A 72,089-nucleotide genomic window follows, 5' to 3' on the forward strand; every position below is an offset into this window, starting at 1 on the left:
GCTACCGCTGCTCGCTCCGGTGGAGTTCTGGAGTTGACGGGGAGTGCGTTCGGGGATCGATATATCGCGTCTTAACGAGACGCGATATATCAATCCCCGATAAATCGATCGCTACCCGCCGATACGGCGGGTAGTCTGGACGTACCCTAAAATGAAGGAGCTTTCTTTGCTAAGGGGATGTCATAAACTAGCTTGTGTACTTCTGCCCTCTACTGGAATATAGAAAACTTACTTGTACATTCTTCTGTTTGCTGAGTTTGCACCTTCATTTGAGCTGGACCTGTTATTTTGGAGCCAGTGCATCCTTGCAATATTTTTTTCTCTTGGCATGAGATGACAGAAGGAGAGAAAGACAGAAGCAGGAAGGAAGGAGGGGTAGTCCAGTCTAGTGATTAAAGATAACTGGAAAACAAGAGACCTTGTTTCTGTTCCCCGCACTACTCTCTTGCTGTATAACCTTGGGCAAGTCCCTTAAGTTTCCTGTCCCCCAGTTTCTCTTTCTGTAAAACTGAGATAATACTGTTACCCCCTTTGTAAAATGCACTGGAATCCTTGAATGAAGTGCAATAAGGCTGCATGTACTCCACTACTCCATGTAGAAAGAATTTGCTGCAGAGCTCACCTGTTGGTGCAGAACTGTGCTGCAGAATTTTAACTTTCATTTAAAAAAAATTAAGCCTCTAGATTTTATGGGTTTGAAGAAAACAACCTTCCAAGTGTAACTGATGCAGTGACATCTGCAGCCAGCCTGAAACAATAACTCTGGAGTGTTAACTTTGAAATCTAATAGTGCAAATTCTAATGTCAACTACTTCACTACTGATCATTTAAATAGCCATCTAATGGGCTCATCCTGCAAATTCAAGCCATTCCCCACGCTTCACCACGTGCCAAAAACCCAGCTGTCCCCAGCCACATTAACAACTTCAGTTTCTCCCTGATAGAAGCTGGCTGAGGGGGACTCTTCAGTGGCAAAGAGCCAACATAACAGCTCTGTGCCCGCACTCAGTGCTGGGGGCATACTCAGGGGAAGGTGGTACAGTGAGAGCGAAGCAGTGCTCGGACTATGCCTGACTGCCAGAATGAGGCCATAGACAGCCAGACTCAAGTTAGAGCAGCCTCTCATTAATCCTTTCTCTGTAATTTACACTTCCATGTACCAATTAGGCGCGTAGAACTCTGTGGCAGAATCACCCTGAGGGACTGCAGGGCATTGCTACTCCCTCTCAAGTTTTCCAGCAGGGTGATGATGGGAGCAGCTCTCTCCCTTCAGAACTCTACATGCTGTGTCAGCAGGAGCCTTTGAGGTAAGGAGCTGAAACTGCAGAATTCTTGGCCACATTCCCTCCTTGGTCAGCACCATCCAGTTTTGGGGCAGTATTAGTTCTCCCAGGGCTGCATCAGAGATGCTGCCACTTTGTGCCATGGCAGCCTGAAGACTCTCTGCTGCTGGGATCTTCCTTTCTAACCCCTGATGCTAATCTAGCCCTAAGGCTGAAATTCACTAACGGTGCTTAGAGTAATCAGACTGTGTCTGGAACTTCATGAGAGTTGATATATACCCCTTCAACTTATGGATAACACATGGCAATGAAGCACAGCCTAAAATAGCAACCACTATCCTCCTTTAAAAAGGGGATTACAAAGTGCTAGTACCCCTGTCACATGAAGATAACAGTAATCATAAATCAGCAGATTATGACACGGATATAAATGTGTGTCAGGTGCCTGGGCCCAGGAAACACTGTTTAGTCTTTTACCATCACTCCTGTGTTTTATGCCTTATTATAACACCCAACAGTTGCCTCAGCTTAGAATCTTTTAACCTGGAAAAAAAATACAATGAGAAAATTAGTGATCCTCATCTCCAGGAAAGTTGGAAACAATGAACAAAGTGGCCTCAGCCCACTTCCTATTTGGACAGCAGTTTGCATCATAAGAACCACCATCATACTTGGCAACCTTAGGAGTTTTAGCAGCAAGGAGACTGAACGAGACAGTTATCTGTCAGGGTGTTCCCTCCAGGACAGATTAGAAAGAACATTTGCTGAAAAGCTTTCTCAGCCACTGCCTGTGCTTAGCTTGACTTCGATGGATAAATGGAAGAGGTTAGTCTCCAGGGCTGTTAACCCAGAATCTTTCACAAGCACAACATTCATTATTTTTATATGACATTTTTACCAACTCTGGAAATTCACACATTGATCTTCAATGTTAGGAGATGTTAATGTTAGTAGAATTTTCCCATTTTAACAATTAACTTTTTAGTCATTTAAAACAAAATTGAGAAGTGCAACATTCCCAGACTACTCAGCAATCCTAGAAATTGTTACACACATCACAACATGAAAAAACAGATTTTATGACCATTTCTTCAATCTACTTTACTGCATTCCACACTAAAGCCCGCTCCCATCAGAGTAAATGGCAAATTCCCATTAAACTCTGGCTTAGCTAGCATTTTAATAACACTCAGCAGTTACTGTCCATTGCACATTGCATCTGCAAAGTGCTTTACAAACATAAACTCTGACTAATTATAGGCTAGAATGGTAGAAATCCTGGCCCTGGCTTTTTACTTTGAAGATCCAGTGTTTGCTCCAACCTCTCTATTGGAGGAGGGAGAAGAGGGGGAATAGGGCAGTCTTAGAAAGATCCCTTAAAGCAGTTCATTTAGCTGCAAGCCTGGAGCTTTCGGTGAGGAAGAGGGGCAAAGGGGCCACTTGTACCCCCCCAAAAAGGATCTTCAAGGGGCCCCAAACTTTTGTCAGAAAGGCCAAAACATGCACAGTCTTTATCCTTTATAGACAGTATTTTGTTGTGCTTTATAATGACACTAGCCAAAAAAAATAAATAAAAAATCCAAGATTCCCCCGAGGTCTAACTAACCCCTGGATGGTTATTTTGTTTTTCAGCTAGCGACCCACTTCCCCCACTGCCAGTAAGGGGAGCCTGGAACCGGCACCGTTTGGCATACAAGGAAAGCTTCCCTCAAGCTACCGACTCGGCTTGTTTTTGAATGCAGTGGCCTTGCTGGAGGCAAGTGGTTGGGAAGCTGAGCGCGCTGCCCGGAGTACCTGCACGCCGGGGGCGAGGGGAAAGGTACCGCTGATCACTCCCGCCTCAGCGGGGAGGGAGGAAGCCGTCACGTGGTGGGGGAGGAAAACCCGGCAGCCTGGGGAGGGCAGTAGCAGAGCGCGAGGAGGTGACACGGCAGGAGGAGCTGGAGCGCTGAGGTTGGCAGTTTCCCTGGTTCCTCCTGGCTGATTACACGGCGGGGGGAAGCAAATGCACCGAGGAGGCGAGGTGGGCGCTGAGCAGTCGCCTCTGCAGCTGAAGGCTCAAAGCAGCCTCTCTCCAGGGGGAGACTTTGCACCAGTTTAGCCGCACGTCCGGCACAGGAGGCAGACAGGCGGGGTGCGCTGTTTGGAGACGGGGGGTGACTAGCTGGGGGAGAGGAATCCTTTCCAGCCATGCTCAGGCTGGGCTCCAGGGCGACGCAGACAGGACCTTGGCTCCCTACCCTACCGTGAAGGCTCCTATGGGGGATTTCCCGTCTGCTGGGAGGCGCAGCCCGGTGGCCAGGTGGCCCCAGCCCCGATGGAGCCGGAGGAGAGGAAGATCTCGGTGTGGCTCTGCCAGGAGGAGAAGCTGATCTCTGGCCTCTCCAGACGCACCACTTGCTCCGACGTGGTGCGGGTGGTGCTGGAGGACAACAGCCAGCGGCAGCAGCTGCCCACCCTGCAGGATTCCGGCGCGGGGATGCTCTCGGGACCCCCCGAGTCCTACTGCATCGTGGAGAAGTGGAGGGGCTTCGAGAGGATCCTGCCCAACAAGACCAAGATCCTGAGGCTCTGGGCTGCCTGGGGGGACGAGCAGGAGAACGTCCGATTCGTGCTGGTCCGCAGCGAGGCGTCCCTGCCCAACACGGGGCCCCGCAGCGCCGAGGCCAGGGTGGTGCTGAGCAAGGAGCGCCCCTGCCATGGCCTCGGGGCGGCCCGGGCCAGCCTGGCGCTCACGCAGGAGAAGCAGCGCCGGGTGGTGAGAAAAGCCTTCCGGAAACTGGCCAAGATCAACAAGAAGCGGCAGCAGCCACTGGCCAAGGAGGCGTCCTCGGCGGAGAGGATGGAGACCCTGGTGCACCTGGTGCTGTCGCAGGACCACACCATCCGCCAGCAGATCCAGCGGCTCCGGGAGCTGGACCGGGAGATCGACAGGTACGAGGCTAAGATCCATCTGGACCGCATGAAGCGGCACGGCGTGAACTACGTGCAGGACACCTACTTGGTGGGGGCCAGCAGCTGCGAGCTGGAGGCGAGCCGGGAGCTGGAGCCGGGCCCGGGCCCGGACGGGGCGGCCGGGCAGCTGGAGGAGTACGCCAGGAAGTGCGAGGAGGTGCTGCAGCTGCAGGAGCAGCGGACGCGGCAGGAAGAGCTGCTGGAGCACCTGGCTGGCGAGATCCAGGAGGAGCTGAACGAGCGCTGGATGAAGCGGCGCCGGGAGGAGCTGGCCGCGGCCAAGGGCTCTAGTTCCAGCCTGTCCGAGCCCGAGTGCAACACCATGGAGCTGAGCGGCGGGGCCGGCAGCGAGCTCCACGTGGAGCAGGAGCGCGTGAAGACCCAGCTGAGCACCAGCCTCTACATCGGGCTCCGGCTGAGCACGGACTTAGAGGCGATCAAAACGGATCTGGATTACACGCAACGCGCCCGCGAGGACAAGGAGCGGGAGCTGCAGCGCCTGCTGGAGACGCTGAACACTTTGGACTTCGCGGACACCCAGACGGCAGCTCAGATCCTCCTCCCCGAGGAGCGCGCTCCCGGCGGCCCTGCCTTACACGAGGCTGGGCTGGGGGCTCCCGTGGGCAGCTCAGACGTCTGGGAGGGCCAGGCCAGGGGGCGGTGCAAGGACTGCGAGGAGAACGATGAGGACTCGGATACAGGACTGAGCTCCATGCACAGCCAGGACTCTGACTCTGTCCCAGTCTGTGAATCGCTTGTATAGCGGCCTCCTTCCTTAAGTAAAATAAGCTCAGGGACCCACAGCGAAATCCAAACTTGTGCTTCCTCCTTGGCACTCTTAGAATACAACTATCCATTTTCACATCCGCCAGCAGAAGAGATCCTAGAGGGGACTCCTGTATATTTCCATTAGAACAAAAATGTGTGGTTTTTGTTGTTGTTCTATCCTTTTGGGGAGGAGGGGGACCACTTTAAAATCCAGATGCCAGTTAGTGCCATATTATGGTAATTTATGCAAACTGATGATGACCAGTTATCTGGGGATAACATAAGCTAATGGTAAACTACACAGTTGAAGAATTAAATGGATTACATCATACAATGTTGATTCTACAGAAAGACTATACCTGCATTTTGCTGCATAGCGACTGTTGGAAAGGAGGTTTGTTGTAGTAGGTACTGTAAGGAAAGAGTTGGGTTGGGGGGGGAGAGCTTACACTGTAAAATGCACTCATAAAAAGGAAATACGCTGAATCTGAATTGTGGCTTAAGTTTAAACTTGTTAAAACTAGTCATCAGCAGACACTTTTTAGTCTGTCTCCTCACTACTTTCATCTTTTAGAAAAAACACACACACAATGTTTGCATTTCATTCAGTATTGGAATTACCTGTTTCCTAAATTCCTGCCTTTTATTTCACCTCAAGGGTGTTCTTGAATGGAACCCTTAATCCTATATTTCTCCAAAGCAAATACAGTCCAGTATAGGTTTCTTTACATAGTCTTTTTGTTGGAATGCTGGAACATATATTCTCTAATTGAAACAAAAATTCAGCACCTTTATATTTCCTCAGTATTGCAAGTCAACTGTTTGCTACAGTATTTGCCACTTAAGAATTCAGTAGGTTCCTCTTAGACAAAAATAAAAGAAAAGTTGAAAGTGCAGAACTAAAGTTCAGGGTGATTGAAAAATTAGTAAACAGGACATCTGTCAGTATGTTTGACATGGATGCCAGTTTGTCCTAATATATGAGCTTTTGAAATATATTGACTATGGTTTTTGCCATAAAAAGTGATAATAAATCATTAAACTAAGAACTGAACAAACTAAACAAATATAAATTAGCATGCAGTATCAGCACTCAGCCGTGAATGATGCATGTTCCCATGCATAGATAACAGCACGTTTGTTGACAGATAATTTAAGAGAAGTTGTAAATATAAATGTTCACTAGATTAATTTAAAACAGTAATTAACACAGCCTGGTCTCTTCAAATATATTTTCTTTATCAGGTTAGTTGATGGTCTGCTGAGTTTAGTAATAGATAAATTACTGCATCAGCTTAAGCTACCATTTCTAATATGCAGTTCAATTCAGGCTAGCTCAGAATCTAGAGATCTGATGCCCAAAGTATAACTCAAGCTTGCTACAGTACAGCTGGGTGAAATAATTTAATCTCAAGTTATTCCAGTGAAAAGGTACAGTATCAGGTGTAATATGTATTTCAATTAACTGGACTGCCAAATTTTCCTTTGCAGCTTAACCAATGTCGGGTATACTCTTACAATAACGAGTATTAATGGTTTGTGTATGGGAGAAGTGTTACTGTAATCAGTTTAATGATAAAAGATCAGAGAATGTTCAATAAGGTCTGATTGACACAACATTTTAGAAGAACTCTGACGACAGGATATCTATGAACATTTGCTTTTAAGTTATAAGAAAGTATAAAAGTAGATGTGTCATGGACCAGGATCCTCAGTCTGTGTACATTTGTGTAGTTCAATGAACTCAGCAGAACTACACTGATTTACAGCAGCTGATATTGGGGGGAGGGTGTTTTCCAAAGAGAAGTGTTGCTCTTTAACAGTGTTACCATTGGGAATCATACTGAACAGCAGAAAAATAGCTACAGCATTAAATCAATTTAAAAATAAACTAGTAATATACGTGTAAGTAAAAAAGCTCTAAAATTTCCATTAATGCCATTATTATTGATAAATTATACTGAAATAAGTGGTCTTCATAACATTTTTAAAAGTCTGATTATAAAATTATGGTTTTTGTATTTTAGGTGGGCTTGGAAAATATTTGCATACCTGTTTAAAGCCTAATAAAATGCTAGAAGATGAAATAAGAAAAATGAGTGTCCCCAGATTGCAATTTGATCACAAAATATCAGCATTGGTTCTCCATAGCCATGCATCTTGGGAGTCATTTATCCCAGTGCAAAGTGAGTGATAAGATTTTTATCCTTACTCTGTATGGAGTAAATGATTCTACAAAGTAAAAGGCAATGGGGAATCAGCCCCATCATGTCTAACATCAATAGGCTGAGTTTGGAGATGTTTGGAAATGCTCACAAATGTACACTAGGGATCTAGCTCACTTGCAATTCAAAGAATTTTTATGAACCTAGATCTGAGGACTTTAATGGAGGTGGGGGTCAAGTCAAGAGCAGGGGCTATGTGGTTTTGCTATATTGTTTTTACCATTGCGGACGAAATTGAGCAAGTGACTATAGACTGCCTCTCCAGTGAGTGGCTGATGTAAGTAGTAAACTTCTCCAGTGAGCATCAAGTAGCTTTACGTAAGCTCTCCTATTAGCCATACCAAGCAAATAAAAAGGAAACCACATTATAGAAATAAGTTGCAACAGGCCTTGAATTATTATGCTATTGATACTCACCTCAGGTATGTTGTGAGCATGAGGCCAAAGCACCAAAGACAGGAAATTCAGAGTTGTTCATAGAGAAGCAAATTCTTCCTATTTTTCCTGGATCTGGAGGGCTCTTTCTGCAGCAGAATTATTGCAGTTTCAGTGCACAGGGGGATACTATTCCAGAAGCCTGTGCAGTCTGCACCCGAGGCATCTCAGCACCCACGGGTCATTGGAGGAACATTAGGGCTGATAGGTCTGGATTCTCCTGTAGGGATTGGGATGTTATTGCTGTAGATGGCACTGCAGTCCTGAAGTTACAGTAGGGGCTGCAGTGATTTGAATGTTCTTACATCTAAAAAAAACACATACATCTACTTAATAGTGTTTAAACAGTGGTATATGCAACTGCATTGATTTCCGTTTCCATCTCTATTTGCAATTTGTATTTATGCGTATTTGCAGTTCTCTGTCTTTAGAACACTATTCAAAAGTTAGTAGGAAAGAGGAAATTACTGTTTGTGCTGGATCAGGGTGCTTTTCCGTTCCCATCCTCTTTTGTGCTTGTGCATCCTTGACTGGCTACTAAAGACAAACGATGACCCAATGTATGGGTTTGAGTGGAATTTGGCCCCGAGTGCTCAGCCAGATCATTGAATATTGATCAACTGCTGTCAGTAATATAGAAGAGTAGGATTCTACCACTTGCTGTATACATTATAAGACCAGAGATATAGGTAAGCAGCAGAAAAAGTGTATTTATTACTACCTATTGACAGAGAAATGATAGTATTTTACCTCTCCAAACTCCATAATCTACCTGAAAGCTCTAGATTCTGACACTTGTCACTTCAGTTTTTTGTATCCCATTCTCTAGAATCCCATTTTCCATGTTCTTCCTCCCATGTTCATCTTACATGGAAGCATTAGAAGCAAGATTAAATAAAAAGCTAACTCCATTAAGAACCCTGCTTTAGCTACCTCAGTTTATAGCACTGCATGGCTCCAAATAGTCAAAGCCTTATACGCTTCTCCAAAGAACTGTTAGGGGCCAAGGCCAGCTGGCCTTTCTCAGGCAAAATGTCTTTGGAAGTCAACGGGAGTCTTGCCTGAGAGAAGACTGCAGAATCAGGCCCCAAATCTGTCACCAATTTGAAGATAAGAGGCCCTTAGATCTTTGGTTAGCTGGTATCACTCCATTAACTGAAATGAAGCACTCCCTTACATAAAATTTGAGTTGTGTAGTTTGGCTTTTAACCTTGACCTAGTTTCAGAAATCCACGACTATCAACATCATCAGAAAATGAACAAGGACTTCATGTCAAATGCAATACATTGGTAACACTTAATGCATGTTGTGGACCTGTCAGTTTGAATACTGCTTTGTAGAGTTATCTTTGAGGCCTTAGTGGTGGAGAGAATTCTTAATACAAAATGAATAACCTATTAACTATTGCACCTTGTATTACAGTAGCTTTTACAAGTCCCAGTCACAGAGTCCCCATTGTGCTAGGCAATGTATAGACTTACTGTAAGGCTCCCATCCCAAAGAACTTGCAATCTTAGTTTAAAACACGACATAAGAGGTGGTTGAATGAGTAGGAGTGAAACAGGATAGGGTAACAGTAATGCAAGCATGTTTGTTCATAGACTGGCTGCATGCACAATGCATTTTCATGATTCATTTTTAAACCATAAACTTTACCATTGTCTGGAGAGAGGTATAAGGCAAAAGTTCTTTCCAGGTATGTACTTCAGTTATGTATTCTTTTCTTTATTTGAACTGAGCTGGGAATATAATTCAGTCCACCAAAGCAGCAGCCCAGGCTGTGAAATGAAAAGATCTGGTGAGTTATGCCAATTATGAAGTTAGAATACAAACCTTTGTGGATTCACAAAGCAGTTGTCCTTTGAAGTCACTTCATATCATTGCTCCTCAGCTGGCACATCAAGTTGATAGAAACAAGCATTACAAAGCACAGAGAGTCTGCAGAGAGGTTGCCGTGTTTATGTGAACTATTACTAAATGAACTCAGAAGCTTAACTAAGGAGGTGGAGGGAATTTAAATAAACCCAAAGCAAAACCAGGGTAAGTATATAGTATAACCAAAACATCGTCACCCAGAAACAACAACGACTTAGAAATGTTCACTGGATTACTTGTTTAAATGTCTCACAGCCCTTACGGCCAGGTTCTTACACCCTTCCTCGCAGTGAGGAGTGCCTTCCTCCCATCGATTTCTCAAGGAGCAAGGTACTGCTCGGTGTATCAGAGTCTGGTCCTAAATTAAAGCCTTTTCAAGTATTCAGAATATTATCTAAATGCCAGTTTCTTTCAGCTGTACCACTTGGGAAGTTTTAAGAGAAATTCTGATCTAAAATGATCCACAAATCCAACAACACTCCTCTGAGCAGCATTTCCTTCCCCTTGTTTATTACTCTCTCTCTTCCCCTATTCCTAGCTCCCACTTATCGTGATTTATCACCCTCTGAGCCTGCAGACTACTCATATGAATAGTCCCATTCAAACCAATAATGGGACTACTCGTGTGCAAGATTGGGACCTTTGATTGAAATCTACTTGAAACAGGGACATTTTTTTTCTGTCACTGTAAAATAGCACACACCTATAGTGCTATACAAATGTGGAGTCACAACAGAAAGATTACACCTTTGAATGCAGTATTAAATATATGTCCTTCATATGTATAACATATCATTGGTTCATACAGTGTCTGATTTCTCCACTGCCTTGCCCCTTGTGCAGCTGTTTACACATAACTATAGGGATGGGATAGAAATAAGTAGCCACACTGAACATGCTGCCAGCCATTCTTTAGAAGAAATACTCTGGCAAAAGGAAGTCTTGGGTGGCAGTGTGGCCCAATGGATTGGAATAAGGAGCTGCCTATTGTCAGCGCTGCCAATGACCTATGTGACCTAGGGCAACTCATCTTTTAGGTTTGAGCTCTTTGGGTCAGGAACTGTCATTTATTATATGTTTGTGCAGCACCTAACACAATGGGACCCAACCTGGTTGTGGTGTTCAGACGCTACTGCAATAGAAAGGGATAATAATAATTTCTACTTTTTCTGTGCCTTAATTTCCCCACCTGTAAAATGGGGATAATACCCTCCTTTGTAGGGTGCTTTGAGATCTGTGGATGAAAAGCCTTTATATAAACAGCTAAGTAGTAGTGTAGTGTGATCTCCAAGGTGGTATTTGCCTTAATTGTCTTTGGGAGGGTTTAGCCTTTATTGAAAATACCTATTGTTTAACTATGACTCATAGGAAGAGAGCTCTTGTATATTCAGAACCTACTATTCATTGACTTACTAACTACAGAGTTAACGTGGCTTAACTATGTGGTTATTTAGCTTATTATTTGAAAAAGAAACACTTTTTGTCAGTTAAATTGTGCTTCAAAGCAGGTTTTTGGAATACATGTTAATAGCCTTAAGGAAAATAGTTTAATGTGTTCAAATTTGGATAAGATTATAATACCTTTGTTTTAATCTCTTAGAGCATAATTTGTACATGTAAGCAGGCTACCAGGTATGTATTTAATAATCACTGTAATCTTACAAACTTGTCATGTCAAACATTTTAACAACTTAAATCTGGAAGTGGGCCTGAATCAAAAAACAAACCTAAGCTAAATTTAGGGAAGTCTGGATCTGGATCAAAAATCTGTGCCTCTGGTCCATCTCTGCTTCAAATAAATACTTTTTTCTACATGCTTTTAACTTGTAACATTGGGAACATACATGACATTTTTCACAAGGTAACGAATATCCAATGTCCTGCCTTTCTACCACCAAAATAGATATACATTATTTTGTTTCTAGTTGCAGTTGAAAGGTCACTGCTATATGTTCTCCCCTCTTTCACAGTTTCTCTTCACTCACCCTACATTGAATAAGGCTCCTACATAGTTCTACTATATAATTCCTTCTCCAAGTGACTGGATGGCTCAGGGAATCACAAGTGTGTCAGTGGGTTTTAGACTGGGAACTGCCTGCATTATCTAATCCTGCACCCACACAGGCTTTGCCTACCCTACTTCTCCACAATTTGGAATAAACCAGGCAGTAGAGGGGCTGCCATCTGCTCTGATTCCACCATCCTCTGAAAGCACAGACCTCCAGGTCTTCTGCACCTGGGATGGCTGATCTGGTCTTCAAAATGGTGTGGTTTCAGCAAAAGTGAGCTGATGTGGAGGATACATGTGTGCTTCCGGTACTAATGTCTGAAAAAGGTGCAGGTGAAGCCAAAGTATATAACTTATACAAAACGTACAGGGATAACTAATTCTCCTGAGCATAAGGTATTTAGATGTGAAGCCAATAAGGAGTTCTGACTACATGATTATTTATTTTTGTAGGACTATTGGCTTCAAATGCAAAATGTAGCTTTTAAAAAAACAGTATCTCCCAAAATGTGCTGTACATTTTACAGACATACAAAAAATCAGAGTCCTAGGGTAACCAGATGTCCCAATTTTTATAGGGACAGTCCCGATTTTTGGGTCTTTTTCTTACATAGGCTCCTATAACCTCCCCACCCCCGTCCTGATTTTTCACACTTGCTGTCTGGTCACCCTACAGAATCCCTACCCTGGAGAATTTACAATCTAAGATGACAAAAATTGAAGGGCGAAGAAAAGGACTATAATATACAAACAAAACAGTCAGGACAATGTTTGGCACATGTCTTGTTAATTTCTTTTTTGTGGGGAAGAGGGAGCAACACCGTCACTAAGTTGATTTGTAACACCCCCTAAAAGAGGCTGGAGTGTGGTATGTTACGGGCAAGGAGCCCAAAGCAGTGGGCAAATCAAGGGAAATCAAGGGAGTGGGAAACAAAAGAAGTGGCTGGGAGGAATGAAGAGGAAATGACTTATGCAATAAGGGAGGTAAGAAATTGGGGAGGGGAGGGGAGAGGACAAAAGCAACAAACAGAGAAAGTATTTAAGTTTACACATGAAGTAACTAACTCCTGCACACCAACATGCCAATAAAGATCAAAGTTTGTGTTAACCATAGTTGCTCAACTGCTTCCATGCCTCTAAACATCACATAGCACTCCAAGGCCAGGCATCAAACCTAAAGTACTGGAATGGTATATTAAGTAGCTTCCTACCCTAGCCAGGTGAACAGGAATGTGAACGTTGCAGGCCAATGGCCTTGCTTGGGTTGCCATCCACCTAGATGAATCAGTAATTGGGATGCTTTGCAATATGGTAACATACTGGGAAATCTGAGGAAGGAGCATCACTCTTAAGTTGCTTTGCTCTCTTGCATTTGGTTCAGATACTTGATTTTTACACAAATAAAGGGTTTTTAAATAATGTGTTTCGCTAAATGATACGCTTGTATCTTAGCCTTCCCCCCTAAATAGCTGCTTTCTTGGGGTGTTGAGGGTTGCCTTGATGTTGTTATACTACCCTAACCCTTCTGCCTAAATGCAGTACCAGGCACAGTGACACTTAAACAGAACATTTAGCTTTTTGATGATCTTTCTGAATTTAATATTAAAGATTAAGGTAAAAGCAAATCCAGCCCAATCACTTAATTTGACAGAGTTTAGCAAAATAGTTTCTGTAACCAAAGCCAAGTAGGCTGGATTTCAACTCTAGTTGTTTAAGGTCTTCTATCGTGTGTCAGTGAAGTGATTCACCTTTAAATCACTTACTCCAGTTAATGGTCACAATTATCATGTTTTGATTATATTAATTAGACCTGCACTTAAATCCTCTTTGCATTTCACCTCAACAACCACTCCCTTAATTACTAACTCCTATAGCTTTAGAATGATGTAGGGTGGTTTTTTGTTTTTGTTTTTTGTGCATCTTTGTGGAATACATATTTCACTCAATTTGTTTTTTCCCCTTAAAATTGCCCAAGTTTTTTTTCTTTCTTTTCTTCCAATTCTTCCCATGTTTCATCTGTCAAATCAATATAAGGGTAAGGCTGCCAGTCTGGGTCTGGAAGCCACCCTCAGCCCCTGCTCACTTGTGACTTCTCACTGTTCTGTTGGCTGGTGTTCACATCAGTGAAATCCTTTTGACATTAGCATTTTTGGGCTTTTTCTTTTATATATGGACGTAGGAAACATGCATACCTTCACATTCCTTTGAGTGCTAGAGGTGTGCAACTAGAGACTGGGGCCCAGATCCTCAACTGGTGTAAATAAATACGGTGCCACAATTTGGTCCAGGATATCTAAGCTCCTTCATAAAAGGGGTCAAATATAGTTCATGTGGAAGCAGGCACAAATCCATAGACTTTAACAGAGCTGTGCCCACTTACACCAGGGGCTGATTTGGTTCGTTTTCAAATAGTGATCAGCTCTGTTCTTATTTCTACCAGGGTAGCACCTTGGGGCTGTACTAAGCATTGTACAAACACATAGACAGTTCCTGCTCCAAGAATTTACAATATAAATAGACAAGAGAGAGAGGGAAAGAAGGGAAAGGCACAGAGATATGAAGTGACTTGCCCACAGTCAGACAAAGAGTGAGTGAGTGGCAGAATGGAATAGAGGCCAAGCCTCCTGCCTCCCTATCTGCTAGGCTGCACATTCTAAAATTTCATAATGGTACCAAACCTACAGTTGTGTACTATGGGTAGTTATAGTTTAAGGTAGCTTTGATACATCTGAATAGTAGTGCCATTATCAGCTGCTGTTACTGTAAATCCTCTTTAGTTCTCTACATCCTGGATATCTACATGGTCTTGTCAACAATTTGGATATCTATCTATGGGGAGAGAACACAAAATGTTCAAACATCTGTTCACTCCATATTCAGATCCAGGGTCAATGAACAACTGGCCACACGGCAACACCAGAGGTGCTATATGAAGTACTGTAATCAAATTTTATTCAGGGCATCAGAAGTTCATCTTGTTCCTGATGGGGCCCTGCTACCTGTGGAAACTCACCAGTCTCAACCCTTACTCTAATACGTTTGCTGAACACACCAAAAGGCAAAATTCTGTCATTAATTATAGTACTGTAAATCTTGAGAAACTCCACAGAAAACAGAGCAGACTTTGGCTGAATACTGATAATGAAACTCAAATGAGCACAGAAAATACTAACTAGCAAGCCAAACCATTACACTAGGAAAAACCTCTTCACAGGCAGTGAATTAATTTCGTGCATTATATTGTGCCTATATGAGAGACTACAGCTAATTGGAAAAAATTTGATGCAACAGTTCTTCCATTGAAATTTGTTAAAATGGAAATGTTTTGTGAAGATGGTTCAATTTCAGCAAAGCTTCTCCAGAAACCAGGCAGATTTCAAAGTTTGCCGTCAGGCCTGGTTTTCTGCCAGCTCACATGCCCATCTCTTTGGCAGCCAGTGCTGTAGACTATCCCAGGGCTCGGGTTCCATTCCCTTTTATGGAGAATTTTGAAATGTCTTGTTTCCAAATTTAAAAATATTGGAATCTTCCATGAAAGGAAATTACCTTTCTCTACTCCATCCTACTAGAGAATTTTACCAAAAAAAGGTGGATGGGTGATGCCATGCAGGGAGTGGGGGAGAGTGTGTCTGGTAAAGTTTCCGAGTGTAGACATGGTCTTAGGAGAAAAATCTGCTCCTTTGTGTGGTGTGGTTGTGCTGGAGAAGGGGAGGCAGTGTAGGGGAAACTTTGTCAGCACAAAGCTCAGCTCTCAGCATACTAATACACACAGGTCAGCATTTGGGTTAGGGCTCCAATGGCTGTGCAGCCTTAGAAGGAGGATTCTTTCCTCCAGTTAAACAGTTCCCAAGGACTGAGGATCTGAGCCCTAATCATATTAAACCTAATGCTGCTAAAATAAATAGCATCACTGCAGAGAATTGTAACTGAAACAATAGGCTTGATTACACTCACCTGCAGTGCCAGGAAAGAACAACTGTGCAAACAACAGAGTGATGATCCTAAAGATTATAGGCACTACAGGGCCCTAAGAGGTACAAGTCCACTGAAGTCAAGGGGCTAACAACTGTTTAGTGCAGCAGTGAATAGCTTAATGTATTCACAGTATCTGAACTCTGCTTTAGAGATTAAATACATTGCTTATTAAAATACACTATTTTAAATAAAATATTCATTTCTTTGAATGAAGAAAGATTGGTTTTTAATTGTGAAGAGCTTTTAAAACATGAAGAGTTACCTGAAAAGAGAGAAATGCATATGAAGTCCGGCTTTGCTTGACGTGCAGAAACAACAAGGGTATCAAAAGCGGCATTATTAGCTTTGCCTCTTGTTGATCAACAAATACATGGGAATTTGTGTTTGAATAACTTACATCATCTTAAATAGCTCTTGGAAAACAGGCACAAGGGTAGCAAATCTTATTTTCAATACTTCTCTTCTGATCAGGATGAGTGATACAGTCCTATTTATTATGTAACACAACCTGGCAATTATTGTATGTACTGTGGTATCACATAGGACCCTCGCCTGTACCACCACCCCATTCTGCAGAACAATGTGTCGAACACAGAACAAAACAATGGTCCCTGCCCCAACATCATATATAACATACCCAGCGTGACCTCCTTACACAGTTATATATCAAACCTGAGACAATTCAGTTTATGTAAACCTCCGATGATCAAAGACAAGAATAAAGGGACCGAAACGTAGCATCTTCCCCGGCAAGGTTTTTGGAAATTGAGTCGTCTGTGCCGAGCACTTATAGGAGCATGCTCCAGAGTTATATGCTATGTGGGAGAAAAAAACCCTAATAGGAGCCATAAAAGAGTAAATTAAATGGAATTTGTATATTAAAATTATCTTTATTTTATTATGACATAGGTTAGTTTAAACATGCCCTTTTCCTATTACTTTGCCCTTTTTGGATTGCTTCCCTGCTCACAGCAGGCAGGGACACCAGGCAAAATAGATTACTTTTATCTGAAAAAGAATATTTTCTTTGGAGGAAAAAACGTCTCTCTTTTCCCCGTGCTACACTATGAAGGAGCAAAATCCCCATAGCCAAGCATTTTATTTTTGATTATAGCTTGTAGAAAAGAAAATGGTCATTGTAATTTTTACAACTAGCTAAAATACAAAATTAGGGCGTTTGCAAAATCTTTCTGAAAAAAAGTTATTTCATGTAAACAGGCACACAAGTAGATAAATTAATCGAATGTTTAATTGAGCACAGCAGCCATAATGATAAATATTAATTACTACTTAGTTCATGAAACAAAATAACTAAAATCCTGCTCAGAATTGTGAGTAGATGAGCTCATACACATGAAACAAAGCTTTATTGCTATGTTTTTTTAAACCTGGCAGATGTTCAGGGCTTCTCTAGAAAAAGTAAAGATTCTCTTTGCATCTGAATGTACATTTCACATTGGTGAAACAGGCTTCCAAATTATTTTTCAATTCTCAACAAATTATTCTATGTGTAATTAGAGTTAATCACAAGCACCTCCAATAAAGGCTAACTATGGTTGAATAAAAAGATTAATCTCTCTTCCTGACCCATTATATGAAGTCTGAATATTATTTAGACATCAGGAGATAAAAAGTATGTCAATGAAGGACAAATATAGATTAAAATTACTAAAAGGAGAAATTAAGTTAATTTCAGTGCAGAATGTTTGTAAGCAATGTGTAATCAGCGTCTTCTGTTAATTAAACCATCTACTATTATGTTCACTGGTAAATCTAGTCCAAACATGTGCAAACGCAAAAATCTAAAAGAATCCAAATGCCTTTGGCATTCAAATAGAAGCAACTTTTTAGTACATTATCACTGGCAAAAAATATATTGTTTTTTCCCCTGAAGGGTATAAAGTGCAGATGAACAATCCACGGTAAATTTCACTAATAGCAATAAGGGCAAAATTCCAATCTAAGGTATGCAAGTTAAAATTCCACCGATATTGAGTGTCACCAACGTATATCTGATTGCAGAATCTATCCATAAATGAATACCTTAAACATTTTTAAACATACGTAGACATTCTAAATGTTAATGAGAAGTCTGCTGCTCATTTGTTACTCTTTACTGGGCCACACCTATTCCTCAAACTGATATCTTCTGATCTGACATACAGTAGCAGAGTTGTCCTACTTTCTGTTAGGAATTAATCTACTTTAGAATATTACAGAACAATGGTCCAAGTGACTGCATTCAAACCTCTTTCCTTATGCTAGGCCAATATCCCACCATGTGCAATGTTGAGTCTAAATGTGGCCCCAGCCCTACCAAGGGATTTTGCTTGAGCCAACCATTATGTCAGCACCAAGTGTCAGATTCCAAAGTGACTCTACCCTGTTTCCTCGCCCACAGACAACCCGCCAACCTTAAGCATATTCTCACCAGCAACCACGCACCGCACCATAACAACTCTAACTCAGGAACCAACCCATGCAACAAACCTCGATGCCAACTCTGCCCACATATCTACACCAGCAACACTATCACAGGACCTAACCAGATCAGCTACAACATCACCGGCTCATTCACCTGCATGTCCACCAATGTTATATATGCCATCATGTGCCAGCAATGCCCCTCTGCTATGTACATTGGCCAAACTGGACAGTCACTACGCAAGAGGATAAATGGACACAAGTCAGATATCAGGAATGGCAATATACAAAAACCTGTAGGAGAACACTTCAACCTCCCTGGCCACACAATAGCAGATGTAAAGGTAGCCATCTTATAGCAAAAAAAACTTCAGGACCAGACTCCAAAGAGAAACTGCTGAGTTCCAGTTCATTTGCAAATTTGACACCATCAAATCAGGATTAAACAAAGACTGTGAATAGCTATCCAACTACAGAAGTAGTTTCTCCTCCCTTGGTGTTCACACCTCAACTGCTAGCAGAGCACCTCACCCTCCCTGATTGAACTAACCTTGTTATCTCCATACTGATTTATACCTGCCTCTGGAAATTTCCATTACTTGCATCTGAAGAAGTGAGGTTCTTACCCACGAAAGCTTATGCTCCCAATACTTCTGTTAGTCTTAAAGGTGCCACAGGACCCTCTGTTACTTTTTACCCTAAAACTGCAGGATTGGAGCCTGGTGGGGGTGGGGCTATGAGTTAAAGTTTCATTTTTATACACTTATATCCATAGCATCCTAGCATTTCCTGGGCTTACAAGGTCTACTTTAGTCCCAAGCCTGACCAAGGTCCCAGCCCCATGCAGAGCCACTGCATGAGGCAGCCACAAGGCCTTATACAAGTGCCCAACTAACCACTTTGTCTGGGGAAGCTGTGTTGATGACAAATTCTCAGGAAAAGGAAGATCACCACAACGCCTGCCCTCTCAGGGGTCAGGAGCACCAACCATCCCCATGTCAGTTTGATCTCCACTGAAGGAAATCTAACCCATATTGCCAGGATCAGCAACACAGATGCCACTAGCCTCAAGCTTAGCTGACCTACCTCACCAGTTACCAGGATTCTGACCTTATCAGCTCCCAGCATCAAGGAGGTATACACCAATGGGATTCAGTAGTCAAAGGCAGTTGGCAAGTGATGCCCTCCTGCTTCAACATCCAGTCCCTGGCTCAGTGGGCAGAAAGCTCTTATATCCTACCAACAACTTTGATCAGGAAACAATCACTAGTCGGTATGTGCCTCACCTACTGTAACAGCAAGTCACCCAATACCAGCACAGATGACAGAATTGCCTCCTCAGTGTAGGCAGCTCCATTTAGCTCAAATGATTGGCTTCATTTCCCTGTCCATATCCATATTCTGTAAGCAGGAAGATGAAGTTGGATGGGTTTGAGCAGGGGCTGATACTGGAGCTAACAGATCCAGGGCATCTGCCATGACCCGCTGACCGTACTGCATTTTGGAGTGGGGGGCCCTCAAAAGAGGTCATCATGAGTAATGACCCACTATTAACAATGTACCAGACCAATTTAGGCTGCCTTCCCAATGGCACAAACTGATCAAATATGGTCCTGAGCACCTTAAGACTGCTGTGGATATAATTAATCTACAAGTACACCTGTAACTTGTTTGGGTGCATGAGCTTCTCCAAACTGAAACCTCGGGTTCTTATCCCAAGCATAGGCTAAGGGGAATTAATAATTACTGTGTAATGTCATGTGTTATAAATGAACCTAAGGCCCATATCTCCAGTATTTTCAAGGGCGTTGAATAGTTAGAGATTGGGAGGACAGGAGTGTTCCCCTTGGAAACAAGAAAGCAAATGGTAGGATGCCTGGATTTGAGGATATTAGATACTACAGGAGGTATTTATTTTCCCTTTTCTGTCACTTTCTTCTTCACTTTAAGACTCCAGCAAAGGCAGGGGTGTTAACAGGCTGCATGTACAGAAAATTGCCCATGTACAGAGAGAGAATTAATTATTAAATGTTGTGTAAATATTCCCATTAAATTTTCTAAAATACAGCGGAGAAATCAACCTAAATCACATGTTTATATGTATATTAGGGGAGACAGCAACTTTAATCTTGTGCCAATAAAAATAATGTGGAGGGGTGAAAGCCACTTTACATAAGAATGACTATACTGGTCAGACCAATGGTCCATCTAGTCCAGGATCCTGTTTTCTGACAGTGGCCAGTGCCAGATGCATCTCAGGGAATGAAAGAATAGGGCAATTATTGAATGATCCTCATCCCCTGTCATTCAGTCCCAGCTTCTGACAGTCAGAAGTTTAGGGATACCCAGAACACAGGCTTATGTCCCGGACCATCTTGGCTAATAGCCATTGCTGGAGCTCTCCTCAGTGAACTTATCTAATTCTTTTTTGAACCCAGTTATATTTTTGGCCTTCACAACATCCCCTGATAAGTTCCACAGGTTGTTAGTTGGTGTGTGTGAGGGAAAGAGTATATTCTTTTGTTTGTTTGAAATCTGCTGCCTATAAGTTAATGAGATGGCCCTAGTTCTTGTGTTATGTGAAGGGGTAAATTACACTTTCTCCACACCTGTCAGATTTTCATAGAAGACCTCTATCATATTCTCCCGCTTTAATCATCTCTTTTCTAAGCTGAACAATCAGTCCTTTTAATCTCTCCTCATATGGACGCTGTTCCCTACTCCTAATAATTTTTTTTGCCCTTTTCTGTACTTTTCCTAATTCTAATATCTTTTTTGAGATGGGGCAACCAGAATTGCACCCTATATTCAAGGTGTGGATTTATATAGCAACATTGATATTTTCTGACTTACCTATTCCTTTCCTAATAGTTCCTAACATTCTGTTCGCTTTTTTGACTGCTGCTGCACATTGAGTAGATGTTTCAGAGAATTATCCACAGTGACTCCAAGATCTCTCTCTTCAGTGGTAACAGATCCCATCATTTTGTACGTATAGTTGAGATTATGGTTTCCAATGTGCATTACTTTGCATTTATCAGCGTTGAATTTCATCTGCCATTTTGTTGTCCAGGCACACAGTTTTGTGAGATCCCTTCATAATGGTTTGCAGTCAACTTTGGACATAACTATCTTGAGTAATTTTGTATCATCTGCAAACTCAGCCACTTCAAAGTTTATCCTTTTTTCCAGACAATTTATAAATATGTTGAACAGCACTGGTCCCAGTAGAGATCCCTGGGGGACACCACTATTTACCTCTCTCCAGTCTGAAAACTGACCATTTATTCCTACCTTTTGTCTCCTGTCTTTTAACCAGTTACTGATCAATGACAGGACCTTCCCTCTTATCCCGTGACTGTTTAATTTGCTTAAGAGCTTTTGGTGAGGGACCTTGTCAAAGGCTTTCTGAAAGTCCAGTACACTATATCCACTGGATCAACCTCGTCCATATGCTTGTTGACTCCCTCAAAGCAGTCTAATGGAGTAGTAAGGCCTGATTTCCCTTTACAAAAGCCATGTTGAGTCTTCCCTAACATATTATGTTCATCTATGTGTCTGATAATTCTGGTCTTTTCTGTAGTTTCAACCAGTTTGGCTGGTTCTGAAGTTAGGTTGACTGGCCTGTAATTATACAGATATGTAAATAGAAATGTATGGAGAAAAGTCTGAGTATTCTCACCTGTAGGGAAATACAAGAGACCTCATACTATGAAATACACACAGGCTAGAAATCTAGTTGAAGCTGATAAATAGGAATTTAGGGAGCTCCTACAGCAATAAACATTCATGGAGGGAAAAAACTACCAAGAATTTCACATCCATAAACAGAGACAAGTCCATCTCAATGCATAGATATAGAGGAAATCCAATCCAATATACAGAGGGAGCGTATATATCAAATCCATAGATATCATCCTGATCTCCCGGCTAAACCATAGATATTTGTAATCTGGAACAAATATTTAGGGAGCATCCAAACTGGCCTTTGCAAACAGCAATCAATTAACTAGAAGTAAACTCTAATGTCAACATATCCAAAACAGGCTGTCATCACCCTTTGTTGAAAGGAGTGCTTATGGAGCTGTTAGAGAAGCTGCTGCTCCCTGGGAAAAAAGCAGAAGCCCTGTTGGTCTGAATGAGAGCTCTTGGCAAGGGGGCATTCAAGCTAGGAGAGTCTGGAAGAAGAACAGGGCTTAAATACCAAGAGTAGCCATAGCTGAGCTCTGTTGCCAGCAGCAGCCATCAATGGGTAATGAAGGAGTGGTAGGTTTTTATCAGGCTCCTCCATCAGAAGGGTGGAGCTGGAGACTTGCACATGGGCCAGAAATGTGGAGCAGCAGTGGTGCAGAACAGGATTTACAACAGCAGAAAGTGGATCGAAAGAGGACAGTTTCCACCTGCTGCTGTTCCTTTATAATTGAACATCTTGTCAGCCAACCAAGCCCACTGCTTGCAAAAACTAACCACTGGCGGCTTCCCGAACGTGGCTTTTTATGCTGATGTGCAGTATGATGCTATTGCACCATTGTTGATCTATTGCCTTTTAACGTGTTCTTAATTGTTAAAACACTGGAGCAGACGTGCAAGTGCTTACATCAAACACTCAACTTCCACCCATGGGAGCAGTTTTTATGAACACGAACACCACCCATCCCAATAAAATTCCACATACTTTTGTCTTATGAACAAACCTTCATAGAACAGCTGGCAGGAAAAATAAGGTGGAAGTAAGCGGCTATTAAATTGCTAAACAACATTTTACTGAACAATCCAAAGCTTTCCCATTTCAGTTCCAAACACAAGCGTGCATGGTCTGTTCAAGAAGGTCTTAAGTGTGTTCTTAAAAAAAAGCTAGAACAATCGTCTGTTAAAAATGGTATTTTCTAATGACATCTTTCAGTACAAGGTGAATTGTTTCTTCATCCAGCATCATTAGGTCATTCTAGGTCATGAAAGCATGCATGCTTTCATGTAATTTACCATTTGCTGTTTTATGACTAATGGTTCTGGATACATGTTCAATGCATCATTTCTTCTCTCATAATTGTGGTGTCTTGGCAAAGGTTCCCTTTAAACAAACAAAAATATTAAACTTTATATAAATCATCTTCTACAGAACAGGCAATTTAGATATATTTTGAGAGCCGTGGGAATTACTACAAGATATAAACTATCTTTAATGTCTCAATCCATTCAGTTAGTCTATTTTAGCAGAGATCACTCATGCAGTCTTCTCTCAGCCGCCTCTTCTCTTTACACAGCTGCACTCCTCCCTTGCACCTGCATTCTCTCTCTTTCTACTGCTTCTCTTATTCTCTTCCTGCTTTAGAGTCAACCCATCCCTGCCCCTTGAGTCTTTCCAAACTTTACTCCCTCTGTACTGACAGCAGTCAGAACTGCAGTTCCGCTATTCTCAGGACTGCAGCCCTGCTAGCACCCATAGGTGTTCTCCAATATAGCAAAGAGGGGTAAATATGTTAATATTATTTGAGTCCAAAGGATCTAGTCACCTCAAAGAGGGGTGAAGCCATGGGATGGTGCAATGGGCATGCAGCTAGAGATATAGGTGTGCTCCTCCTTAATGCCAGGTTTCTCGGGAAGCTGTGATCCTGGAGCAGTATAGTTCAGCAATGCAGGCCAGCATCCTATAGTGATGATCAGGTCCAATATCTTTTCTCCCAAGTAGAAACTCTCCCTAGGGGACTTCTCTCTTATATTCATGAAGTGATATAATGAAAAACAACAGATAACTATTCCCTATCTATTAGTATTATTTGACTCCACTTTGTTACTGTTATACTGGAGAACAGAACTGTGCAGGTGAGCAATTTACCATTCACCTGACAGCCACAAACTTGGTCATCCTCATAAAATAATTCATACAAGGATAGGGGAAGCAACCACAAGAAAAGATGGAGATTATATATCAGTTCCCTTGACAGAGGATTTACTTGGCATTTGTTACTCAGATATACCATCTAGGGTGATAAGAAAGGTTAAGGTCTTGTTGGATCCCCTATTTCTTCTATATGCTCATGTAGTGGCAGTAGCCAAGAACACTTTTTATCATTTGCACTTGCACTACCTTGTGACCTATTCTTATGGAAACAGACCTTGCTTAACCACAGCTTTGTCACCTTACTAGTGGATTTCTGCTACACACACTCTCAGGCAGTACACCTTAAAACCACCCTGAAACTTCAGCGACTAAAGAATACAGCATCACACACACAGAGAAAACATCACATTAATGCACTGTGACCTGCACTGGTTATTACTTGATTTCCAGGATAATTTTAAGGTGTTGGTTTTGCACTACCAAATTAATTCTAGGTTCTGACTTAGTACCATTACTTCATGCAATGCTATGGCAGTTGTGATCAGCTGAGGCACTAGATTTAACAGTTGCCTGGTTTAAACAAGAAAGGGCAAATGCCAGGACATCTTTGGTGTCTGCAACTTTATCTGATAGACCCTAGATCAGGTGATCTGCAAAGCATGCTACAAGACTTATCCATTTCCTGGACTATTCTGAGAGGGAGAGGTGAAAAGAGTTATGGAATGGAAAAGAGTTTAAGTGGGTTGGAAGATCTTTAAAGTGGCTTGGCCTAATACATTTCTTTTATGATACATTTGAGAAGATTTCAGATCCATTTTTAATACTTTTGGGACTAGAGTGTTTCAGATGGTACAGATCTGAGTGAGGGTCAGGAAAGTGCACAGCAGCCCTTCCCTACTTCTTTTCTGGGATATGTGCACCACAGGGGTGCCTGGAGGAAACAAACAGTCCCTACTTTTCCCCCAAGCACTGGGATGAAGACTTCTCTGGCTATTATGTGGTGTGTGTAAGACAGAAATGTTGAATCCCACCAACTTTAGTCATCTGTGCAAGGACCAGTCACAATCTGAACTCACTATCTAAAAATTAATTTAAATTTAAAATATTTGTAGACATATTGCACAATAGCAGCATCAGGCCATAGACCTTCATGACATGTGCCACATTTTTCATACTCTTGTCAATACAAATTCTAGAATGCACTATAAAATTAAGTGGTAACTTTTCACTACTAGTTGTAAATGGGAATAAGAAGCTCTTTACCATCTGCTTACCCAAGTCCCAATTATAAATCTGCTTATACTTGCAATACGTATAGTATACAAATATCTGGTGTGCTGTGTTTATACACCACCAGAACCAATTCTCAAAGAAAACCACTTTATAACTTTTTTATCTTACAAAAAGCCTGGGTCCAAAATTTGCCAGTAAACCTGAAAGTTCAAATAATTACTGTGTGTACAGTAGTTTGAGATTCTCTTATAAAAGACTTTATATAAGTGCATGTCAGTAATAACAATAATGTATAAATACTGAGTTAAGCTTCATGTTTTTCCAAATTAATGCACATTTCAACTTTCTTCTAACTTGCTGTGCAAAATATGTATGTGGAGGCAAAACATTCACTCTATAATCAATACAAAAAAGTCCTGGATACTTTTTCCCCTTTGCATGCCAGCTTTAATTAGCCTCTGATTGAAGGAGTGCATTTTAAATCCAAGGCACACAGAAGAAAATCAAAACCGAATACAGTACATATAAAAGCACCAAATACTTCAAGACTCCAAAGGCTTTGCCTAGATGCCTTCTAACAAAAAGTTTCACCTTCCAAAACCTCAGAATTAGTGAGAAATAAGCAACCACAAATAAGAGTTCCATTTGTTTTGTCAAGCTTTGCTCAATGCAAAGAAGTTGCTTGAAAGGACCCAAGGGTGCTGTGTTGCTAATATGCACGGGAACCCTCATAGTCTTTTTCTAATTTGTATGTTTCCAGTTCCCATGCAACACTTTCTCACTGAGCTCATTAGGCTTCTCATGGATTGTCACTCTGCTAGCTCAGTCTAGTTTTAGACAGTGATCCACTACTTCTGCTACAAAAGGATATGACCAGCATGTATTTGAGAAAGAATTCACAAGCTAGCCACCAGAACACATGGCAGGGTGAGAAAAGGGAAAGTCTGCTGGAAATCCGTGCAAGGATCAAGTGAAGGGACAAAGAAAGGAAATCTGCCATTATTGCTCTTACCCTCCATAGGGAAGAGGGAGAATGTGCCAATCCCCATTAAAAAAGGCATCAGTTAATCAGGATGTATAGCCCCCTGGTGATTTATGTTAAGAGAAGGAAGAGCAAGTGACAGCATATTGGGATGAAAAAAAGAGTGGAAGGAGATCGAAAAACACACAGCGAAAGAAATTGGATTACATTGATGGGTGCCCCATCAATGCTGTAATTATACAAGATAGGAAATGTGGAAGACTGATGAGAAAAAAAAGGTAAAGAAAACTGACTAATGAAGGAACATGTGAAATGGAAACAAAAATCGTTTTAGCACCAAACTGTGCCTTCAGATACTGTGACAGGGTGGGACTCACCATGCTAGCACCTCCAGCTGGTCATCTTGCGGATCAGCTCCACAGGTCAGTATGCCAACTCTCAGTGGTGTCTCACCCGCCGTTGCTTCTGCTCCTAGACCTGTGTCATTCCAAGGATCGCAGAGTCCTCTTAAGCACACAGCCATCTGATTGTGCCACACTCTGGGCTCCTCCCTTCTGGGGGATAGTACCTCAGTCCAATGATCCAGTCACTTCCACAGTGGCAAAGGGGGCACTGGAGGGGGACCCGGGCCTGCCCACTACTCTGGGTCCTGGCCCAGGGACCCTGTAGATGGCAGCCACATGCTGCGTTCCCTCCAATATCTCAGTCTACTTCCCTGGGTCACTTCCCCGCAGCCCCAACATCTTCTCCATCCTTATCTCAGGGCTTCAGCATGCCAGTCTTAGCAGTCAGCCAGGAGCTTGCTCTCACTCCTCTGATCCTGCCCAGCACTGCTCTGTCCCAGATGCTACCTTTCCTCCTCCTGCAAAGCAACCAGTCATCCCTCCTCAAGCTCCAGGGAGCAACTGAACCTGCTGTGCCCTGCAGCTCTTCTTATATGGTCCTGTCCAGCCCTGATTGGCTGCTCCTTGCAGCCCCTCTCCTTGCAGCCCCCTCCTTCTTTTTGCACAGCCTCCCGAGGGCTCTATTAACCCCATATTAGCCAGTGTGGGGAGGGTGCCTCATTACAGATACCCATATGTAACTCCTTCAAAATAACTTGAGCATGTTTGCATGATATGCACATTTCTTTATAAGGAGGATATAGGAGTCCTACAAACTACTCCAATATTCCAAGGGCTTCTTCGTGGAGCTACTTGTCAAGTATGGCAATGGAAGCCCCAAGATTCATTGTCCTGTGAGATGCAATTATTCGTATGGCTCAGACCACCAAAATACACTAGTGCAGTTTTTGGTGTTCAGTAGGGCAATCAGATTCTTATTGAGCTGTATGTATACTGTACTTGATCTTCAGCCTAAGAGTGGATATTAATGGTATAGTAAATTAAATCTCTGTCCTGAGCTGACTGCCACTTTTGTAATGAGTCATGAAGTCTCTCACCATCTGGAGAGGGGGATTGACTATTCGGGATCACTCCGGGAGACTCATGGGGTAATGAGCTACCAAAAAAACCTAGGAGAAAAAGATGTTAAGCAAAAAGACTCATGATGTGCCAGGGATTTGGTGGGACATTACAACTAACTTATGTCAACCAGCCATATTTTCAGAGATTTTAAAAGCAGGAAGGGACCATTTTGATCATTAGTCTGAACTCCTGCACAACACAGTCCATAAAATTTCACCCAGTAATTCTTTCATTGAGCATATAACTTATGGTTGAGCTAGAGAATACTTTTTAGAAAGACAACCAGCCTTGATTTAAAGATTGCAAGTTTTGGAACATCCACAATTTCCCTCAGTCAGCTGTTCCAATGGTTTAATAACTTCACTATGAAGAAACTGCACCTCATTTCTAATCTGAATGTGTCTAGATTCAACTACCATAACTTCTATCTTGTTATGCAATTGTCTGCTAGATTAAAGACCCCCTATATTGTCAGAAACCTCCCCTCACACAAACACTTAGGCAGAGATCCTCAAATATATTTAGGTGCTTAACACTCATTCCTTTCAATGGGAATTAAGCACCTAAATACATTTGAGGATCTGGGTCTTGCAGTCTATGATGAAGTCATCCCTTAACCATCTCCAGAATAAGCTAAATAGATTGAGCTTCTTAAGTCTTTCACCGTAAGTTAGGTTTTCCAGATAGACAATCATTCTTGTAGCTCTTTACTGAACCCTTTCAATTTTTCAACATCCTCCTTGATATGTTGATACCAAAACTGGGACACAGCATTTCAATAATGGTTTTACCAATGCTGTATATAGAGCTAATACTTCCCTGCTCCTACTCAATATTCCCTTGTTGTTTATACATCCAGGAATTATTTTAGCCCAAATCAACTAACATTGTTTGCCAACTTACTGTATTAGCAGAAGTATGAAGGCAGAATACTAGTGGTACAAAATTGCTAGCACTTGTAGATTTCAAAATCAAGTTACATGGGTCTAACAAACAAAAAAATAACTTGAAAAGTTATATTGCACTTTGGTACGTTGTTCAGAAGACTTATTTTGTGAAGCCGGCAGGCCAGTGTTATATAAACAAAAGCAAATGAATAATTTTCTACACAATTCTTTGTAGTGGTATTAGTTTGGCTTCAAGAACACCGCTACATTTTACTGTGCAGTTTGTGGTTTTGGGATTGAATCATCTAATAAACTGATCATGTACCACTACTTCAATGAAAAGCGCTTTTACTGCTGACCTAAAATGTTTCAAGGAAGAACTAACTACAAAGTAACAGCAGAATGTGAATAAATAAAGTCCAATGAAAGATGCTTATATAACTGCTATATGCTCTCATTAACATGTGAAGATTCCAACTAGTTAGAAAATGGCAGGTAACATTACTAAATTTTATGAAACTACATTTCCCATATTTCACCTTACAATGTCACATGGTATCAAGTCCCAGATCCTCAAGACCCTAATGAATCAGAACAACTCTTTTTACAAACCAAAATGCAAGATTTTTACATTTAATTATACCACCTCTATTAATATGTTTTGGGCCCCCCACTACAGAAAGGATGTGGACAAATTGGAGAGAGTCCAGCGGAAGGCAACAAAAATGGTCAGGGGGCTGGGGCACATGACTTACGAGGAGAGACTGAGGGAACTGGGCTTATTTAGTCTGCAGAAGAGAAGACTGAGGGGGAATTTGATAGCAGCCTTTAACTACTTGAAGGGGGTTCCAAAGAGGATGGAGCTAGGCTGTTCTCAGTGGTGGTAGATGACAGAACAAGAAGCAATGATCTCAAGTTGCAGTGGGGGAGGTCTAGGTTGGATATTAGGAAACACTATTTCACTAGGAAGGTGGTGAAGCACTGGAATGGGTTACCTAGGGAGGTGGTGGAATCTCCATCCTTAGAGGTTTTTAAAGCCTGGCTTGACAAAGCCCTGGTTGGGATGATTTAGTTGGTGTTGGTCTGCTTTGAGCACGGGGTTGGACTAGATGACCTCCTGAGGTGTCTTCCAACCCTAATCTTCTATGATTGTCATACCTTTTTGACTTCTGTGAGATTTAGCAACATATACTGTCTAGGAGTAGTGCTCAGGACATAAGATATATTGAAGAAGTAAATAGAGATCAATTTAAATGAGTTTTTTTTAAAAAAATTTATGAGTCACAGGAAATGCAAACTTTCTGCTTTCTCTGTAAGCAATGAATCTGTTTCATCAATAAGAGATCCTACCACAAGTAGTTGGATGTGGCCCAGGTTTCATACTTCACCACCAACTCTCTTGGCTGCTAGAACAGACAGAGTAGCTTATGTGTCTATAATTATACCTGAACATATTGCCAAAGGCTACTTGAAAGGAAGATGTCCTGCTCCACTGGCAGTGCACTGCATTCTTGGGAATCAAAGTTCAGGTCCAAGTTTCACTGCAGGATGGGAGAAGTCCAAAATTTGATCCAAATGTCTTTTGTGTAAGTTTGTTGCAGCAGGATGCTTGAGCTTAAATTTGATTGGGGCCTTTCTGGTCACTATGACAAAGATTTCATGATACTGGATATTATTTATTAAATACCATCAGAGTGCTTGGTGCTGTACAGGGGGTCCCCTGTATACAGTGGGGTTGCGTTTTTGAAAAGGGTGATGGATACCGAAACAACCTATACCGAGGAATTTCCCCCCATAAGAAATAATGGAAGAGGGGCGGGGAGGGAGATGCATTCACATCTTCACCACACTCGTCTATGACAATGCTCTTTTCACCTAAACAGTGTACCTTTTTACAATGACAGGTTATACAGTACACATTTGACAGATAAAACATTGAATAAAATGATGTAGAACCCTACTAACACTGTTCAAACACAGAACATTTTAATACAGTAAATACAGAACAGTAATACTGTATAAAACAGTGTCAATTATGCTAAACTTGGGTAGGGGTGGCAGCTGGGTTTTCTTGGGCTGGCTTTTCCATAGCCGGCTTTTGGTTGCAGAAGTCTTAAAAAAGGATTTTATCAACATCTGCTCTCCTGCATGAATCTTTGAATGATAGATCTCCCTGTAGCAAGCCACTGCATCACTGAGAGCCCTGGAGACTTGCAGTTCATACACCGAGACATGACCTCTTCCCACGATGCGTCAATGTTTCCCACGCCTTTCAAGACATTGTCGGCCTTCCAAAACTCCTTTACACTGGGCTTCCCTTCACCTGCCGTCACCTTAATCAGCATGAAGAATGTCCTCCGTAAGTAATAAGCCATTACACCCTGGTCCATAGGCTGCAGCAATGATGTGGTGTTGGGTGGCAAAAATAGGACCTTTACATTCAGGCAGAGGGCTTCATAGTCCAGTTCACAGGCACTTGCGTAATCCAACAGAAGGAGAATCTTAAAGGCCAAATTTTCCTTCTGACAGTAAGCCTTAAATTCAGGGACAGCATGGTCTACAAACCACTTATGGAAAATATTGCATGTTATCCAGGCCTTTCTGTTTGACTTCCAAATTACAGGGAGACAAGACTTGACATTGCATCTCATTGCTCTTGGATTTTCACTGTGGTAGACAAGCAAGGGCTTCAACTTGTAATCAATCGCCTTTTGCATTTCCCCCAAGCAGAAGGGGTAAATGGTCTTTTGAGGCTTTGAATCCAGGAGCACTCTTCTCATCACTAGAAATATAAGTCCTCATTGGCATCTTTTTCCAGTAAAGGCCCATCTCATCGATGTTAAAAACTTATTTGGGAGAGTAGCCATCTTCCGAAACAATTGTGTTTAGCTGCCTAGAAAATGTTTCAGCTGCTTCTTCATTCGCACTAGCCACTTCTCCTGTGAGTTTTACATTATGTAGATTGGCATGCTTCTGAAATCTGTGGAACCACCCACGACTAGTATTGAAGGTCTCCTTTTCTGCTGTTGAGCTCTCCTCCTATCTTTCCTTTAAATCGTTATACAGGCTTTTGGCCTTCTCCTGAATCAAGCTTAAACTCACAGGTGTTTTCTTTTCATGGAGGACATCAATCCAGTCAGCCAGCAAACATTCCATCTTCTCCATTATACTGCTTCTCTGTTTCATTATCCTCATTGATGACAATTTCGTAGCACTTCTAGCGCTTTCACGAATTCGATCACCACTCTTACCACCTAAGCAGGCAAACAGAGAATATGAGCAATGTTGGCTGCATGCTCACCTCTTCCAATATGCTTTATAACATCTAATTTCACTTCTAATGTTACACTCTTACATTGCCTCTTAGACACAGGCCCGCTCTAGCAGGCCACGCCCCTTCCCGCCCAGTTCCGCCCTCTCCTCCGAGTGCCCCCTCCCTGCACCTCCTGAACACCACTTAACAGCTGATTGCGGCAGGCAAGAGGTACTGGAAGGGAGGGGGAGAAGTTGATCGGTGGCCCTATGGGCTGCCGGCAGACGCAAGTACAGTACTGTACAATAGGGGAATGTGTTCCAATTCACATTGGTCCCGATCCGTGCAAACGATGGATATGCAGATCAGGACCAAAGTAAATCAGAACACATTCCCCTATTGATGAGCGACAGATATCCTAAATAACTGATAAGGGGGAGATGTATACCAGGGACCCCCTGTACTGTACACAGAGGGGAAAATACCAGTCTCTGCCTTACAGCATTTATGTGAGGTCACAGAAGGGATACAGATAATCTAAGAGCTTGTTCTATTATTGTCTCTTCAAAATATCAATTTGAGATTACAAGCATGTTAAGTGTTATAAAGAGGTGTTATGAGGAAGGTTAAATTTATGTATGATGAACATTAATTTAGTGTAGTTGTAGCTGTGTCAGTCCCAGGATATTAGAGAGACAAGATGGGTGAAGTAATATCTTTTATTGCACCAACTTCTGTTATTGGGGCATTTTGGTGCACTGGATGAGGTACACCACATGTTGTGATAGGCATGTGTAGGACTCATGGATTTTGAAAGGTGTGTTCTGGGTGGTGTTGACCATTGCAGTAGTGGAGATGTCTGCAGTTTTACATCTGTTGTTCTGGCAGGTTGTGGTGCTACTTTGAGTTGGTGTGTCTTGGCCTGTAGAGAGTTTGCTTCTGATGATGAGCTTGGAGAGGTTGATTGGGGTCAGGAAGTGGAGGGGGTGTCATGAAAGAGTTCTTTCAGGATTGGGTCCCTATCCAGTACAGGTTCTATTTGTTTGATACACTGTCTGGGTTCCAGTGTGGGATGGTAGGTGAAAACTAGGGGTGTGCAGTTGGCAGGGAGTTTATTTCTGTACTGTTCTCTTGGGGTATTTGGGTGGCCTGTTCCATGGCCATCTACTTCTCTAGTGGCGTGTCCTTGTTTGGTAAAGCAGTTTCGAGTCTGTTAAGGTGTATATCCTGGACCTTCCCCTCAGAGCATATTCTGTGGTATCTGAGTGCCTGGCTGTAGAGAACAGATTTCTTGGTGTGTTTGGGGGTTACCAGATCTATGAAGGTAGGTGTGGTGATCCATGGGTTTCTTGTCTATGGTTGTCTGTAGGTTCCGTTATTGAAATGGATTGTGGTGTCCAGGAAATTGATGTTAGAGAGAGTTTAATGGACAGATGATTTGGTTGTTGAAGTTGTGGTGAAAATCTATGAGGGAGTTTAAGCCATCTGTCCAGAGGATGAAAATATCACCAATGTATCTCAGGTATATCATAGATGTCATGGTGCATTTGTCCAGAAATAATTCTTCAAGGTAGCCTAAGAAGAGGTTGGCATATTGGGGAGCCATCCTAGTACCCCTGGCAGTTCCCATGGTTTGGACCAAGTGTTTGTTGTTGAATGTAACATTGTTAAGGGAGAGGATGAAATGAATGAATTTGGCAGTGTGTCTGGGGTGGATATGGAGGGTTGCCCAGTGTCTTGTAAATATTTGAGGCAGGCAACTATGTAGTCATTGTGAGGGAGGTTGGTATACAAGGAAGTGATATCCAGGGTGGTAAGAATGGTGTTCTGAGGGAGGTTGTTAATGTTGTGGAGTTTGTGGAGGAAGTCGGTTGTGTCCAGGAGGAACCTGGTCCTGTGTGTGATAAGTGGTTTGAGGATGGTTTCTATGAGTCCCAGTATTCCTTCAGTAAGAGTGCCATGGCCAGATATACTAGGTATTCCTGGCTTCCCTTGTTTGTGTATCTTGGAAAGCACGTAGAAGGTCCCTGGAGTGGGCTCGTGGGGGATGAGCATTTCAAAATCCCCCCCCCAAAACCTCTCAAGATCCATGTATCCTACACATGCCTATCATAACAGGTGGTGTACCTCATCTAGTGCACTAAATGGCCCAACGACTATGTGGGTGAAACCAGACAATCACTACACTCAAATGAACTCACATAGGAAAATGATAAAAGACAAAAACACCCTTTCACCTGTGGGTGAACACTTTTCAAAAAGCAATCACTCTATATCTGATCTATCAGTCCTCATCTTCAAAGGAAACCTGCACAACACTTTCAAAAGACAAACCTGGGAGCTTAAATTCATAACTCTCTGTTAGGCACTAAAAATCATGGACTGAATGGACACACTGGATTTATGGCTTATTACAACACTCTGTAACCCTAGCCCCCTTTTTGTCTTACAACTGCAGAAAGGTTAATGAGCCACTCTACCTTGTATGGTCCTTAGAATATGAACTAACTACTTATGCTAAACTATCTGTTCCATCTTTCATTTAGCTGTGTTGCTCGGAGTACCTTTCCCAAACCTGAAGAAGAGCTCTGTGAGGCTCATAAACTTGTCTCTCTCACCAACAAAAGATGGTTCAATAAAGATATTACCTCGCCTACCTTGTCTCTCTAATAAATTTAAATAAAGGCCAAAATACAGAAGAATAAAAATTATGTCCATTATAACAATCTTATAAGAAGGTCAAGTTGCATTGTCATAATGGATTAATCCAGTGGGTTACTGCAGGAAAAAAGGACATAAGGGGTACCATCTTCAAAAATGCTTAAGTCTCATTTTCAAAAATGACTTAGGGCACAGATGCCAACTTTCAAATGAGCACCCCGACTTTCACAATAGGACAAAAAATCAAGCTAATCCCATTTCAAAACAAGGCCAAAACAAGCCAATCTCTAAGAACCCCAACACTCTATGTGACTAGATCCCCCTGGCGTGCAGTCTGGGACTGTGGTGGGCCCGCTGTGCACCCCTGACTCTCTCACCCCCTTGCCCCTGCTTGCTGGGAGCAGATCAAAAAAAGAAGCAACAAGCTACAAGCCAAAAACTAGCCAACAAGCAACTCACAAGCCAATTAAGTCAAAAAAGCCCAATTTCTGTGTTTTTTCCGCGGGTTTGGCATGTCTGCTTAGAAGTCTAAACTCCATTGACTTTCAGTGAGATTTAGGCTCCTAAGTCACTTCAGAAAAAGAGACTTAGGCACTTTTGAAAATTTGACCCAAGCTCTAACTCTTTAATGCCAAAAACATAGTAATAGAACATATTTGAGCTTCATTTACGGCGTAATTTCTACTTCATAAGAAGCAACATCACTTCTGGAACAATCACATTACCTACTTCTTCAGCGAAAGTGTGTGGAACAAAACATCTAAAGGGTTGAATTTATGCTTGAACTTATATATTAGAACTATTTGTCTGCATATGTTGCTGTGGTAGCTATCAGAAACCTTAACAGCTGTGCTCTGCTCATCTAGTCTCTTCAACAGAAAGTGATCAATAAGATTATCCTTAGATTTTCAACGGGCATTTTACTATAAAAAACATGATTGGATTTTATGGTGTCTCTATTAGCATCACGTGTTCTTTTAGACACAAACATTTTTGTCAGATTTTATGTTAAATACTGTACATGCCGTCTTCAAGGAAGCTATTTCCTTTGCCAGTTTGAGAGGAACACTCCCAAACGTGCGTCAGCTCACTTTTTGTGTGGCTTAAAACAGTCACAAAAAGATTGGGGTTCTATCTTAAAAGTAAAGCTCTGATAAAATGAAGATGACACTCAGGACCAAAACCTGTCCCTGAAGCCTGAGCCTATTAGTCTAGTGGTTAGAGGATTAGCCCAGGGCCTGGGAGAGCTGGGCTCAATGCCTGCTCCAATACAGACATCCTATGTGACCCATGGCAAATCACTTAGTCTTTGTCCCCGAGTTCACCATCTGTAAAATGGGGAGAACAGCTCTCCCAGGCCCTGTTTAAACTACCTCACAGGGCTTTTGTGAGGATAAACACATTAAAGATTGTGAGGCACACAGATGCTTTGGAAATGACAAAAACCCAAGGGTAAGCATAAGAAAGGTAACCTTAACAGAGGAATAGATGTTGGGGTGTCATGGAAAATTACAATAGGGTCATAGGAGCAACGTGAGGTAATATGCTCAACATCTTAGATGTTGAAACATAAATGTAAGGAGTAGGGGGAGGAAAAAGGAAGAACTGGAAATATTAGTGCATAAGCTAAATTATGACTTAATTGGCATCACAGACTTGGTTGGATTAATCTCATGACTGGATATAACTATTAAATGGTCTATATTACTATGTTTTTTGAGGTTTTAATCCAGTTATCAGATTAGTATCTGAAGTCTGAATCCCCTTGATGCAGAGACTTATGTCTAAACAAGCCAGTGTGAAAGTGGAAACTCTTAATTGAGGGCCCTAATAAGAGGAAAGGTGGTTTCTTTTAAACTAAATGAAGAATCCCTATATTAATTTTACTGTATATCTATTTTTAAAAATCTGGGATGTTCTTTAACACAGTGGACAGAGACCAGGAGTGACATGTTGACCCTGGCAACTTCAATGACCAACTGGTTAAAAACTAATAAAAACAGCATAAGGTATTGTATTTTAAATTTAATACTCATTAAAAATAGTGCTTGCTATTGGCTTCTAGACTATGAATTTGTCTCTGTTTACTGCTGTTAGAGCACCACTGTCTAGCCATTGTATACAAGGGATGGATATATGAAAATGAGTGAAAGCCCTCCACTGTAGAGCTCTCCAATAATAACCACAGAGAATGAATAGCATGCTTGTTGTAGGACTGCAAAGATTCAACAAGCAGTAGTAGAAGACTCTTGTTGATTCTGCATGAAGAAAGGAACAGGGTATCACAGTTCATTACCCCTAAGCAAAATTAGTTGAAAGAGCTGTAGTTCAGGCTCTACTACACATTTCTGTGGTGGAACTAATAGGTAATACATTATCTACATTTTACAGGTAACCAGTAGGCTAATCATTCATTCTATAATTTGGAGGGGGCGGGGGGGGGGGGGAATCAGGCATTTTTAGTGAATTACAGTTCCTGCAAGTCTCTGTCTGAGGACCAATAATGAATGGGCACAAAGATACCTTCAATTATAAAGAATTGCTTGTGATAGCCAGGGTGTATTTTATTGAATCATACCACTTGGAGCTTTAAAAGACATATTAGATCATCCAGTTAATCTCTATGACAATGAAGGATTGTTCCCTAAACTATATATTGAAATGTTTCTCCAATCTAACTTTAAAAGTCCAAAGAGGTGATTTAGGTTCCACCCATTTCCCAGCTAATATATTTCACTGACAGGAAGAATTTCCCAATATTCAGTCTGGTTTTTTTTTAATTCATCCTTCTACACCTGAATAAATAATTCCTCTCTATCCTTGACAGTTACATCCTTCAAATATTTGTGGACAATTTTCATAATCTCTACTTATCTAGTCTATACATATTTAGTTTAGTTAATCTTTCCTCATAAATAAATCTCTCCTGCACTCTAGCAATTTTGCTGCTTTTCTTTTTAACTCTCTTCTATCAATAGGGCTACCCTATTGTCTGATTTATCACTTTTATTAAAAACCCTAAAATTAATTACACCATCTTCAGAAAATGTGACTCAATCTGTGCAATCAAATAATTATTTGTTATGTAATACTTCAAATTCCGTGTACCATCTTTTCTACTTCTAATAACTCTAACTTCAGTTGGAACACTAAGGAAATTCAAAAGCTCGAGGAAAAAAACCTGCAAATAATTAGAGGCTCAGAGACTGGGCTTGAAGATGACAGTCACTGGGAAGAGCATGTGTGTGAAGGAGCTATAGAAGTTCTTCACACCTGGAGATACGCAATTAATATTAAAGGACTTTTTAAAAAAAAATGTTTGAATCATTTTCCAAAAACTATGTTCAAATATATTTTTTAAAACCAACAAATGCACATACACTCTATAATTCTTATACTAAAAAGAGAAAGAGGGACTTTCATGAAGTGTATCATTTTAAACAATAATCAGAATCAGCCAGTCTTAACTCAGGACAAAATATCACTAAGGTTTAGGTCAGGAATGCATGATTTGGCCCAGTGTTACTATCCTGTCTTAAACCCACAAAAGCAAAGATATTTACACTGAACTCTAAAGATTGAGAACTTCATAAACCTAATTTTGCCATTTGGAAAAAGGAATGACTATTGTTTGAGAAACACCATTTCTTCCTTTCTTATGTGAATGGATTCAGAGGAGGCTCATAATATTACAATATATTTTCAAAATAATTCTTACTTACATTATGAACAATCTGAGCTTATTTAAACTAAAAGAATGTTTACAATCATTTATTTTTCCACTCTGCTAAATGTTTACTTTTTTACATTTCATTCAGCTTGGACAATGACAATAAGCTAGGAAGTTTAACCTTCTTGGCTCTCATATACTAGCTCAAAGCTATGATGTTGAGTTGCAAACAGGTTTTTTTTTTTTTTTTTTTTAATTTCCTAGCAACATTTCCAGCAACATATGGGTTAGTAAAATTTAAAACAAAAAAAACCCCACCTCACAAAAAAACCTTAAATTTCAAAGTCACTATAAACTATATTAATAATTTAAAATTAACTAGAAAAAACTAATTGAAGACAAAGCCCAGTTTACAAGAATCTCCTTACAAGATATGTATTTTGAACACACACACACACAGAGTAGGTGGTGACAATTTTTTTTTTTCCAGAACAAAAATCCCTGGTGTTTTAACTTACCCATCCCTCTGTTCTCCCAGGAGTTCCAAGTCACACTCAGTATTAGAGTGTGGTAGGCCCAGTAATCTCCCCTACAGGTCCTAGCCACAATAGGAGGAGTGGAAGCTTTTGTCTGCCTGTCCTTGCAATATTGTGAAGTTAGAAAAGGTCAACAGAGATGCACCCCAGAGGTCGTCAGCCATTCTTTTCCCTTTTGTTCCCTTAAAAAATCATGTAATAAGATAACAAAACCAGCACACTCAAAAGGGCAGAAGCCCAGTGACACTATTTCTTAAGCAGGCGCCTACTGCTGAAACAGAGGGCACAGAGCAACATCCCACTGTGTGACTGCCCGCAGAGCTTTTATATTCTTCTGAGTCAGAGTTTTAAAATGTCACCACTTACGGTTCTAACAGGTTTTAAGAGCTGAACAGTCAGTGCTTGATAGGCCCTTTTTGTGTTAGTTTTTAAGTGTATGTACACAAGTGAAATTAAACATTTATCAATCGTCTTTTATTATTGGTCACTGCTACTTGAAGCTTGTTGGAAAGCAATGCAGTAGTTCCACCGTCTTGCTTATCACAGCTTCCCAGGGATTCCAATGAAAAACTAGATTAGTTACCAGTACCAATTCCTTGGTTTTATACAACTTGTGTATAACATCAGTAGTCGCAGGGTCAGGGTGTATTTAAGGGAGACACACAGGCCATGCTCTTAATTGGCTACCATCTATCCAGAATGAGAGTCTCCAAAAGAAAACGAGGGGGTAGGAAAAGACAGCTAATTCACAGAATTTCAGTTACTAATATGTATCTGTGTTTTCTTTACCATTAAAAATAAATAGAAAAGCTTTTCAAAAGGTTAAATATTTAATGTCCTACATGGACATTCAGACATATTCAGACAGAACCCCAAAGGTGTGAACTCCTCCACAGTTGTGACATACCCACTTGTGCCCCTCAACCAAACTGTCCATCCTAATTGTCTCGCCTCTCTGCCCCTCCAGGGCAGGCCAGGCAGCCTTGGAACCTGAATCAGCACTTGCAAAGCCCCGAAGTGCCAAGGGGGCAGAATTTATGTTTGAGATCCTCCCATATATACCCTTTTAAATAACTGTTTAAGAGCCAAATTTTCAAAGTAGGTTAAAATTAAGTTTTGCATCTTATAATCTGCAGTCTTGAAGACCAAAGACAAGTAATCACATCAAAAATGCACCATTTCTCCACTAAAAAATCCAAGATGGGGGGAAAAACACAAAGGCAAAAATGTATTAAGCAATTCAAATACTTCTGTCATAATAGTATTTGAGCACAGACACCTTAACTGAATGGTTATTTAGAAGGGCCACAGCATGTAATACTGTACAAGGTAGGTATTTCACCTGACAGGTGTGGGGGCTAAACTCAGTGATGCAAAAATGGTTTATTAATAAATTATAACATGATAATTTTAGGCTATTACCAACTTGATGGAGAGACTTACAGTTACTTTCATGTCCATGATGCTTGGAGAACAATAGCTCACATGATTATGGTTTTTGTTGGCGATTTCATCAAATGTTCAATCTAACTAAAGAAGTTCAGCTTTCTTTCTGTCCACCAGTGAGAAACGTAAAAATTGTCAAGGAGAATGATACCTCCATGGCCATAAAATTGTACTTATCTCCATGTCTGACTGCAGAGACTCTGGAATGCAGCTTTATAAAGTTTTATTTTGCTTTAATATTCTATATAGTTTTATAGTATGTTAGAAAGATATATCTAAATGTTGTGATTTTTGCCTTGAGTCTTTGGTAGGAGTCTTTAATTACAAATTGGGGTGAAGCTACTGTAGCTTGTAATCTTGGGAACTGTTTAGTTAAAGGCAATCAACAGGAGAGAGTCTTCTCAAAGAGCATACATTACCCTCATTAAAGAATGCAAAAATATTCTTTTTTTATAGGATTTTCCTAGATAAGTGATGTCTAGCACCTGGTGATTCAAAATCAGAAAAGCTAAACCAAGAGCCTTTTTATCACCCCTTTTCTTTTCAGAGAGAGAAACTGTAGCTTTAAACAGCTCCCCCCCCCCCACACACAATTCTGGAAATATTCTTATTACGGCTGTCAAGCAATTAAAAAAATTAATCTTGATTAATCATGCTGTTAATAATAGAATACCATTTATTTAAATATTTTTGGATGTTTTCTACATTTTCAAATATATTGATTTCAATTACAACACAGAATACAAAGTGTACAATGCTCACTTTATTTTTTATTACAAATATTTGCACAGTAAAAACCAGAAATAGTATTTTTCAATTTACATCATACTGTAGTCCAATCTCTTTATCACAAAAGCTAAACTTACAAATGTAGAATTATGTACAAAAAATAACTGCATTCAAAAATAAAATAATGTAAAACTTTAGAGCATACAAATCCACTCAGTCCTACTTCAGCCAATCGCTTGGACTAACAAGTTATGTTACAATTTGCAGGAGATAATGCTGCCTGCTTCTTGTTCACAATGTCACCTGAAAGAAAGAACAGGCGTTTGCACGGCACTGTTGTAGCCGGCGTTGCAAGATATTTACATGCCAGATGCACTAAAGATTCATATGTCCCTTCATGCTTCAACCACCATTCCAGAGGACATGCATCCATGCTGATGATGGGTTCTGCTTGATAATGATCCAAAGTAGTGCAGACCGACACAAGTTCATTTTCATCATTTGAGTCAGATGTCATCAGCAGAAGGTTGATTTTTTTTTTTTTTGGTGGTTTGGGTTCTGTAGTTTTTGCATCTGAGTGTTGTTCATTTAAGACTTCTGAAAGTATGCTCTACACCTCATCCTTCTCAGATTTTGGATGGTACTTCAGATTCTTAAAATTTGGGTCAAGTGCTGTAGCTATTTTTAGAAATCTCACAATTGCACCTTCTTTGCATTTTGTCAAATCTGCTGTGAAAGTGTTCTTAAAATGAACAACATGTGCTGGGTCATCATCCGAGACTACTATAACATTAAATATATGGCAGAATGCCAGTAAAACACAGAACAGGAGACATACAGTTCTCCCCCAGGGTATTCAGTCACAAATTAAATTAACGCATTATTTTTTTAATGAGCATCATCAGCATTGAAGCATGTCCTCTGGAACGGGGGCCAAAGCATGAAGGAACATACAAGTGTTTAGCATATCTGGCACATAAATACCTTGCAACACCAGCTACACAAGCTATGCCTCTTCTCACTTTCAGGTGACATTGTAAGTAAGAAGCAGGCAGCATTATCTCATCTCCTGTAAACCAATTTGTTTGTCTTAGCGATTGGCTGAACAAGAAGTAGGACTGAGTGGACTTGTAGGCTCTGAAGTTTTACATTGTTTTGTTTTTGAGTGCAGTTATGTAACAAAAAAAATCTACATTTGTAAGTTACACTTTCATGATAAAGAGATTGCATTACGATACTTGTATGAGGTCAATTTAAAAATACTATTTCTTTTATCATTTTTACGGTGCAAATATTTGTAATAAAAATAAAAAAAAGTGAGCACTGTACACTTTGTATTCTGTATTGTAATTTAAATCAACATATTTGAAAATGTAGAAAAACATCCAAAAATATTTAATACATTTCAATTTGTATTCTATTGTTTAACAATGCAATTAATCGCAATTAATTTTTTTGAGTTAACCGTGATTAATTGACACCCCTAATTCTTATTGAAACTGATTTTATAAGCACACTAGAGTCTTCATCCATATAAATTTAAGAAAAACAAGTATAGTTAGGAAATATCCTGTTTACTTCTAACCTTATGTTTCCATTTAAAGGTGAAAATCTTTATTTATACCTTAAACGCTTAAGATGGTATAATCTTTTGTGATGTTCAGTTGCAAATGAATACAAATGCAAATAATCTCTCCAAGGATTATTAAGAAAAAGACAATACTTTCTTTGATGCCCATTTAAGCTTAAAGACTCTTTTTAAGAATTATTTAAATTTTAAAAAACCTATTTTAAATGCTGGGAGGCTTTTATATAGAAAATAGGAGCATTTGGATTCACCTGAAACAGAATTTCAACTTTTGTTAAACTATGCTGGATCTAAGTTGTGATTCACCTGGCTTGTATATACATCCTCAGCTCCAGCTCTCCTTGAGTTAGCATGAATATAAATAGCAGTGTAGCCCCAGTAGCATGGGTAGTGGCAGCAGATGCATAGATGAGCCATGCTGAATACATACTCACCAGGTTCAGGTTCCTCTAGTTATTTTATACTTACAATCCTGGGCAGGTAGGGAATCAACTTACAATGCAAATAAACTGGAGATGAATTCTGTGATGAGCCTATTTATCGTGCCAGTTGGATTTTGAAAACACTTTTCAAACAAATTGGTCCTATTACAGTAATTGTAACCAGATCATTATAACACACAACAGTGAAATAGAACAAACTATGTACTTTACAGAAATTATCCTAATAGAACAAGGTATTTTGTTTAAAGTCTATTAAACTGATCGCTATGGGAAATACAAAGATTTACAAAATATTTTATAGCTAAAATTATACAGTTGAGTTTCTACAATGGTAGACAGAGGCGGCCCTATGTATTTTACCGCCCCAAGCACGGCAGTCAGGTGGCTTTCGGCGGCGCACCTGTGGGCGGTCTGCTGGTAACGCAGATTCGGCGGTATGCCTGCAGGAGGTCCGCCGATCCCGCGCCTTCGGTGTACCCACCGCCAAATTGCCGCCAAAGCTGCGGGACCGGCGGACCTCCCGCAGGCATGCCGCCGAAGGCAGCCTTACTGCTGCTCTCATGGTGACCAGCAGGCCGCCCCCCGTGGCTTGCCGCCCCAGGCACGCGCTTGGTGCGCTGGTGCCTGTAACCGCCCCTGATGGTAGAACTGATTAGAGTTTTGCTTAACCCACCTTTCCCCAAAACTGAGAAAGATTTTCTCTACTTCGTTTTCTACCATGATTCAATTCCTATCCAAACTTGGTTTAAATAAATCTATTTCTAACTAAACTGTTTTCAGACATAGTTTTATTGGCTAGTACAGACATGATCAAAGTGTTTTAAAACATTTATCAAAACTATGGTTTTAGTGGTTTTAGTACAGAAACAAGACCTATGAAACCTTGAGTTTTAATCCTGGCTCTGACAAGGATTGCCTTATGTAGCATTTGGCAAGCCAATTAACTTCTCTACCTCAGTTTATCCATCTTTGAAACCGGGATAATTATACTTATGTTTCAGAGATATTGCAAGAATTATTTAAGATTAGTACAGTTTACAGTTAGAGTTAATTAAGCCCTTTATATTTGAAAATTGCTGTGCAAGTGGTTAGCATTATTTAAAATATTACTTATTAATTTTTGTTTTTTGAAAAAACACTATTTATAACTAAATTATCTACTTGATGACCAAATCACCACTGCTTCCATAACGTAGATTTTTTGCCATATTGCTTTATAAATCACTGAAACAACACAATAAACACTTCTTTCCACCTGTTTTTCCTCCCTACATGTTGTGCTGGGTAACAAATACTCTTGTGTAGTTTAGTGCTGCATTTGAATTACACCTGTCTGATCTCAAATTAGCTTTTAGGACACTGCAAAATTTGTAATTGTAAAGATTTTGGCTTGTTTCCTGGACTACAAAAAGAAGGTAGTTTGAAAAAATATCATTACCGATGAAGCAAACTGCCATACTGTTCTTCCTCGGTGCTACAGGGATTACTGCCAGATCCCAGTTCGTGTAGTATTTCACTTAAAATACCAGGTAAGAAAAAGAAGCTTTGTTTGTTGCATGGAAATTCTGGACAAGTATTTCGTAAGAATTCTTCCCACACTGTCCACTTTTGTATGTGAGAAATATTTTGTTTTGGTGCCCCGAGCACCTAAAAGCGTAGCGACTTCACACACAATGGGCAATTTGTGTCTTTAATGCCACAGTCCAAAGTAGGGGATGGTGCAGAGCCACCTCATTCCAACAAGACACCAGAGATTGGGCCTCAGAGAGGCTCACTCTCTCCTGTAAGTAGTGCCTTTGTTGTTGGGCTATTAGTAGTGCAGGGTCCACTCCCAGTGTAAGCCAATGTCCTCAGGGGGGAGGGGGAAGATCACACCTACAGCAGCCCAGCATGTAATTTTCATAACTAATAATATATTACTTCCCTTGTTCATAATGAAAATCTGTTTTCTTATGCAGTTTCTCACCCCCCCACTTCATTGCCTGCATGGGTGCAGATATAACCACACTTGTTTGCACAGAAGTTATCCTACTTTGGTTGGTTGTTCGTTAGTGGTGGGGTTGCTGGCATGGTTCTAACTAGACAAAAGATCAGTGAAATAATCTCTTTAGAAGAGTCACAGGTAAAGAATCACTCGCCTCTGCAAACAAATTTAAAACAAAGAGACAAAATAGGTTAAATGTTGGGTCCCTCAAACTTAGCCATTGTTCCTTTTGTTCCTTTTGGACTGGGATTAAGGGTGACCTGCACAGGAAAAGAAATTGGGCTTCTGTGCTTTTTTAAGGAGGCCTGAAAGGTTTTTTTGTGATTGTTCTTTACATTAGAAATAATTCATCTCAATGTTGTAAGGGACAAATCCTCAGCTGGCATAAATTGTCACAGCTCCGCTGAAGTCACGAGGATCTGTCCCTACAACTCTATGAAGACTAGAGTGTAATTGGAGAACAAGTGAAATTATGGTATCACAAGTGACAACAGACTGATTCATGGCCCCACTGAAGTCCCTTTGTACTACAGCAGCAGTGCAAAGGGCCCTTAAACCCTAAATGGACAGTTGAAGGAAACCTCAACTGGTGTAGCCCCTCCTGCCAATCCAGGTCTGCTCCAAAGATTCCATGGGGCCACTACAGACGAGAACACATTAAAAGGATCTATACGTTGTTCTAATTTATACTAAGGGCCAGCTGAGACCTTGGCTAACCCCAGGATCAAGAGAGGTGGTTTAGAGACACCTTTGTCTCCTTATTTCTTAGCACATTTGAGCTTTCATAGCAAGAGCTCAGCTGAGTGGGGAAGGGAGTTTTAGGTTGGTTAGAATTTTGTCAATACCCATTTAACTCACCTAATGAACATTTTGGGGAAAATATGCATTTGTTTACAATACATACACACTAGGATCTGCAGGAGTTCCTCCAGCTATACCCGGGAAGATGAGATTTGACATTTCTAATATTGTTTCTTCTGCTTCCTTTAAAAAAAATTTAAACAAAATCTTTCAGGACTTTAGATATTATAAACAAAAGGGCAAAAGCCCAAATATTAAAAATCTTTGCAAAGCAAGCTTAAAACAGGACTCAAGCAATTTTATTCCCCCTCCTACTCCCAGTTGAACTGCCATAGACCCCAAGCCCATTTATTTGAGCTTTGAAAAAGATGGGAAGGTTTGACCCAATGCATCATTACAATTTTAGTTAGCAAATCTAAAGCTGACCATACTGGTACACATATTTAATTTAATAGTTTAACCTGAGCTTCTAATTAATCATATGAAGTCTGAGATGTGATGTCATACGGACTGATTTAATGTTTTAAAAAGACATGGCATAACAAGATTTAACCTGAATGAAAATAATACAGAGGCCTTTCTTTCCAGCCACATTTTTGCAGAGCTTGATACATAAAGTGATTGCAGGTAATTACCAAGGGTAAGTAGGTCTTTGAAATGTTGTTTCCTTAAATGTACCTACAGGTTTAAACTGCCAGCATTATAATACCATACATCTACATCATGTTAAAATGACGTTCCCTATCTATTTAAGAAACAAACTGATAGGGGATTTAAAACCTTTTGAATTTTGATTAGAATATGTAGTTAATTATAAAATTTGTACCTAGTAAAAAAATAAAGCAACATTGCTTTGTTACTTCTAATATATATTTGACTTTAATTGACACTGCTCCCAAACATTCAATATACCTGTATTTGTGCTTAGTAAAGAACTTTTTAATGTATGAATAATTTGCTTTTTACAACATTACACACAGTAGTCTCTGACCTGCTGTCATGTAACTTATCTTATGGAAGAGCTTCATATGGAAGAGAAACACATTTAATATAAAATGTTCTTTATTAAATGTGAAGGTCCCAATCCTCTTTGCACTTAGTCTTGATTGAATCAGTGTAATGCCCTTGAAATAATATAATTACATCCACCAGTGAAACCTGCTGTAGGCAAGAAGAGAATCTGGTCCACAATATCTATTTTGAGCAGACAGAGAGCAAGTGTAAACAGCAAGTCAGGATAGAGTTCAAAGCAAATCACATAATCAAAAGATTACTTGCAGTAATAAGCACTACAGCCAGGAGAAACTGTTTGCAGAATCAGGTCATTAGAAACTAAGGGTTGGACCGAAACCCACACAAACCCAAGGTAAGTAAGAGGCAGCATGTAGCTCGGAGTCTCAGAATCTGATTCCTGCTTCCCCTTTGCCCTCAAGGGGAATGAATCTGTGCCAACCATTTCACTGGCGCAGATCACTTCCCCCACTGTGTTGGCTCTGATGCACTGGCGGGGCCCATTGGGGAGAGGCACAATGAGATCCAAGGCTCCACCCTTTTCCCCTCTCCCCCGTCTGTGCAGAAAGGATGCAGTTGCCTGGTAGTAACTGCTCTTCTCTCCCCCCGGCTCCAGTAAAGAGAGAGGGTAAGCCCATGCAGGAGAGAAAGGTCATGTCTACACTACAAGTGCTGCAGTAGCACAGCTATGGTGCTGCAGCTGTGCTCCTGTAGACGCTTCTTGCAGTGACTGACTGGGTTTTTCCACTGCGTTCGGTAATCCACCTCTCAGAGCAGTGGTAGCTAGGTCAGTGGAAGAATTCTTCCATCGACTTGGTTGCATCTGCACCAGGATTTAGGTTGGCATAGCTATGGTGCTCAGGTGGTGTGAGCTACCCCTGAGTGCCATAGCTACGTTGACCTAACTTTAAGTGTAGGCCAGGACTAAGGGAGCGCCTTCTCCCCCTTACTCCCCAGGACAGGTATGCAGCAGGGCTTGTGACCGAGTCCTAACTAAGGGTTTTAATCCTATTGAACTCTTTCGGTTAGGCATGTGATTGTACAGGGAAGTTGTTACACGGGTACAACCCCTGCAGTATGGATGCAGTGATACTGATAGAAAAAGTGCTTATCATTTACCTTATTCCCATAAGGGTATAGGAGTAAGCTATACTGATATAAACATTGATGTTCTGGTATAACTACATCCATAGGAAAGGGATGTACCAGTGTAACTATATTGGTTTCTATACAGATATAGTTAAAATGGTACAAAAACTTCAGAGAAGCCCTTATAAGCTGTCCCCCCCCCCCAACAAATTACCTTCCAGCATGTACAATAGATGTGTTGTGTCCAAGCTTTTCAGCTTTAAGACTGAAAATATTTCAAAAAGGTCAAGGATCCACAATCAGTTTCCCTAGGTTTAAGTAGAAGGAATCAAACTCCTGTCCTGCTCTCCCTATGCGGGTCCTACAGCTTTTCAGGGAAGGCTACTTTCTCCTCCCATCCCTGTGATGCAACAGGCTGCCCGTGGGGAGTACTGCTGAGTGGTTGCGGTAGGGAAGAAACAAACTGGTGCTTAGAGCACACCCAACTCACACCTGGGACTGCTCGGAAGACCCACTGCCCTTCCATGGTGACAGACTGATCCAGACAATTCAGGTCAAAAACTGTTCCTGGAGTTGTGCCCTCCATGTGTTCAATTTGTAATCAAAACAGATATTCTTCTTACCAGGTGCCTGTGGAATGCACAATTTAGAGCTTCAGAAGCCACAGACTGGACCCCACTGCAATAGAACTTAATGTTTGGGACCCTTCTTGCATTCACATAACTGTACGTTTGCTACTGTAGATCAAAATGTGCATCGGACTCTGCACAATTAAACAATGCACTGGAACTATCCTTTTAAAACCTGCCAGTGACCCGTGCCACATGCTGATGGACACAAACTATTTAGTCAATGCTGCTAGATATGGTGAATCAAATTTATTGGTGCCAGCCATCATAATCTGATAATACATTTTGTTATGCTCTAACTTATCCTATCTTTATTGATAGTCTTGATTTAATTGCACCCTTTGTATAATCCAGGCCAGATACTGTTTTAGATTCAGGGTCCCAGTATTAAGATAATTAGGAAAACTAAGTGAAGTCAGTAGGACTTTTGCCTGAATGAAGAGCTTGGAGTCAGGCCTGAGCTTGATAAATTTATGGAGGGGATGGTATGATAGACTGCCTACAATGACACATAGCCAATCTGCGACTGCAAATATCTCCAACGGCCAATAATTCCCCCCCCGGTCAGATTGGCAGGGACTGTGGTGTTTTTTTGCCTTCCTCTGCAGCATTGGTCACTTGCAGGTTTTAACTAGTGTAAATGTTGGATTATCTGTAACTTAAAATCTTTAAATCATGATTTGATCATTTCAAGTAACTCAGCCAGAGGTTAGGGGTCTACTACAGGCATTGGTGGGTGAGGTTCTGTGGCCTGCAATGTGCAGGAGGTCAGATGATGATCATGTTGGTTCCTGCTGGCCTTAAAATTTATGAGTAGTTATCAAATCACTTTACAACGAAGGCTAATATCTCCCTGATACAGATGGGGAAACTGAGGCCCAGAGCAGTGAAGTGACTTGTCTAAGGTCACCTAGCAGGCCAGAAATAGAATCCCAGTCTCTTCAATCTCAGTTCTGTATTCTATCCACTAGCCACACTGCCTCCAAACTGCTTGGGGCTTGATCTCAAAGTTTTAGGGCTTAATTTTGCAGGAGGGGCAGTTCAAAAAGACATCTGTCATAAACTGAGCAAACTAGTATGAAATTGTTAAGAATGTGAAAAAAATAACTAAGATATTTTTAGTCCCTTTTCAAAGTATAACGTTGAACAGTATCAGCATCCTCCCCCTGTGCACACATACTACTTATACTTAGCAAAGACCAAAACTACACTCTGTAGGACAGAAATTAAATCCACTCTGCTGATGTATGACTGGAGGATTTCTAGAGGAAGTTATTCCATGATGTGAGTAATGTTAATATAGCCATTTGGTGCAGCACATTTTTCCTAACCATGCAGTGAATTTACTGGAAGAAAAATTCAGCCCACCTACTTAGACCATCCCACCCTGGCTTGGATAGAAAAAGTAGTTTTGCTAGGAGGCCTACTACCATTGTATTACAGTTATCCTCGTCCCCCCGCCCCACCATGTGCCACAAGCCTATTCACTTCACTTTCGCAGCACGCCCCTTTTCAAGTCCTGCAGCTCAAATCTCTCCGAAATGGCATTGCCACCCCCAAAAGTTGGTTTTCCCTCTTCTCCCGCCACAACTTTGACAAGCTCTTATGCTTTCCTTTTCTTTGTAAGTGCTTCCAAGGTGATGAGCACAATGATAGAAAATAATTACATGTAATGAAATAACACAAAAAAATATTTTGCCTAAGGGGAGAAATTAAGTGAAATCTGCAAAATGTGCATTCATGCCACACCTTAAAGAGCTTGTGACGGCAATGAATTCATTTTATACTTACTTTACAGTACACCAATTGTGAGTAGACCAAAAGAAGACAGCATTTTAAATCACCCTAAAAAGAGGTAGTCCTTTATGGTGATAATACAATGAACAGATGAGATGTAATAATAATTACCAGAGTAATTTAAACTTTACACCAACATATGCTGGCCTTCAAAAGGGGTTAGTTACTCATGGTACAGTAAGTGAATACTATGCCTTTTATCCCTCAGCTATATCAAAGGTTCTCTTAAATGTAGGTGGGAAATATTTTAATGCCATACCATCTGTCACCTGAGGAACTCAAATATTTATTAACTAAGCTTCACAACACCCTTGTGAAACAGGCACTTTCTCCTGTATAAATGGATAAAATGAAGATCAGAGGTTTAGTGCTTTTCTCCAGATCATACAGTAAGTCAATGGCAGAGCTGGTGGTTGAAGAGTTTGTACAGTACTTATACTCTCCTGTTCTAGCTATAAGACCACACATGCTCCCCAGCCCACAAAAATATACATGCAGCACAAAAATATACATTCAGAGGAAAGGAACATTTTATTAAAAATATTTTTTCTTGTTAAACTTGTGTTTTCTATAGCTAAATTATATCACAGACCAGGAAAACTGAAAGCTACGCCTGCAGATTTCAGGGTTCAGATCGCAATCAGACACCAGTCAATTTTTAATCTCAGGGTCACATTATTGTCATCAGAATCCCCAATTTGTATTTATCACCTCTAACAAGACACTGATAACTTAAAAGTCACACTTCCGTCAATGTTTAATAGTGTAGTCACCTATACAACCTACAACTAATGTAAGAAGACATTGGAGAATTGCCCCCCCCCAGTATGGTTACTTTATACATATGGCATTACTTTGGGTATATTCAGGATCACTGTTTCCCCTTGAACACAGCTGCACCTACTCTGCAGCATCCCCTTCTGGCCTCAGATGATTCTGCAGAACCCAGCCTTAATTTTCCTTCACCCAGGAAATCCTCAATATGCTCACCAAGACCTGAGTCACATAACACTTTCCCTTCCTCGTATACAACAGCTTCAAACACAGTCTCTTTCAGCCCAGTCTCCCATTGGGCACAGTCCCTCCTTTTTGAGTTCTGTCTATTTTTCTAACACAATCTTTCTTGTTTAAGCTCTGGTTTCAATTGTCTCCAGCTAAACACAGGATTTCAGCCCTACCCAGCTGCTCCATATTGTCTCCCCCCCTTGAAGTCATGTAAGGTTACTCAGACCCCTCTTCATGGGCCCAGCCACTCAGGCTGCTCCTTTGTGAGGGCTTCCCCAACTGCTTCCCTCAGGAGCTCAGACTGAGCTGCTTCTCCATCCTCTCAGCAACTCTTCCTCCAGCTTTAGCCAGTCTCCTACTCCTCTGGACTCTCTTTTTCCAGGAAGAGCTCAGCGCCTTCCGGTTCTCTCTTCCCTGCCCTTCCGAAGCCCAGGCACCTTTCTTTCCACTCAATCAGCAACAGACAATTGGTCACAGGTGCCTTCCCTTTCAATCAATAAGGCCTGTGACACCCTTTTGTAGTCAGTTAATTAGTTTCCCCTTGTGCTTGTCTGGGTCTTTCACAAACAGCAGTAGAGAAAACAAGCATTTTTTAAAAAGTAGCAACCTGTGATTTTAAAACTACAGGGAGAAATAGAGGGCTCTGTTAATGACTTACTGTAGCACCATGGGCAACTCACTTAATCTTCTCTATTTCTCAGTTTCTCTGTGTAAAAAATGGGTACAATACATACCCAAAGGATATCACTAGGATGTTATGTGAGGTTTCATTAGTGTCTGTCAATGGCTTTGAAATCCTAGTAAGAAAGACGCTATAAAAGGTCAAAATATTACTATAAATGTTGGATAGCCTCATAGAAATGTAGGTCAATTTCATCTATGTGCAGAGGGTCTATGACCTCAAAATAGGGTTTAAGTGGGATTAAAGTGGTACATAAACCTTGTGTGGGTCCTCTAAACAAGGGTGAATTTCACCCAGAGCACTTAAAAGCAACATCAAGGTGAGCCTGCCACAACAGGTTTCTGGATGTGTCGGTCTATTGAGAGGATGAACAATTCTGTTACTCCCCTACTAAGACAAATAGGGAATCCAGCTGTCCACTGATGCAGACTGGTCAGAGGGCTACTCATTAAAAAACAACAACCCAGTAAATCTTGACTTCGGCAGTCATAAGGGCGCCTCTCCAAGACAATGGCATAATAGAAATGTACATTTTATTATATTAGCCTTTTTCTTTAGGTTAAAAAAGGGAAAGAAGCAAAGAAAAATGAGTGAAGAATTCTATGGGAAAAACTGAATAGGGGAAAATAGAAAAACAGGGAGGCAAATGCATTTTCCCAGGGGGTATCCCCTGGAGGTGATGCACATTCACTGGAATAACAGGTTTTTTCATAGACTTTAAAAGTGTTAAAGTCTTCAGTTCTCAAATAAGGAACCACACTATATTGTTTCAATGAGTACATCCCAAGAGAGTGGAACAAAGGAGGCATTTATTGTCCTGTAATGTTACCCTACAGTTTCTGACCAGGATTTTGGAAGCTTACTCAGTGCTGTGTGGATATTCAGGCTGTGCAGATGTTAACCATTAAACACATAGATATGCACCTCAACACAGTGTCTTCGTGCTGTGATTTAGAAGCTCAAAGAAACCTGGAACACAACAGTAAAAACAACAAGTTTATTGGCCTCTAATGATTTTTTCTAAGTAAATATTGTAGGATTTGTTATTCTGTAATTTCCCCATTTATCAATTAAAAATAAGCAATCAATCTATTTACTTACTTTTCTAGAAAAAACTCTTTCAGGGTGTACATGGGCTGAGTTACCATCATGCTCCTAATACAGCAAATACCCTCTGGGTAGATGCCAAAGCTTACCCCTATTCCTGGGATTGTGTTGTTCCTCTGCTACGAATAAGGACAGACATAAGAATCGGCCTAAGTAACAGATGTGCAATAATATACCTACTGCAAAATATTTTTTGAACCAGTTGTACATCTATGCATGACAACATGTCATTTGAATGTTCCAATAAAACTGCAATCTCCCTAGAAATAGTGAAGTCACAAAGAACAATGAACACACGGTTGATCCACATTTGTTTTCTAATGAGGCAGATACTGTACAATAAATCTTAGCTGGATTTCACAGTTAATGCTGCAGCATCCAAATCAAATCTATGAAAAATTAAACTAAAACTTGCTTCCAGCTTAAGGTATATTTGGACTCTCTCTTCCTGGTTGCAGAGATCCCCCTACCAGTGCAGGTCTGCTGCAAAAGGGAGTGGACTAGATCCCAGGGGACCACACAGCTGTAAGCTATTCCTGTGTGCCTCTAATGAGGGCTGGACATACATAGTCTGGAGGTGGTGCCACGCCAGAGGCCACACTGTAGTAAGAATCATTTGGTTCTCCTCCATTGGTGGGGTTGCCTTAGGGGTACATATGGGCTATTTTAGCATGTGGTTGAAGAAGCCTCTGTAGAACAGCGCTGTAGCCAGTCTCTGGATTTGGGACTTGTGTTCATCTACTAAACAAGTGCTTTACCTACCTGATACAAAGTACCAGGAAATATTGCATCCCCACCTTCTAACTACTGTGTGTCCTAATAGGACATTTTCAAAGTGGAAGTTATAACTTCCTATATCACTTTTAGAAAAAAAGGCACTTCTCAATAACTGTAGTATCTTTTCTAATATAATTATTCTCAGTAAAATTGGTTTCAATATACAAAGCTAGGTATGAGCGCTCAAAACAAAATGGCTGTCATTTGGCTGTACAGTCACTACACTACTGATATCTAACACATTATTTATTTTTATTTCTATCATGATAATGCTGAAGAGCCCAGTCAGAACTGGGCCCTAATGGGCTAGGCATTGTACAAAATACAAAGGCAAACACGCTGTATTATTGTGAAGTGTTTTAAGATATCCAGGTAATTAAACAAACCACATTAAATGACTCTTTATTTTAGGATAGTAGTTCAGGTATTTGTACAGAGTTAGTTGCTGTTACTTTTTCTCATGCTGGAGTTAGGAGGCTATGTGCAATAGGCTGCAATGATTTGCGGCAATTTCAGAATGAATTTGGAGTACAGTCTCATCTTGATACATGGAACGTATGGACATTATGTACTACACCTAAATCCTTGTGTAATGAAAGGAGAATATACCTCAAAGTTGTATATAAAAATTAATCTGTCTATATATTCTTGCACTGGCTCAGAGTCATTTTTGTTTTTAATGTAACTGGCGCACCCTTGCTATATAATAAATCTTACATAAACAAACACAGACAGTAGAATTAAAGGATAAAAGTAACTAATGCTTAGATACAGACTGTTTGATGATTCTAAAAAAACAAAAACAAAAAAACAAAGACACCGCATTCTGTTTAATTTTCCAACATGTTCATAATATATAAACGTATAGGGTTTTTTGTATATGTATGTATATTGGTCATTGGAGGTTAATTTTTCTACCCATGGAACAATAGTGTTCCATTGTAAACACAAATATATACTACTTGAATTATATAGTCACACAACATTGGTAAAAAATTCATACACAATATATTCTTGTAACAAAATGAATATACCTTTCCCCAGAATTCCAGTATTAAAATCCACTTGTGTCTGTGTAGTTGTACTTCTTGTACCAGGATATCTTCCTCCAAAACCTCACTGATTTTTAGATTCCTTAAAGATGACTTTGTGTTTTTTCCTTACTGTTTGCTAGAAAAAATAATTACAAAATAGTTAGCAGTGCATGAAGATAGAAGTTACCTGTAAAATGGTTACTGCTAGAGGTTTTGATATTGCAGTCTTTGGCATACAAAACGGACTTACAGTTGATACTGGTCATTTATTGAGTTTGTCAAATTTCATTACAAGGCATTTGGAAAATGCACAGATATGTCATTTGTTATGTTAGTATACCAGGAAAGATGATATCCCCCAGTATATAACAAGCTACAAAGCACTGTGTTCAGGAAATACATTTACAGCTGGGATTGGTAAACAAAAGACAAAGCAGTGAAAAATTCTGAACCCCGAAATGTACACTGAGGAATAGTGCAATGTGATGGGCACTTTCATTTTAATCTGATTCAAAACACAGTGGTTGCAATTCTTATAAAGGGAGATGCTTCTTAGGGATCATGTTAAGGATTCATAAACTTTACCTTTAGAAAATTTCACAGATTTTCTTTTTAATTTTAGAACAAGTCCTTTATGTTAAAGTGCCAGGAAAATGTCTACTGTCTTGCTTAGATTCTCATATCCTTGATTACTTTTTGGAAATCATAGAGTCTAATCTACATTTTGAAATGTAAAAGTGAATTTGGCTGCCATATTAGCCTATCACTGCACTGGCCAAGGTTCAAATTTATAAGTGCTTCATTATCCTACTGTGAAAAGCTTCCCCAAAAGCCTGCTGCATGTATATCCTTATATTCATCTTCCCCTGATGTTGTCCTCTCCTCATAGGCTCAAAGAATCTTCTTTTGAGCCTTTGAACTTTCTTTTAATCCTTAACCCCCTCTCTCATTCAAAGTAGTATTTTAATTGATAGGAACTCAAATTAGGATGGTAAGTAAGTTACAAGGACTTAAGGCAGACATTTTCACAAAGATAAAATTGTACTTTGTCCACTTTTAGTCTCAGATTTCCACATGAAAACCTATTTTTGTTACTAAATTTTCTCCCTAAGGCCTAGGCACATATCATGACTGAGACAGTAGGCTGTATGGTCTAGGCATTGTACAAAATACAAAGGCAAACATGCTGTATTATTGTGAAGTGTTTTAAGATATCCAGGTAATTAAACAAACCACATTAAATGACTCTTTATTTTAGGATAGTAGTTCAGGTATTTGTACAGAGTTAGTTGCGGTTACTTTTTCTCATGCTGGAGTTAGGAGGCTATGTGCCATAGGCTGCAATGATTTGCGGCAATTTCAGAATGAATTTGGAGTACAGTCTCATCTTGATACATGGAACGTATGGACATTATGTACTACACCTAAATCCTTGTGTAATGAAAGGAAAATATACCTCAAAGTTGCATATAAAAATTAATCTGTCTATATATTTATGTCTATATGTCTGTCTAATCTTGCCCCTGCATTCCTGTGTTGTTTGCCTATATTCATCCTTTGTAATTTGTCCTAGTTTCCATTTTTTATATGACTCCTTTTTATTTTTTAGATCATGCAAGATCTCGTGGTTAAGCCAAGGTGGTCTTTTGCCACATTTTCTATCTTTCCTAACCAGCGGAATAGCTTGCTTTTGGGCCCTTAATAGTGTCCCTTTGAAAAACTGCCAACTCTCCTCAGTTGTTTCCCCCCCTCAGTCTTGATTCCCATGGGACCTTACCTATCAGCTCTCTGAGCTTACCAAAATCCGCCTTCCTGAAATCCATTGTCTCTATTTTGCTGTACTCCCTTCTACCCTTCCTTAGAATTGTAAACTCTATGATTTCATGATCACTTTCACCCAAGCTGCCTTCTACTTTCAAATTCTCAATGAGTTCCTCCCTATTTGTAAAATCAAGTCTAGAACAGCTTCCCCCCAGTAGCTTTTTCAACCTTTTGAAATAAAAAGTTGTCTGCAATGCAGTCCAAGAATTTATTGGATAGTCTGTGTTATTTTCCCAACATATATTTGGATAGTTGAAGTCCCCCATCACCACCAAATCTTAGGCTTTGGATGATTTTGTTAGTTGTTTAAAAAAAGCCTCATCCACCTCTTCCACCTGGTTAGGTGGCCTGTAGTAGACTCCTAGCATGACATCACCCTTGTTTTTTACCCCTTTTAGCCTAACCCAGAGACTCTCAATACTTCCGTCTCCTATGTCCATCTCCACCTCAATCCAATTGTTTACATTTTTAATATATAAGGCAACACCTCCTCCCTTTTTCCCCTGTCTATCCTTCCTGAGCAAGCTGTACCCATCCACACCAACATTCCAATCATGTGTATTATCCCACCAAGTTTCAGTGATGCCAACAATGTCATAGTTGTATTTATTTATTAGCACTTCCAGTTCTTCCTGCTTATTCCCCATACTTCTCGCATTTGTATATAGGCATCTAAGATACTGGTTTGATCTTGCCTCCCAGTTTTGCCCTGACCCTCCTTTCTCTCTGCCATTATAGCCCACGCTCCCTCTTGTTTCCGACCCATCTCCCAGGTCTCCATGTTCCCCACTTACCTGTGGGCTTTGCTCACCTGTCCCCATTGAACCTAGTTTAAAGACCTCCTCACTAGGTTAGCTAGTCAGTGTCCAAATAGGGTCTTTCCCCTCCTTGAAAGGTGACCGCCATCTCTGCCTAGCAGTCCTTCCTCGAATAGCATCCCGTGGTCGAGGAAGCCAAAGCCCTCCTGGCGACACCATCTTCGCAGCCAGGCATTCACCTCCATGATGCATCTGTCTCTGCCCGGACCCCTACCTTTGACAGGAAGAATCGAAGAGAATACCACCTGGCTCCAAACTCCTTCACCCGTACTCCCAGAGCCCTGTAGTCACTCTTGATCCGCTCAGTGTCGCGCCTCGCAGTATCATTTGTGCCCACATGGATGAGTAGCATGGGGTAGTAGTCAGAGGGCTGGATAATCCTCGACAATGCCTCTGTAACATTTCGGATACGGGCCCCCGGCAGGCAGCATACCTCCCGAGATGAAATGTCAGGGCGACAGATGGGCACATCCGTCCCCCTCAGCAGAGTGTCTCCGACCACCACTACCCTACGTTTCCTATTCGCAGTGGTGACAGCAGACCTCCCAGCCTTAGGGGTATGAGGATTCTCTCCTGTATCAACAAGAGCATAATGGTTACCTATTACCACGGCGGGAGGGTTCGGAGCAGGGGTGGAGCACTGCCTGCTGCCAGAAGTAACCAACTGCCAGTGTCCACCCTGAGCCATCTCCTCCTCCACCAGTGGTGTATCAGCAGTCCTGTGTACTGGGACAGCTACCTCAGTTGTCTCCACATGGACACTGTCCAGGAATTGCTCATGGATTCGGATGCTCCTCAACCTAGCCACCTCCTCCTGTAGCTCTCCCACCTGCTGCCTGAGAGATTCCACCAGCAGGCATCTTTCACATTGGATGGTCCCTCCAGCCTGGATATCAATAAGTGGAAAGAGGAGGTTACTCACCCTGTGCAGTAACTGACGTTCTTCGAGATGAGTGTCCCTGTGGGTGCTCCACTCCAGGTGTTGGTGTGTCCCTGAGCCTTCGCTCGGAGATTTTTCGCAGCAGTACTCGTACTGGACACACATGCGCAGAGGCTGCCCCCGCTGTGAGTCTAGGATAATAGTACGCATGCGTGGCCAATCTCCTCAGTTCCTTCTCTACAATGGAGGCTACCCCAACTCCGAAGTAGAGGGGAGGAGGGTGGGTAGTGGAGCACCCACAGGGACACTCATCTCGAAGAATGTCAGTTACTGCACAGGGTGAGTAACCTCCTCTTCTTCTTCGAGAGATGTCCCTGTGGGTGCTCCACTCCAGGTGACTTAAAAGCCGTGTGCCTCAAGGAGGTAGGGACTTCGGATCTGATAGGACTGCTGTAGATAGTACCGCCCTGCCCAAGCGTATATCAGATAGAAGGCCTTGAATAAGGGCATAGTGTTTAACAAATGTGTGTTCAGAAGACCAAATGGCTGCTTTACAGATATCAGCCAGGGGAACTTTGTGTAAGAATGCAACAGAGGCAGCCAGAGATCTCGTGGAGTGTGTTCTGATGCCGTCTGGAGGTGTAACCTTCTTCATCTGATAGCACAGCCAGATGCATTGAGAAATCCAGCTTGAAAGTCTCTGGGTAGAAATAGGGGTACCTTTGGAACGCTCAGCGATCGAGACAAAAAATTTAGGAGAATTTCTAAAGGGTTTGGTTCTATCCATATAGAAGGACAATGCCCTGCGGACATCTACTGTATGCATTGAGGCTTCGAACGAGTTCGCATGTGGCTTCGGGAAAAAGGTCGGTAAGTGTATCGGCTCATTAATGTGGAATGACGAGTGTACCTTTGGAAGAAATTTGGGGTGTAACCTGAGGATAACCTTGTCTTTGAAAAATAGTGTATATGGTGGGTCTGCCATAAGAGCTGCTATTTCTCCTGCCCGTCTGGTAGAGGTAATTGCCACTAAAAATGCTGTTTTCATCAAGAGGTGTAAAAGGGAGCACATGGCTAGGGGTTCAAATGGTTGTTGAGTTAGGCAAGATAGTACTAGATGAAGGTCCCACGGGGTGGTAGGTGGTTTAATGTCTGGGTATAGGGTTTAGAGTCCCTTGAGGAAGCGCTTGGTGATAGGAGAGCAAATACAGAAGTATCATCAATTTTGTCATGAAAAGTTGTAATAGCAGCTGAAAGAAAGTCCAGATTGCTTAAGGTCCAATAGGTAGTCAAGTATGAGCGGAAGAGATGCTGACGTGGGACCAAGTTGTTTAGCTAAACACCAGTGTGTGAATCGTTTCCACTTACGTAGATAGGTGGTGCGAGTAGATTGTGTTCTGCTATGTAGGAGCACTCTTTGAACTTGTTCAGAGCAATCTAGTTTGCTTTGGGAGAACCATGTAGGAACCATTCTTTGAGGTGAAGCATGGATAGGTTGGGGTGGAGAAAGCGGCCGTGTTGTTGTGATAGGAGGTTTGGGATGAGAGGCAAGGGGATTGGTGGTCGAATCGACATTTTGGTGAGAAACGGAAACCATGGCTGTCTGGGCCATGACGGGGCAATTAGGATCACCTTGGCCCGATCTGTTCGTATTTTTATCAGGACCCTGTTGAGAACCGGTATCGGGGGAAACGCATAGAGTAAGTTTTGGTGCCATGGGATCATGAATGCGTCTCCCAGGGAATGTTTGCGTAGTCCTGCTCTGGAGCAAAAATTGGGACATTTCTTGTTTTTTGCGGTTGCAAAGAGTTCTATTGCTGGGTAGCCCCAAATGCAGAATACATTGTGAATGGTGTGCTCATTTATTTCCCATTCGTGATCCCAGGGGAAACGTCTGCTTAGTTCGTCTGCTGTGGTATTCATCACTCCGGGAAGATAGGCCGCTGATACCCGGATGTTGTTCACAATGCACCAGTTCCAGAGTTTCATAGCCTCTGTGCATAGGGAATGGGATCGAGCTCCTCCCTGCCTGTTCACATAGAACATGCATGCAATATTGTCGCTTGTGAGATGGGTCCCTGAATAGGGACGGGGAGGGTAGGTGGGTGGGAGGGAGGGAGAGGAAGGGGATGGCGTATCCAATTGTAACTACCTCTATGACCCACTTGTTGGATGTAATTTTCTGCCATTGATGAGAGAATGGTCGTAGGCGGTGTCCAAAGATAGGTGTGCCGGCTGAAGTGGGAACACTGTTTTCTAAACCCTCGACCAATGCTTCAAATCTGCCTATTAGTTGGAGGGGGTTGCGGCGCCCCTGTAGAATTAGCACGACGACGCTGGAATCTTGGTCTTTGGTGTTGTTGTTGCTGTTGTTGCTCCTGTGGTCTATAGGAGTGTTGTGTAAATGCGGGGTAGCGTGGATGTTGATAAGGTTGGTATCTATATTGTCATCTTCTGGTTGCAGGTGGCTGGAGACCTAGGGACCGGAGGGTTGCCCTTGCGTCCTTCATCGAATGAAGCACGTCGTTCGTGGTGGAGGCAAAAAGTTTTTCCCCGTCAAAGGGAAGATCTTCAATGGTGCTCTGAACCTCTCGAGGAAAGAAAGAGGAGGAGAGCCATGAACCCCGTCGCATGACCACTGCTGTGGCGGTCGACCTTGCTGCAGTGTTAGCTACATCGAGGGCCGCTTGAAGAGCGGTACGTGATATGGTTTGTCCTTTGGAAACCAGAGCTGTGAATTGTTGTTTCTTCTGTTCTGGGATGTCATCAATAAAATCCATGAATTTATTATAGTTTTTGTGGTCATATTTTGCAAGGACTGCAGTATAATTGGCTATGCAAAATTGTAGCGTCAAGGATGCATATACTTTACGGCCAAAGAGGTCCAGGCTTTTACTGTCCTTGTTGGCTGGAGTGGAGCGGGAGTACTGTTGCTTGGCCCTCTGGTTTGCTGCATCTACTACCAATGAGTTTGGCGCCGGATGGGTAAAAAGGAATTCAGAGCCCTTTGAAGGGATGAAGTACTTCCTGTCCGCTTTTTTACAGGTAGGTAGGCTTGTGGCTGGAGTCTGCCAGATGGATTTAGCGTGTTCTAAAAGGACTATGTTGATTGGTAATGCCACTCTAGAGGAAGAAGAGGGCTGTAAGATGTCTGTTAGCTCATGCTGTTGTTCAGTGACTTCCTCCAAGTTAATTCTCAAGTCACTGGCAGCTCTTTTAAAGAGGTCTTGGAATTTTGCGTAGTCATCCAACGGTGCTGGAGGAAGGGGAAGTAAGGCTTCCTCAGGCGTTACTTCCGGCTCTGCTGGAATAGGAGCAGGACTCAGTTGCTCCTGGAAGTGTGACAGTGCTGCCTGGTATCTTGTGTCACTGGCAGGTCTGTCAGGTGGCGGTGCTAGACCGGTGTTGCGCCTGGTCGAGGTGCCATAGCGCACGTGTTCTCGAGGGTATGATGCCCATGGTGCCCAACATTGCCATGGTGGTGGGTAGGGCATAGCTGGTGCCATCCAGGGGTTCACTCCCCATGGGGCAGGATCCTGAGAATAGGCTGAGGTAGGTTTTTTTTGTAACCTCTATTGATTGGGGTCTGGGAGTCTTGATATGGAGAAAAAACTCCCTGTGGATCAGTTTCCTCCTCACTGGAGGAAGGTTGTTCAGATCCTGACTCAGGCATTGGAGAAAAACAGGCATTTATCAGGGGAGACTGCAGAATAGGTGATATCAATAGGTCTGCTGTCTGAGTAAATTGAAAAGGTGAGGCTCCTGCGTGAGGTGGTTGCCATGAGGGAACATTCCTCTGAGCAGGGGTTTTGCTTTTGATCTCCCTGTCAGTCTGTGCCGCAGTTGCCGGTGCCGTGGTCGGTGCCTGCAGAAGGTCAGGCAGGGCGGAAAATGTCGGCACCGCGTCCGTTGCGGTGCCGAACGGTGCCATAAACGAGGCAGGCAACTGAAAGCCTGAAGCCTCAGCACCGGAGCCTCGCGCCGCCGCCACAGCCTGAGGTGGCTTTCGTGCGGTGCCTGAGGAGCCCGGCTCTTCAAAAGTGCTGAGGGGGGGGGAAGCACGGGCAGAGAAACTGTTGACCTGCCTGAAGAACTCATGTGCCTCACCAACTTCTTTGTTGGAGAGGGCTGCCCCTTTTTTGTAGATTTCTTCAGTTTTTTTGAAGCAGGGGGGCTGTGGCGGGCAGCAGAGCCGGAGTCGGCGCCTGGGTCTGAAACTGACCCGATAGACTTTTACAGGAGGAGCAGTTTCAGTTTAAGCTCCCTGTCCTTCCGTGCCCTGGAACTGAGTTTGCTACAGTGGGCACATTTTTGGGGAATGTGGGTTTCCCCCAAGCACTTTATACATTGAGAGTGGCCATCAGAGAGCGGGATAGCGTCCTTACACGTAGAGCAGCGATTAAAGCCTGTGGAGCCAGGCATGGTAGAAGCGGCTGCGGCTGAGAGAATTTTTTTTTTTATAACAGATAAAAGAACTAATGAACTACACTAACAAGAACTGACAACAAACTAACTACTAGAATAGGTAATTGTAGCAAGAGTGAGGGATTTCCTAACGAGTCTGCTGAGCTCCGTCTCAGGCTGGGGACGGTAGAGAAGGAACTGAGGAGATTGCCCACGCATGCGTACTATTATCCTAGACTCACAGTGAGGGCAGCCTCTGCGCATGCGTGGCCAGTACGAGTACTGCTGCGAAAAATCTCCGAGCGAAGGCGCAGGGACGCACCAACACCTGGAGTGGAGCACCCACAGGGACATCTCTCGAAGAAGAATTGCAAGTTACAGTCTCTGCAAAACCACACCAGGATCTGGGTAGAAGCATCCATGCTCAGGCGCTCTGTCTGGCTACAGGCGCAGGTGGAGGAGACAGAAGCAGTGCCGGCACAGGTGTTGCGGATCTCCCTAATCATTGTAAGCCTCCCTCTGTCAAACTCCCTCTCAAACTCCCCTGTCTGCAGCCCCCTGTCTGCTGAAAAAGGGTTGTTTAAGCAAGACGTTTTGAATGTAGTTTGGTTTATAGGACAGACAGAACCAGCAAGGGACGCCCGCTGCCTTCCAAACTCCCTTGCGAAACTCCCTGTTAGCAGTCCCTGGTCGCAAAAGCTCCCTGGTTGCTTGTGCACTACTTTATAAAGCCCTGGCCTGTGTGAATGCCCCGCCCACTGATTAAGGCTCAGCCAGTTACCAGAGGCTTCTAGCTTTCAGACCTTCCTTTGAAGCTCACAGCTTCCAACTGCCAGCCACAGCACACAGTCCTTCAAACAACCAAACAAACAAACATACTGACAAACACAAGCTCAGCACACAGCAAGTAACCCCCAAACACAAACAAACACACACTACAGACAGTCACTTACCCAAGGGTGCTGTATTGCTCCTCCTTCACCTGGAGAACTCCCTTGCAAAACTCCCTGTTAGCAGCCCCTGTTCGCAAAAATATTCTCCCATAACTCAGAGATACTCAGATACTATGGTGATCTGTGTGCTATAAGTAGATAGATTAGACAGATGTGAGGTAACTTTGCTATATACGACCAACTTTTAAAAAATAGTGTGTAATACTTTATAAAAGAAAGTGGACAACACCCACTTACATAAAGGCCACTTATTTTGCAAACAGTGAAGGAACACAGCAGTGAACTTAACTAGGAACACCTAGCATACAATACTTTACATACTGTTGACTGAGGAGTGAATAGAATCACAAATGACAAGCAAGAAGCATTAGAAAGATAATCCTCACTGAAACGTTTTTATTATGTTTATATAGGCATGAGCACTGTGCACAAAAGTCCTTTCAGTGAAGTAAGAAACTGTCTTTCCTCTGATATGATAACTCACTTTTTCAGTGTTTAGGCACAAAGCAACAATGCTGAAGCAGTATCATCTGACAAATGATTAACCTTTTACATTTGCTATTTCTTGCTTCCTTTTCTTAAATCTCTCTGGTTTTTGACAGGTTCATTGAACAGCAGGATTACTTGTCTCAAAGAACTATGCTGTTATTATTCATAAGCAGCACACCATTTTAATTTTTATATCAATAGGTTATTTAATTGTGATGAACAAGTAAAAGCACTTTCCCCAGTGGGATATAAATGATGAAATTCTGTAAGTACAGTAATGAAAAGAGAGTATTCCTTTGTATATTAAGTTTTATATTTGCTTTTTTATTATGTGCTAGTCCTATAATTGCTCTATTTTTAAAATTTTTGATTTTTCAAAGTATTCTGAAAGAAAATACACATCTCTTTTCCGTCCACATAATTATTACATTAAAACAATACTTCCTCCTAGCATAGTACTTCTGTAGTGGGAAGCTGTTGACATTTGTCTCAAATGACTGCTTACAATTGTGCCTCTGTGTGCAGCTATTCTCTGTTCTTCTGTACTTTCAGATGTTTTGTCCTGGTCTCCAAGATAATGCCCAAGTACTTTTGTATGTTCTTTGAGGAGATTTTTTCTGTAGTTCTTGTTACATATGGTTCAAATGACAAAACACAGAAATCCCCAAGAGAATGTCTACAGAGTTTTTTACACAATATACAGCTTAAAAGTGCAAGTGCAGATATATCAGTTTCAGTTTTCCACACAGTAAAGTAGTATAGCATATTTAAGATTCTATGCTTTGTAAAAACAAGGTTACTTCCCTGTAACTGGAATTCTCAGAGTATATTATGTCTGTGGTTCTACACAACTGGAGCTGCATTTCTCAGATCAAAGCAGTGAAACAACTAAAAAGGGTGATGTGCTTTGACCATGCACATTTAAGTGTCAAGACTACATCTTGAAAAGTAGTTACACACCCTGCTCCTTCCGTTCCTAACCACCTGCTTTGAACAGAATTTTGAAGATAAGCAGGGACAAAGGGAGAGTCTGGATCTGTGAAAGGAACATACTGTGAGAACTCTGTTTACAGGTAAGTAACCTTGCTTTCTCATTCTTCAGTTGCCTCAACAAAGCCCCACTCTGGGAGACTAGATAGCAGTCAATTGTCTGGAAGAGGGATGACTAGCAATCAGGGTGGATTTGATTTAAATCACTAGTCAGGAAGACTCGATTTAATCATGGATTTCTACGTAAAAGTGTATTCTTGTTGGTTGTTATAACCTTAACATAGGCGCCGACTTCCCCGCTTTCCCCTTTGCCTCCGCCCCTCCTACTCCACCCCTTACATGAGGCCCTGCACCTGCCCTGCCCCTTCCCACTCCTGCCCCGCCCCCATTCCAATCCCTTCCCCAAAGTCTCAGCCCCAACTCTGCCCCCAGTCCAACTCCTTCCCCAAATCCCAGCCCCGGCCCCGCCTCTTCCCCTGAGCGCGCCACGTTCCCGCTCCTCCCCCTCCCTGTTTGGCGGCGACCAGGCGGGAAGCGCTGGGAGGTAGGCGAAAGAGCGGGGATGTGGTGGGCTTGGGGGGGGCGGAGGGAGGAGGGGAGCTTGGCTGCCAGTGGGTGCAGAGCACCCACTAATTTTTCCCCAGGGTGCTCCAGCCCCAGAGCACCCACGGAGTTGGCGCCTATGAACCTTAATACATATTCTTCACAACTCAGAGATAGATGTAGGTTTCATTTTTAGAAGGTACACACTATGCATTTTAAAAGTGATTTATTTTGAAAACTTTTCAGATTAGTTTTATAGCTATATCAGAAAATGAATGATTGTTTGGTTATTTCATTTACCAAAGGTAACTGAAGCAGATATTTATGAAGTCATTGGGAGGTGAACTATCTCCAGTTCAACAGGTTAATCATTAATATTTGGAGGATTTTCTTGCCATGCTGTATTAGGAGGAGAACATCACCAGACAGACATTTAAATTGTTTTATTTAACTATTTCTCACCCCTATATATTATTTATTTATTTAAAAACATTTTTGCTGTTAACAAGCATGTTATCTCTGGAGACACAAATCCACAGTTTGAGAACTGCAAAACTAAGCATCTCTGATGGTATCTTCTAGACTGAGCACTGAGTCCCATTGGGTAGATAGAAAGATTAACCTAAATAATCTACACAGAAGCCCCTGGAACTCCATAAGATTGGGGCCCTAATTCATGAACTATTGGAACTCATTTACAAAACTTTTCTTAAACATTACATGCATATATTGTCTCATACTATAGAATTAAAATTTATAATCCCTATTCCATGATGAGATATCTTTGAGCTACAATGTATCTTAATTAAAACTATCTTTAGATAGTTTTTTCCCTCAAAAATCATTTTATAAAAAAAAATTCCAATTTAAATTAAAAAAATCTGCTTTGTTTTTTATTAAAAAAAATCATTGATTTTTATCCACCCTGCTAGCAATGAAAAGGAGACTGCAAAACCACTTTGCCAAAGATGGCATCTGTTGGATCCTCAGTGCCTAAACAACGCTGTCAAAAGGCATGGACTGAACTTCATATCATCGTTCTATGTGTTTCCGAAAGGGGAACATGTTAAAAGTAAGCCTCAGAGATTCCACCTCTGCAGTAGGTTCAGTACACAGATCTTAAAACAAGTAATTCCTGCTTCTTAATAACAAGCTTGAATAGACTTCAAAATTGATTTAAAAACTATTGCTCAATACTAGATTTCCCACTTAGACATCATCTCTAGCTCCCCCATAAGGAAAAACAATATTAATTTGTTGCAAAAGATTTAGTCTTAATCACATAAGGAGAGAGCTTTCAACAAATTTATGTCTGATTAACTTTCTTTGGGACAAAGGAGGACAAGGGAAAAAACACTGGCAAAGACATTGGTTTAAGGCAGTGGTTTTCAAACTTTTTTTCTGGGGACCCAGCTGAAGAAAACTGTTGATGCCTGTGACCCAACGGAGCTGGGGATGAGGGGCTTGGGGTGTGGGAGGGGCTCAGGGCTGGGGCAGAGGGTTGAGGTGCAGGGGTGAGGGCTGTGGGGTGGGGCCAGGAATGAGGAGCTCAGGGTGCAGGAGGGGGCTCTGGGCTGGGACAGGGGGTTGCGGTGCGGGAGTGGGTCGGGGCTCTGGGCTGGGGGTGTAGGCTCTGGGGTGGGGATGGAGATGAGGGGTTTGGGGTACAGGAGGGGGCTCTGGGTTTGGGGGGGCTCAGGGCTGGGGCAAGAGATTGGAGTGTGGGAGGGGGTCAGGGCTTTGGGCTAGGGGTGCAGGCTCGGGTAGGGCTAGGATTGAGGGGCTTGGGATGCAAGAAGGGGTTTCGGGTTTGGAGGGGCTCAGGATTGGGGCAGGGGATTGGGGCGCGGGCTTACCTCCGACCTCTCCCAGTCAGCGGCGCAGTCAGGGTGCAGAGGCAGACTTCCCGCCTGTCCTGGCACTGCAGACTGCACTGTGCCCCGGAAGTGGCCAGCAGCAGGTCCAGCTCCTAGGCGGAGGTGCACAAGCGGCTCCGCACGGCTCTCGCTTGCAGGCACCAGCTCCCCCCCCCAGCTCCCATTGGCCGGTAGCCAGTGCTCAGGTCAGAGGGGAACAAGTGGAGTCCCTTGGCTCCCCTGCCTAGAAGCTGCTGCTGCTGGCCGTTTCTGGGACGCAGCGCGGTGTTGGAACAGGTAGGGACTAACCTGCCTTAGCTGGGCAGCACCGCCAATGAGACTTTTAACGTCCCAGTCGGTGGTGCTGACCAGAGCCGGTGGGGTCCCTGGGTGCTGAGCAAGGTGACCCACTGCCTTACATGCCGCAACCCAGTACTGGATCGTGACCCGAACTTTGAAAAACCTGGTTTAAGGGGAGGTCTGAAACCACTTCAGGTATAAATCTGGCATAAGGAGACTGCTATATATTATATTTTTGAAGATTCAAGAGTGGTGGAATGGACATAAGTTCCTGAAACTTACTCTTCAGAATGATGTGATATTCACACACAAAAAACACCTTGGAAGAAGACATTCTTCTTTAGTGGTTCAAATCATTTTGTTCAAAACCAGACTGAGATTGTTTAGGTGGAATAGAATTTTACCAGGATGTAAAGATGGAACCTATCTTTTAAAAAACACTGGTGTACAGGGAATTAAAACATTTTTGTGTCCCGACTCAGCTCATGGAAAGTTGCAATAGCAGAAAGGTTATCTGTAAAATTAACAGTTATAGCCAATAGATAGACTACAAGCTGAAACCATTCTAATGTCTACAGTTTTGTAGTGGCATGGAGCATAGCAGAGATCAAGGCTGAAATCCCCCCCATTTAAGTTGATTTCACCCTACCTTCTCAATACGTTGGGGGGTGGCAATGGAAGGCTGAAATGTATGCTTTCTATACTGCAATCAGTTTCAGGAAGACACAGTATTTGTGTCTATGTTAGCAGGGAGAGGGGGATCAATAAAAATAACTTTTAGAAAGTACATTCAGTCACTAATGTGAAATTACCTCAGTATTCAATCTCCTAGCAGGAAGTCTCTCGTATATATATATATAAACAAACTCAGAACTCATGAGATGCTAAAACATTTGAATGAGTATATGAATGCATACACTTTTTATTTTTTTCCTTCTCGTTTTTTCTCTCTTTAACAACCCTTCCAGACAAGGTATCTCCACATTTACACAATGGACATTTGGATATGCTTTACTTGAAACAAGTTTCTACAGGCAGGCCTTTCACAGGTGAGTGCAATCTTGTCATGTCTTGAAAGGATCAGGAAATCTTTTCTGAAAAAATCCTACCTCTTCATGAAGGCCTTATATTGTACCACTTGCGTAACCTCCCCATTATACATACATCATAGCACTACATCTCATAAATAACATAAAATCAACATATTTCTTTAAAACAACTGTGAGACTTTTGCAAAAGTGCATTTGGTTTGTGAAGAGTCACTGAACTAACAATGGTACAATCTGTAAACCAGAAAGATGTCTACATGCTAAATTCTTGTGAGAAAGGAGAGACAGTTTAAGTAATCTGTAAATACCAGATCAAACCAAGCAATTCTTCCAAAGGAAAATGAGTAATTGGAAAGCTCCATGCCAGAAAAAAAAGTCAATTCAAAGCAAAGAGGATCTGAGACAATTTGGGGGAATCTGTCTGTACAATTTATGAATTCTGGTTTATGTTATGAAGTTATTATGAAATTGTTGTATTGTGGACTGCCTCTATGTGGATGTAGAATCCACCATCTGTTGTCAGGGGCTGTCATACTTACTTAACAGACCAGGGACAATAGAGAGTTGTTAACCTTAACGACCGTGTTCTTACCAAACTGTGGGTATGCTGGGAAACCAGTTTGACTAAGTTTTTCTGCAGGGAGTTGGTGATCACACTTATAGTGTACAAGCAGAATAAAGTCCAGACCCATAAAATATATATGCTTGATGCTTTAATAGGGCCAATTTCACAAAGATGAAAACATTTATGGGCCAAATCAGCCAGGAGGAAGAACTTAATAAGACAAATGTAAATGATAATTGGGAATCATTTCAGACTACCTTACTAGATGGACAAAAAGCCAAAATTGAGGAAGAAGGCCATCCTGGTTAAAAAACTGACCTGGGAGTGGGAGGGGAAGTGAAGTCAGCAATAATTTTTTTAAAATATTTAATAAATGGAACAAAGGGAAAGCTGATAATAATGAATATAAATCAGAAGTTAAGAATTGTAGAAAACTTATAAGGGGAGCAAAGGCTCATAAGGAGAAATCTATGGCCAGCAGAATTAAGAATAATAAGGAGTTTTTTAAAAACATTTTAGGAACAAAAAGAATCCTGACAATGGTTCTTTACTAGATGGAAATGGTAGAATTATCAATAATAATGCAGAAAATAATAATATTTCTATTCTATATTTGGGAAAAAACAGATTATGTAGTCTCATTATATGGTGATAACACTCTTTCCATTTCATTAGTGTCTCTAGAGGATGTAAAATAGAAGCTACTAACTGAGGCTGGGTCTACACTACCCGCTTGAATCGGCGGGTAGAAATCGACCTCTCGGGGATCGATTTATCGCGTCCCGTTGGGACGCGACAATCGATCCCCGAATCGACGCTCTTACTCCACCAGCGGAGATGGGAGTAAGCACCGTCGACGGGAAGCTGCAGAGGTCGATTTTGCCGCCATCCCTACAGCGGGGTAAGTCGGCTGCGATACGTCGAATTCAGCTACACTATTCGCATAGCTGAATTTGCGTATCTTAAATCGACCCCCCCCTGTAGTGTAGATGAAGCCTTAGATATTTTAACATCAGCAGGTCCAGATAACTTGCAACCAAGAGTTTTGGAGAGGACATTAGAGAAAGGAAAACAGACTGAGGCAGAGACCAGTGAAAAGAAGTGAAACCTATTGAGAAGCTTATTCAGGTGTGGGAATGTTACATGAACAATGAGAGGGTTGAATCACCTTATCTAAGGTAAGAAAAAACAACAGTGTAAATGTTGACCCCCTGTATTTCAGTCATCGTTAGGGCAGTGTCCTATGTAGACACATCTCTGAAATAGATCTTTTACACATTTAATAAAAATTAATTTAATTTTAAAGACAAACTGAGTATCTGGACTTGTTTAGGTTGAACTTATAATGGACTGCATGCATTTCTTGCTTTTGATGATAAGTTCTTTAGATAGTCTACAGCAGTTATTACACCGCTTTTCAGTCCTGGAGGGGAGAATAAGTCCAGGAAATAAGGAGAGGGACGAGGTATAAACATCACTCCTGCCAAAGAAAACCACCTGAGAAATGGATACATTATTCTCAGTGTACTCAGAGCATACCAAGTGCCCTGCCTTAAATGATGGCTACTACTGTACATTGGTGTTTTTTTCCAGTGAAGTACTGAATAGGTTGTTAAAACATACATTACCACCCACTCAACACAAAATGAAGCTGGCATTCGAAACACAAGATACTTGATTTTCTTTTCAGCAGTCATGTAAGCCAGTATTTGATGTCAACAAATGTAATCGCCTGACCAATCACATACTGAGGTATCACCATTCAGACTGGTACACCAAACAAAACAGATCACCTAGCAACAAAACACAAAGGAGGAAGGAATTTAAACAGGATTTTAAATAATTTACTAGAAATACAGAATAATCACTGAAAATGTTTATCTTGAAAATACTTCCTCCTCTGTGTCTAGAAAAAGAAATTACTGCTTTAAGTGATATCCAAATTATGTATAATGTTTCCATGATTTACATAGCCCCTTTCACCAGTGTTAAGGTGCTTAACAACAAAGAAAACAATATAATAAAAACCAATCAAATCTATACACAAAGCATTCACTTTACTAAAAATATTTAGCTGTGTAGTTAAAGTAGAAGAACGTTGACATGATGACCTAAATTTTATTAACTTTCATTTCCTTTCCCACCCTACCTTTCTGCGAGAGAAAAAAAAATCTTTCTAATTACTGGTATGAAAGCAAAGAGGCTTTCACCTTTAATACTTTGGCTGCCATACAACCTTAACTCTTTATTGCAATATTTCACAATCTCAGTTGAGTTGCTAGTAAACAACAAATTTAATAAAAGCGAAGTTTAATTCAGAAAATACAAACAAACATCAGAGGGGTAGCCGTGTTAGTCTGTATCCACAAAAACAACGAAGAGTCCGGTGTCACCTTAAAGACTAACAGATATATTTGGGCATAAGCTTTCATGGGTAAAACCCCCACTTCTTCAGATACATCAACAAACATGTGATCCTGTTTTATATGGAGAATATTTTTACATGTAGGAAAAGCAAAAGTTTTATAGGAGTAGAGGGTTCTACTAGGTGAGCCAAGAAGTTGCTTCTACTCAGAAGGTGCTATATTAAAATATCTGCCATCAAATATTTGGATAAAGAGTGTATTTAAATAAACACAAACAAAATGTTTACCTGGTGTAAAAACCTTATTAGAAAAATCACAGCACTTCCATCTATTTATCCATCAGTTTCATGAAATAAAATTTTACATTGTTGAAATTTTTCTCCTAAATTATCTAATCAAACATCAGAGTAAAACTGCTCCATATAATAGTAATATATAAAGTTGGTCACATCAT

The 72,089-nt window shown here is 41.5% G+C and overlaps 1 protein-coding gene across 1 annotated transcript; it reads left to right on the forward strand.

The window, feature by feature from the left end:
• The first annotated feature begins 2,511 nt into the window (after nt 1-2,511).
• On the forward strand, nt 2,512-7,102 carry RASSF10 (Ras association domain family member 10). Its single transcript, XM_024099774.3, has one exon. The coding sequence runs from the start codon at nt 3,601-3,603 to the stop codon at nt 4,999-5,001; it is 1,401 nt and encodes a 466-aa protein (XP_023955542.1). The 5' UTR covers nt 2,512-3,600; the 3' UTR covers nt 5,002-7,102.
• Nucleotides 7,103-72,089: the final 64,987 nt, after the last annotated feature.

The sequence above is a fragment of the Chrysemys picta genome, chromosome 4 (assembly GCF_011386835.1).
Source record: "Chrysemys picta bellii isolate R12L10 chromosome 4, ASM1138683v2, whole genome shotgun sequence".
NCBI lineage: Eukaryota > Metazoa > Chordata > Testudines > Emydidae > Chrysemys > Chrysemys picta.

Excerpts from the sequence above, each read along its gene's own strand:
- RASSF10 (XM_024099774.3), top strand. The coding sequence starts at position 3,601 with ATGGAGCCGGAGGAGAGGAAGATCTCGGTGTGGCTCTGCCAGGAGGAG.